This window comes from Micromys minutus (genome assembly GCF_963924665.1).
Source record: "Micromys minutus genome assembly, chromosome: 1".
NCBI classification, from domain to species: Eukaryota; Metazoa; Chordata; class Mammalia; order Rodentia; family Muridae; genus Micromys; species Micromys minutus.
The window spans coordinates 118163889-118235977 of NC_137969.1; the positions used below are offsets into that span (position 1 = coordinate 118163889).

The window sequence follows — 72089 nt, forward strand, 5'->3', positions numbered from 1 at the left end:
AGAGACAAAAGTGTGTCTGGAGATACAGATCAGTGGGAAAGCATTGTTTAGTGTGTGCAAGGCCCTAGTTTCAATCTCCAGTGCTACAAAAGAAAGAAAACCGTGATTTTTATATTAATTCTCTTCAGTATAATGTTGTAATCAGATCTTGCCCAGGAGTAAATGAAGTTCTTGTCAAAAGGAAAGTAGTGAGTGGTCTTAAAATGTCCTGAAGCATTTGAAATAGTCAATATCCTCATTTGAGGTGAACCCAATCGTTCAATATATTCCATATACCCATGATAACAACATGTGAAATATTTAACTGTAAATGTAACATTAGTGGTATCCAAGTCTCGTTAATCAACGGTATTGAAAACAACAGAGTTGGCCGTACATTGGATTTTGCTTAGAACATAAATAGCAAACAGGGCTGTGTTGTATTCAAGTCTCCTGCTGCTTTGTAGAAGCATCTGGAAAATCCAGCAGAACAGCTGGTATTGCAGCTGACTGTATCAGAGCATGCTCACAGTAGATCCCAGGTATGATTTCTTCACACTCTCTAGCTACTGCTGTTAAAATTCTCACCGCTTTTAAATACTGTGTACACTTTTTCTGTTTGCAGAACAGTAATCAAGGGGTATTTCAGCTATGGAGGTCTCCTGCTAATAAAGGAAGTACCATAGATAAAAGGTAAGAAGACTATATAACATACAAACATAATGTATATCTGTGTATATATTGAGGTAGGGTCTTACTGTGTAGGTCTAGCTGGCCTGGCACTTGACATCTATTCCCAAGTGCACACGGCAGCTCGTGTATGTGTACCGAAATCCCTGTGGGGCTTAGACAGATTGAACTGGGCTTCTTATACTGGAAAGGAAATGTAGAACAAAAGTTCAGTTTTCTGTCCTAGGAACTACTTAATTCCATACGATAAACTCACTTAGCTCCCCTGTCTGTCTAACACAATAGCTGCGACCCTCTTTTAGATGCCGGGGGACTGTGAGAGTTAAGAAATCTGCCAGCCACACATTACCAGTGGTACAACAGTCTGAACAGAGCTTAATGCAAGCTTAACGTATCCTATCAGACCTTGCAGGGGTTTGAATTCCGACTTCCTGGTTTATTCTATTGTGTGTTAGCAGCCAGACTGACCGCTTCTTAACAATTCAGAACAGCGATGTGTGGTCGAACACTTTCACCTGGCACTGCTTTATGTCACTTACAGAGTATTTCTAGTTAATCCATCCTGAGTTTTATTCCTCTTTAATTCAAGTGTGACAGTACAGTGGCTCATTAGGGAGTGAGCATCGTCCCCTTCTTGAATGAACCCCTGAGTAGAGCTTGCCTTATAGCTCAGGACAACCAAGATGACAGGGAATTGAAGGGAGTTAAGTCTAAACAGAATGGCAGTTCTGAAGGAGATAGGGAAGTCTACTTTATCAGAAAGAACTCTGCTGGGAGCCAAGGTTTCAGGTTAGAGGTCAAATGAAGGGCACTGCATTTTATGGAAGGAGCAAACACCAAGTGTGGCAGTATGGTGCAATGGTTAGGACATGCATGAAGTCCTACCACTCAGTGTGACATTCTCAAGTGTTCTGAGGAGTAACCAGAAGAATGTGTTTAGTAGCCATGCTTTAGATACTGTGTAGGCTTTTGTTGCAGAGAGAGGAGTGTGGTATCACTGAAGTATTTTCCTAGGAGTTTTCGCCTCAGTATATTATCAGTAAGGAAAGAAAGTAACAAAGTAACAAAATCACTTACCCTTTAGTGTATATAAATGTTCAGGGTACTATCGTAAGAAACTCCACCTTCTCAGCAGCTCTGAGATGCCCTGTGCCATCTCCATGTGGCTTTGTCATGAGTGCCAGAGGCTTCCTCCCCCCTGACTTCCCTCTCTCCTCAATGCACTACCTGGGCCGCTGTCTGTAGACAGTCAGATTTCAAAGGGTTTTTCCAGTGGTGTTTCAAAGGCAAGCTGGCATTCTCAGTGTTTAGCTAAGTAAACATTTTAATCACTTTTGCTAGAAATAGAAGTATTTTTTTTAAAGACTTAAACTGTTACTTTTATTATTAAATGTTGGACATGAACTAAGAAGCCTTGGAGACTACAAGTCACAGAGGTGCATTGAATCTTTCAATGTATTTCTCTTTAGTCTCCCTCCCTCCCATCTCTCCCCTTTTCTCCCTTCCCCCTCTCTCCCCTTCCTCCCTTCTCGCTCTTTGCCTCTGTGTGTCCATGTGCACGTGTCTGCTATCTAGTCTAGGCTTAAATTCTTAGGCTCAAGCTGTTTGAGTGCCTTAATTTCCTGAGCTCCACAGGTGGCTGTTACTGTTACCTACTCTCTCACTGTCTTTAAAATAAGCAAACATACAAACAATGAAGAAAAAAAAAACCCAGAAGCCCAGCATTCTATGGTGCAGTTCACTGACCCCATTTTCTATATTACTTTTCCAGTGTTACTTTAACTTAATGTCTAGAGCCATTACTCCTTAAGGGGCTTCAGGGGAAAAAAAATACCAGGGACTACATTGAGAATACATTTTGTTTGAAGATGTTGAGTTCATTGTTTGATAAAAATAATTTTTAAAAACCACAGTGTTTACCGTAGAAGTCTTTGTTAGAAGTAGCCTATATGCAGTCTTTAAAAGCTCCATCTACTTCAGGGTCTGTAAGTATCTAAGGCTAATTCAGTGCTCCTCCAAGCTACAGGTAGCCATTCTCCACTATCCCATTCACAGACACCACTTTAGTGCGTACTCATAACAGCAGTTAGCCATTTTAAGGTATTATCATGGGCTTAATTGTGCTTGCACAGAGAGTTGCCCACCAGTTTTTAATGTATATTTTAAGACATTTGTGTCGCTGCATCTAATTCAAGCATCTTTGGAAACCAACATTTCTTTTAGAGGTAGCTACCACATATATAAATGCCACTGGGAACTAAACATCAGTCTTTCTTTGATAAAAAGTTACTAATACTATTTTTAGAGGTTTTTTTTTTTTTTAATCTATGAGTATTCTGCCTGCATGCATGTATGAGTGTGTCATATGAAGATAAGACAAGGATACTGGATCTACAGAAACTAGAATTGTGGATGCTTGTGAGCTACCATATGGGTGCTGGAAACTGAGAACCCAGGTCTTTCACAAGAGCAAGGGCTCTTAGTTGCTCAGTCATTTTTCCAGCCCCATAATAGCATTTTAAATTGCCACAAGCCATTAGTTAATTAAATCTTTTTTAAAAAGAGAATTCAAAAAATCTTCAGTGGAAACAGGTTTCGATGCAGCCAACAGTCCCAGGCTCTTCACTCTAAACCACTTATTAGCAAGTATTCCGGGACTGGCAGATAGCAAGCAAGGCATTACTTATCCTGGTCAGTCAATGCCAGCAGGTCTGTGCTGGCCTTTCGACAATGAAGACTTTCTTAAGGATAGAAATGAGTTTCGTATTAACTCGTTTTCAACTATGGAAAACAACAATGGTGACTCTATCTGCTTCAAATTGGAATTTCAAATACAGAAACCGCAGTGTGGAAGAAAATGCCACAGACGAGAGTGACTTATCTGAAAATGAGAAAATCAATGACTCTCTGCTCAGCTACTTTAAAAAGATGGACCTCAAGTTAAAGCCGGAAACAATAGAACATGTGGAGAGAGCTTTCACAGAAGAAGCAGATGAGGTGTTTGCATATGCCGACTTTCTCCCCGCCCCTTTCAACACTCTGGACCTTCACAGATTTGCCTTCTCAAAATGTGAAAGCTGGAAGGCGGCAGTGGACCCCCCGGAAAGCTCCATCGAGCGTTTGATAATTCGATTACTGGAACTGGAAAGATTACAACACATGACCATACAAAGAGAGAAACCAAGGCTACAAAGCACTTTCTGTAGCTCCATATTTTCAATGGCAGAGCGACCCTCTTCATCTAAAGCCACTGCACTGAGAGTCAGGGCGCCAAAGATTCCTGAAACATCGACTCTCCAGACCTCTGGCATAGATAAAAATCGAGACAAGAGAAAAAACAACTCTGCTTCTGGCAAGCCAGAACAAAATGTTTCCAAGTGGAGCATGAGCAGTACTGGCAAAAGTAAGTCGAACTCTAGACAATTGCTAAGATGTCCATCCACTTCAAAGCAGTGCGCTATGGCTCATGATGACCTCAAGAATTCCAAAAACTCCATTTTAAACCCTTGCCAGGAACTCCCATCCAAGCCTACTACTACCCAAGCAACTCAACCAGTGGCTAAAGTGGTCTCAACAAGATGCCTCCCACCGAGGTCCCCGATGCCAGTTTCCCCGATACCCCTGTCCTTTCCTGAAAATCCAAGGGAAGAAGTTAAAGTGCCAAGGACCAAAAAGAAATGTCACCGAAAAAGCATACTACTGAATAGACCTTTCCATATTCAGAAGCGAAACTGCTTATCACCTTCACTTATAGCCAGGGGCAAGTGCTCACCCACTGACCAAAAATAGCTTTTATACATCTCAATGTGAGCAAATCTATTCCATGAAACCCAGCTTAAATATGGTTCATCATTGAGACACAGGTATTAGAAACAAAACCTTACCCTTACAAAGTAATCCCTTGATACAACATGGGTAGAACTCATTAATGTCACCGCTGACTCTACATACAGTCAAGGGCTTCCTTACTGACAATGACAATCTTTTGTATGTTATACTTCGAAGAAATGTCTCATTTAGTTAAAGCAAACTATCCAGAAGACTGTTCTTTTCTTGTGATTGTTTTCCAATGATTCCATCATTAATAAATAATATAACTGACATATTCTGTAGTTCTTGTCTTATTCTAATATACAATCAGGTAAGAGTTGCAGTCCCTTTAGTGATTTTTTTCTTAAATCCTTCCTGTGATACAGCTCTGAAGGGAAAGGTTTCTTGGCAGTTGGGAGCCAAGGAATGCCAGAGTCACACCACACAACACACCTTGCACAAAAGACTTATGGGGGGGGGGGGAGACAAGCGGGTGGCTGCCCCTGCTGAGGAGAGAAGCAGTACTGAGTGGAGGCAAACTTTATATAGGGCTTTTTGGGGAAGGGGGTCCTCTCTGGGTGGGCCTAATCTTGGAGCAACCTCAGGAGGGGCTGGATCCAGCCTTTAAGATTATTCTGAGGGGTGGAGCCTGGTGGTTGGAAGTCCTTAGGGGTAGGGGAACCTGGCTCCTCACTCACCTGGAGGGGCTCATACTTCCTACCTCAGAACCTTTCCCCTTTCCTTCAACTCCACAAACCTATCACTCTAGCCTTTGGGCATTTGCATGGCTTTGCAGAGCTGTTATTTGTGGCTGAGAAGTCTTAATGACTTTTGTTTGAACCCTGGAACCCACATTTGAAAGAGATAACTTGGAAGTCCCTTGACTCTACTTGCATATTCCAATGTGAACACACAGATGATAGAACTCACTTTGTTTAGTCAACGTGCCAGATCCTCACGGGCATGGTAGCCCAGCATTTTGACAAGAACACCTATCCTTGGTTATAGGGCAGCCAGTAGACCATTTATTGGACTTGCTTGATGTAAACTTTCCATTTCCCCTCCAGCATAGACATGAAAGTAGTAACATAGTCCCTAGAGTAGCTAAAATAAGACATTACTAGAATTCTCTCCTAAGAGACTCTGGATGTTTGTATTAGCTCTGGTTAATAGAAACTACACAGCTAAAACTTAACTCAGGGGCTGACAAGAGACTGAAGGTTATTCATTGTGTTTAAGAATCAGGAAATAAGTAGAGTCCTGTATTCACCTGCAAACTTCCTGAAGAATTTTTGAGAGTGGCATCCATGGAGATGATCAACCATTCAAGCAACTGAAGAAATGTAAACATATTTGGCATCGGAATCAGGATGTCATGTGTCTTAAGTTAGATGCTTGATGGATTCCAATTAGTTTTTCTTGAACATTAAAAAGCAACATGTTTAGTACTTCAGATACCACTTAGAGATACCAAATGAAGGAAAAGGTGACCCCATGCCCCACCACTGCTTATATAATTACAGCTATTAGTATAGGTGAGAGAGAAGGGGTACAAAAACTTGGATGGCTAAGATAAACTGAAGGGATCCAAACTTATGCTGAAGAATGTGAACTGTCACTTGTGTCCTCTTATTTGCATTGGGAGTAAGGTTCAAATGGTTTTCTTAAAGCACAGCCCACAGGTCACAGAAAGCATGTCTAGTGTTTAGGTTAATGACAATTTTCTGAAACAATACAAACACAAAAGGGAATGATAAATGGAATTTACCTGTTCATCACAGACTTATCTCCATTATTCAGATGCTTAATGAGTCCTCCAAAGAATGCAAAAATGGACATAGAGTTACACATTTCCTATGGTTCCTACCCCATCATCTTGACTTGTATTTTTGTGAGTCCAGAACCTTTAATGGTTAGTACTTGTATCGTTTTACCTTTAGTTACCTGGCCTTCATCCCCTCACTTTAGGTTCACAATGTAACCTATGAGATCTTTAGGAATCGGCAAGCCTGTTTTATTCACTGCCTCATTTGGAATTATTAAACCGACAAATGGACTTTTCTCCAACCTTGGAGCAATTGTGCACGACAGCAGCAAACTCATTTTCAGAATCTAAACCCAAATCGTATGGAGTTATAGGTCTGACAGTTCTTTTCATCTGCTTCACTGGGGGACCACCAGTAAAGGAGACAGTATACCTGGGGATTCGAAGACTAGGGAGTAAAGGTCATATGAATAGAGGTCGAGAATGGCACAGGAGGGCAGAGCAGCTCAGAGCATTATCTGGCAGCGGAGGAGGACAATTCTCTCAAGGAACCAACACATCTTGCAAAGGCAGGAGTGGGAGAACACAGGGAATGTTCTCCCACTAGGTGGGAGACAGGAAGAACTCAGAGCTCTGTGGGTGTCAAACAGGAATTAGGGTAGCACCACCCAAAGCTCTTACCTTAGGCCCACTTCAATCCCTTTGGACATATCCCCTCAAGGTCTGGAGATGGATGGAACTCCTAGATTATCATAAGGAAACAATAGCCCTACAGCCAGTTTCTTAAAGGATATAGAAGATGCCATTACAGAACAGAGGTGTATCTTGGTAAAGTGTGCCCACGTCACATGCAGGTCTTGGGTTTGGTCCCAGCACTGTATAAATTGGGCCCACACTTACAATCTTAACACTTGGCAAGTGGAGGCAAGAGCAAGTTTAGGGTCATCCTCCAATGTGTGGCAAGTTCAATCCAGGCTATAATACATAAAATCCTGTTTGAACAAAACAGGCAAACCAACTTAACCAGAAAAACCTGACTACAAAACCACCAGATGATTCTAAAGTATCAAGACACTGCCATCTTCAATCAGAGAGGGGCTACTTGGTGAGATAGATGGTGAAGTTTTCTGTGCTTGAGTCTTTAAAATGAAGCCAGATTGAGAAGAGTAGTGTAGGTGGGGGCAGGGTACTTATCCAGAAGAGCAATGCACATGAATCTAGTGTAAAGTTCACTCACTGGAAGAAACTAGCCAAACAAATACATCTGGACACCTTCAGGTTTGTCAAAAGGCAACTTCTGCCATTCTTTCTGATGAGTTTAAAACACAATCCAATACAAGGTAACACATTCAAACACTTTAAGTCCTGATACTTAAGTTTCCACTCTTTAGACTTCTTCAGCATGTCTGAGGTATTTCATCAGATGCATGTAAAAGGTCTTTGGGGTCCTGGGACAGACATCCTAACAAGCTACACATCTCTTTTCAGATTTGATAGACACCTTCATGGCTACCTAAGGTGACTATGCAGTTTCAATCCCCAGCCCAAGCAGAAAACTACAACAGGGATCTTTACAAAACCACTCAGAATTCACTGGACCTGTTCCTTAATGAGGCCCAACCAGGCCAGCTCCCACAATAGCTGCCAGTTAGCTGATTAGCCATTCAACACCTCCCAATCCTGTTCTGCATGTGCTGCAGACCCTTAGTTATTTGTTCCTTGTTTTTAAAAGCTGTAAACACTTCCTGAAAATGAGTGAGCAGAACTTAAGGTAAGTAGCCTTGACACAGCAGTGAGCCAAAAGAGATTAAACTCACTATGAGGAAAAGAGAAGGAACAGGAATACAACACTGGTGTTCTGGTACCTAGCTCTGAAAACAAGTTTTAGGTAGGATGTTCCCCTCCACACTTTTCCATCTGACTCAAAGTACAAACTGAAGTCTCTCTCCTAAGACCTTTGTGTGTATGGCTTATGTGTGTGCACACACGTGAAGGCCAGAGGTTAATGTTGGGTGTCTTTCCATGTCACCGCTTGTATTTTTGATACAAATTAGACACAAAGGGTCTAATTCTACACGGCCGTATCCTGTGTCTGCCCTTCCGAAACCCTGAGTTACAGGACAAGCCAGCGTCCAGCTTTCATGTGGGTGCTGGGAATGCGAACTTAGGTCCTTATGCTTGCAAGGCCAGGAATTTACTGACTGGGCCATTTCCCTCCGCCCCCTCTGAGAACTCGTTAGGTAAAGATTCCCAGTTAGCTTTAATGCACAAGTCCCAAGTCACGTTTTTAAGCAGAGGTTCTTTATAAAGCACATCTGCCATTAGTAAAACCAGAGTTCAGAAACAATACCAGGTAAGAAATATCTATAAAGAAGATGCCAGTAGACAGGATGGTAGCAAGAAGCACACTTTATTAAGCTTCCTATTAAGTTGTTTGGGATCATCTGCTGCTACAATGTAAGTTACAACTCAAACAGTATCATGAACAATCAGAATCACATTTTCTCAGAGCAGCTTCCGTTGCTTGATCACTAAATGGAATGGTTCTTCAGAAGAACAGTCCCTTACCCTATACACAGAAGAAGAAAAGGTAAGGATGCTACAATGATCTCAAGGAAACCCAAAACAAAACAAAACAAAGAACTACAAAAAAAAAAAAAAAAAAAAAAAAAAAAAAAAAAAAAAAAACCCAAACCTTAGCCAACTTTGTATACAGCACTGATGTGGGAAAATTACAAATGATTTTCAGTGAACATTTATATTAGGACATTGCATGTAGGAGAATAAATTCATGTCAAATATATAATGGCCAAAAAACTTTATTTATGGGGCCCAAATACTATAAGGAGGGAAGTCACACACTATATTGTCACATCTCACTATACAAATCTTATCCTTCATTTCATCCCCGAGTCTATTTCTACCTAAGCTACTGGAGTGGACAATGCAAACCTGGGCCAAACTGAGAACACATTTCACTAACTCTGCTACATACCATAAAACATGCATTTTGCACTCCAAAAATGTCCTGAGTATTTAGTCTTGTTAGGGAAAAAAAAAAGATGGTAATTGCAATGGCAAAATAAAAAATCACATTGTTTTTTAAAAATAAAATAGCCACTGGGAATGAAGAAACAACATTGTTAATCAGGACTTCAGCGTCAGTACAAACACTGGAAAATCTGTTTATAACAAAATGCTGCTCCTGTTCAGAACTGCCCGACTCCCTCACATCTGAAGGTTCCTGAGAACAAAGTCTGCCAAGAAACCTAACATCTATGATGGATGCTTCCTGGCTGTCTGTCTCTCCTTTAACCTCAGAAAAAATGCTTAAGAGTTTTCTGCACCCTCTTCCAGGTGTGTGCATGGTCTGCCCAGAATAATGTCACAAGGTCTTTGGACTAATTGCCCATGTGTATAATGATTACATACATGAATATCCATGTATCCTGGAATATTTGCTATTTCCTAAAAAGAACACAAACTTGGCTTTAATATTTTTCTAAACAAAAAAGTTTTATGAACCTTAGGTTTGATAATCACTTGTCATTTCTGCCATAAAGTATGAAAGCTTAAACTTTCTGTCAACTTCACCTGAAGACTTTTCAGCTAATCAGAAACATGAACACGGGTCAAATAGGATCATTCACAACTGACCTCAACCTAAGAGAGGTCAGGTCCTATAGAACTCCAAACTTCTACCTCAGCAACGTTACCACATCAAACAGAAGGAAGTTGATGTAGCTCACTGGTTCCTTTAAGGTCGGGAACGTTGACAGTACAGTACCTCCTTTCTCACCTCCCTAACGTCTACTATTACTTTATGTCTCTCACATTAAAAAGCTGGTCACACAGGACTAACACAAAGCACAGCTGTTAAAGGAGTCGACCAGCTTGTTAGAATCCTAAACTACTCTCACGACTTAGGCTAGTGCTTAAAGCCAAAGCATTAAAAAAAAGCAGCAGCAGCAGCAGCTGTTATAGGCCAGGTAGACCTTGGACCACACATCCTCTGCCTCCACTACAGGCATCCTGAGGTTATAGGCGCGAAAACCACACGCAACTTGCAGATTACTTTCAAATGGACACTGGCGTGACAGCTATTTTTTTTTTTCTTAGTGATCTTTAGGACCTAATTCTGATAACTATGAAATGTGGGCTTTTTGCTTTTTATTTTTGAGGAAGGGTGTAGCTGCAGAAACGAAGATACACAGGAACACTTTACAGATGGGCACAATAGCACTGCTCTAATACCACAGCAATGAAACCCAAACTACAATGCTCAAACTACAGGTGAGACACACACTAAATGAGAACTGAAAACATCTTTTATGGGACAGAAACCTTGGCTCATGTCTTCTGGCTGCCGTCATCTTCCAGTGAGCTGCACCTAAAACACAAAGAACAAGTAACAAGCAACTTTGTTTTTTTAAAGAGCAGGCAAAAGCTTTGAAGGCATAAGATGAACTGTTTCTAGTAGAAATTAACTTTTTAAATAACTATAAAAACGAAGGCATGAAAATCACCAGAAGGAAAGCATTAACTATTTTGAGTGAAAACAACTACAAAAGACCTGAATATGCAGCATACTAGCACCAAAGTAAGTCACGGTGGGAAAATCCTACCCATATTAAGGTGGACACTGCCCCGTGATGCCTTATTTAAAAGGCTTCACTCTACCTGTAGCTGGAAATCACCGTGTTTACTTTAGTTAGTCTAACCATGAGGAGACGGGTGTAGGTTCATAGGTGGTTTATTGTCTCATCTATCACCTTCCTGGCTGTGTAGTTCATTTCATGTCTTTAAATGGAGCATAACCCACCAGGAGAATGCTGCTATTCTGATATTCCATTCTTGAAAGCACCAAATGTGCATGCTTGTTGTAATTAGGTGCCTGGGTGAATAAAAAAATCCCATTTACAATGTAAAAATACTATTTAAACCCCCAAATGTTATTGTTCTCCATAATCTTCAGGGAGACAAACAGTAACTTTACCCACTCCCAGACAGAAAAGATTACACAGAATTTATAAAACTCTCTCTACCATCTTAAAAATACAAAATCCTCTGTGTCGAAAAACCAAGCTGATTTACATGATTTTGTTTTAAATTGTTGCTAAATGTTTATCTACACATGCTGTCAGAAATAACCTTGTTAAGAAGGTGAAGCTGGTGTCTCAGCAAATCAGACCCCTTGGAGAAGGCGTCGAATGGCCTGTGCCCCGTTTTCCTTTTTCTCTTTCCGCACCATCAAAAGGAAAAGTGAGAGAATAGCAGAGACGTTAGTTAAACCCTGAGTTACACCCCATGACCTACTACACTGAACGCTGACAAAATCTGAAGGACTTTTTCTGGATGAAATAATTAAGACCCTAATTATTAAAAAGTTTAAAAATAAGGCTGCACTGAGCTACATCTTTAGCAGGTAATACTTTCAGGAGAAAAACAAAGGCTGCTTTAACTATTTACAGTTTACCTGACTTACCAGCACTGAAGACAAAATCTTTTAAAAATGGCTACAAATGCCTTGTTCACAAAAGACTTTATTATCTAGTGATGCATACTGAGAACATACAGAAATCTGCATGGTCCACTTCCCATGCAGGAGAACAATCTTCTCATTACAGTGAGTGAGTGTCAACTGTTTATGCAATAGACAACACTTTAAAGTCACATTTTAAAAGAAAAGCTTCATTTACAAAAGAAATAAAAGGTAAAGAAGCAATTACCGCTTTTAAAAAGCAGCTGCTTTGCTCAAGAGTGGAAGGTTTACGCCTGTATTGAAAGACAACATGATCACAAATAATTCAAACAATGAACAAATGAAAAACACTTTTACCATAAAGCAGTACACTTTCAAAATGACATACAAATAGTTAAAAATCTCATTATGTTGTCTATCTTTTAAATATGAGGACTTGCAGAAGTAGGCCTCAACATTTTAATTAGTAAATGAAAACTATGCAGTTTCTATGTCACTAAGAACTGTATTTAACAAAATGTATAAAGTCTATAGCAAGTTGATTTAAAAAAAAAAAGTAAAGTTAATAAGAAACAGTACACTGAAGGCGCTCTATCCATCAAGCGCATACGCTTCAAATTTTAAATGTGATGAACACAACAGAAACTGTAACTATGCCACAGTCGCGATGCGAAAAAATAAAACGAGATCAGTTATCACACATGCAGGGAATTCTGCCACAAAGCTATCCCTCATTTTCAATTATTCCAATAAAATAACATCTTAAAACACTGGTGATGTTGATGGTTTAGCTTACCTTCAGTGTACTGAATGTTGTACACAACCTGCTTTAAAAGAGGAGACATCCCTGCAGGCAGGCTCAAGAAGGAACAGACTCCCTTCGGCACTGACTACACCAAGGGCATGCTGCTGTGGCCTGCACACACACACCTAGGAAAACGTGAATATAAACAGCATTTATGCTGGCCATTGTATCTGAAGAGCAAACTGAAGCCAAGTCTGCTAAAAACAAATCAACCACCCAGCACTGCTACTCATAACAGATGCTTTTTGTCTTTTATGTGAACTGCAACCATGTACATTAGCACTGTAATTTTGTGCAGTCTTGGCAATTAAAACATTTCTACAGTGAAATTTCACATAAGACACAAAACAGATTAACTAACATTTCTAAAAGAAATATCACCCTCGGTGTTAATTCAAATATATCATGCTTCCTCAAATTTGCTGCAGAAATATTTATAAGTTTATATACATTAATAATAAACTGCTGTGAAATTTCTTCAGTCTTTGTATTTAATTACTCAAACCCTTGGAGTTTCTTCATCTCATTTAAATTTTTTCCTGGATGAATGCATGCTGCAGGGCCTGGTTGATGCTAATTCGCTTAGCTGGGTCCAACATTAGGATCTGGTCCAACAAGTCCTTTAGCTGGTGTACTTTTTTACGTTGATCTTCAGGAAGTCGCTGGCACCCAATCAAGTCAGCCAATAGGTCCTTAGTTGGATTAATGGTGCTCATGACAGTAACTTTCTCCTAAAAATAATTTTTACAATGCATAGCTCTAAATAAGTTACATGTATGTAAACCAGACTTTGTTTTTTGTTTTTTGTCTACCAAAATACTAATACATAAACAATATTTATGATGCTCAATCACAGTTATGGAACTGTTACATGTTTTTAACCTCCACATCTTTCCAAAGAGAATCAAGAACTTAAATGGAAAAGATCCGCAAATTAACCATGAACATGCAGTGAGCATCTGCTACCTGGACTGTGCTTTCTCTGGCTTTATTCAGTGGCAAGTGAACCAGGTCAATCCCAAGACAAGTTACTCTGTGCTTTGATAAAACAAGGGCCCGGTATTATAGACCAAGGACCTAACCTATCTCCTTAGAGAGATGTCTTACTGTTCTCATAGCCTGGTGGGTTTTACTCACTAATTGGGAGCTGCCTATTCTGCCATCACTCTAGAAGTCATCACAGCTCCACACACCAGAGAACTCACTTCGTGGAATAAAGCATAGAGCACCATGGATTTAGCACAGTGGTAGAGCACTGACCTAACAACCAGTGAGTGTGAATCCCCTCAGTTCCCACATTGAAAAGAAACGCAGTGACTACTACTAAGGTACACATAAGCCAGACTTACCCTCTCTGTTACTTTATCAACCTCTATGTACATGAAGTTCAGATTTTGGTCAAAATGTTGATCTTTGAATACACCTTTCCGGATCATCTAAAGACAGAAACAAATGGCTTTAAAAAAAACAATCTACTACAAATCTTGCCTGGCACACTAGCAACTCTATGTAATAATCATTCACAAATGCATTATTTAAGACTTTCTTGCTGTACTCATCAGCAAGAGCTCTTAGCAAGTCTGCAGCGCTCAGCTACCTCCTCTTCTGTCCTTTCTGTACACTCGCTAATGTGCAGCTCTTTCCATCCTGTCTCCACACGGCTCCAACTGTCCTCATTGAAAAGGGAGTTGAGTTTCCCTCTGATGGCCTTTGGCTGATGAGAACCACTAAGTGCAACACCCACAACAAACAGCGTCAGTACAGCCGCCACCCACACTTCTGAGAGTTTTACTTCACAGCTACAGTCTAGGTGACAACGTGTTAGGAGTCTTTGAGTCTACAGAAAGGAAATTAGCCTACCTTATTTGGCATTTTTCCTTTAAGGTCCATGGCGAGCTTCAACATGTGGTTATTAGTTTTGCCAGGAAATAAGATTTTTCCAGTATAGAGTTCATATAAGGTACAACCTACAGACCACATATCGATGCCGTAGTCATAGCTTTTACCTATAACTAAAATCAAAATGGAGGTTTTAATAAATGAGGATAAGAATGAGTGACTTCTTCATTTTTATTTTCAGTAATGGGGCACTACCTTAGCTTGAACTACAGCCACATCCGTAATATTGTAGGTTTAATTTCATGTTTTTTCCCACTAATTCGTAACAGAGATACTTTAAAATAAAAAACAAAAACATAAAAAAACAACAAAAAAAATGCCAACAGGTTTAAAAATAGGGGAAGGAGAGGAACCAGAGGGACAAGAACAGATGCTTCTCTTTCTCCTTTGACCTTTGCTGGAGGTGCTAGTCAGCCTCAACCCAGGCAACAGGAAGAGAAAAACCAAAGGTCCCGCACAATCCATAAACGTGATAATCAGACCTTGGACAATCAAGAGCAGTCTTCTAAAGTCGAGGGTTTTCCACAACTGTTTTGCTACTCTTGCTCGACATGATCAAGACTCCTGTCACAACTACCTCCATTCCACCTGAGGAGAATGAACTTGCTATGGTTCCCTTCCTCAGGAATGAACCCGTGCAGCTGCTGAAGTGTGACGGAAAACAGTGCTTAGACATTACACGAGCTGCTTCCACCAGAGGATGGCCACGCACAGGAACATTCTCAGACACTTACTGATCTCCGGAGCACGGTAAAATCTACTGACAAGATAAGGCGTTATGTCATTATCTGCCACATGTGAAGCCGATCCAAAATCACAAAGCTTTAAAATGGTTTTGGATTCATTAACCTGCAAAACATTTTTTAAGGAAATTCATGTCAGGAACAAACAAATTAAAATTGTCTTTACGAATTTAAACTAATCCCTATACTAAGGACAAAACCCACTCACTCATTTCAAAATTCCTTTTCTATTATACAGATTCCTAATTATAAAAAAGTGTTCAATATTTTATTACAACTGAAATTATTCTACTTAACTGTATTTAAAATCTCATTTCATAAGGCAAGGCATTTCTAAGCTTTTCTTGAATGCTTAAAGTCAAGTTACTTTCTACAAGAGCACAGAACATTTATTAATAGGAAACTTCTGACTAAATCGAAGCCAGTTGCCAGAAAATTACAATGGCAATGAGAGGAGGGCTGCACTAGTGATGCTACAGCTGTTACCTGGGTTACATCATCTGAAACTGTCACCACTTTAAGTCTGAAAAGTATTAAATCCCTTCAGTAGAAAGTATTAGCAAGAAAATGTTAAATGTATCCAACAAAACTGATACACATAAACTCTGTAATAGTCATTTGTTCTCCTTTCCTTGGTAAATACTTCCACATACACAGTAACAGTGACATCTGCTGAGAAAGGCTGGAGCTGCTCCCATGACTGCTGCCACTCATGACCAGAAGCATGTTCAGGATTAACAAGTGAAGAGAATTCATATTCGAGTCCCTTCCCCCCTTCAAAAGAGACACATACAAATTCTGAGTTGGGACTTGAACTTGGCCTACTGTTCCCATCCCCATGACAATGAATAGTTTAACAGCTCTATTCTCTGGGGGAGGGGAATTATCCTCACAAAGTATAATCAGTGTTAACAGACTAGACTATCAGTGGGACCCACAGAACTAAGTTCCCACCCACCAAGACAGAATCTCTCTATGTAGCTTTGACAGGCCCAGAACTCATATATGTAAAATAACTGGCCTTGAACTCACAAAGTCCACCTATCTGTGCCTCCCTTCCACATGTTGAGATTAAAGGGAGGAACCACTAAGCCCAGCCAAACACAAATTATTTTAAACTACAACATAATATCAAGACCAACTTTCTTACTTTGGAGACCAGTAGAAAGTGGTCTTAAAATGGTAAATAATATTTTTTCTAAAAACAAACAAATAATCCATACACCTGCTGCATCACACCCAACCACAAACCACCACCACCCCTCCACCACACCACCCACAAACCTTTTAGTTTGCTATACAATTTCTATTCCCCATGAGGAACGCTGCACATCATGTGGCTAAAACAGGCTAAAGGCATTGGAGTGTCAGAAATGAAATCAGTTCCAGGTGTTTGCTGACAATTTTTTCCCCCAAGAAGAAATATTTAGTTTCCAACTTCATGTGAAAACCTAAACTAACGCTGATTAAAGAAGAAAGAAGGTGCTAAGAACAAATGCTTCTAAGGCACTGTCAAACATCAAACTGCCAAAGCACTCCAAGTGTTTGCTGTGTAATTGTCTAATCTGCAGGTGTTTGTTGTATATGTATACTGTCTTTCACAATTTTTTAAAAGACAAATCAGAAGTTAATGAGTAGAGCTGGCTACTGGATTTTATAATCCACTTAAAATACACCTACTATTTCACTAATAGCTCAGCAACCCCACCCTAGGTTATATCAGGCACGCAACATGACACAATACAAATACAAACCAAGTATCAATATATGGGACACGCATCACTATGAATTTAACCCCCAGGAAGGAATTATTCTGAGAGAGATGGTGTGTGTGCCTCAGTGGGTAAAATGCTGGCTGACTTTAAAAGGACCGAGTTCAGATCCCAGACACACACATAAGAAAGTGGGAGTGGTGTTAAGTTCCTCTATGTCAGCACTAGAATGGTGGGCACAGGGTACTCACAGGAGCTCACTGGCTGGCTAATCTAGCTAACGGGCAAGCTCCACACTTCCTGAGAAACTGTCTCAAAAAAAAAAAAAAGATGGAGAAACAGTAGAGGAAAGACATTCTATGCTGGTCTTTGGTCTTACATGCTCACACATGGGCACACGTTACGCATATGTGTACACATTCATGTACCAAATAAACAAAACCACACAAAATAAATATGAACTAAAGAGTTTTGGGACTCATTAAACTTTTTGAGGTCACAACTTTAGGGATACAGTACTGGGGACTGAACTCACTGTCTCATGCAAGCATCAAGCACTCTTATCACTGAGTTTCAGTATCTCCAGCCTAGTCACAATCAATCTCTTTAAGAATTTAGCTCGTCGCAGTTCAAACATGAGTTTCCAATAAAGAAAGCCTTACATATGTGGCTCCCCCTCTGGGGTATTATTCTAGAACTGATTAAAAAAGCATGCATCAAACAAACAAAACCAACCACACAAAAAACAGGTGTGAGAGCTACAAAAATAGTTCAGTTGTTAAGAGACTTAAGATTCCAGAGGAAACAGGGCTGGGGAAGGAGGTGGTGGTTGATTCCCAGAACTCACAAAGCAGCTCACAATGGTCTATAATGCCTGTTCCACTTACTGTGTGTGTGTGTGTGTGTATACACATACATACATACATGCAGGCAAAACACCTACATACTTAAAAGTCAAAATAAAGAGAAAAAAAATAAAACAGACAAACAGTTCACCAAGTTGTGAATATGTTTCAGAATGTGAACACCACAAAAAGGTAAGGGGTCAAGGAGGGGGAGGGAGAGTGCTTCGGCGTTAATGCTTCCACTATGAGGATGTCTGTCCAAAATTTAAAAACATCAAATATTGTGAAATCTAATTACAACAGAAATCACTAACAAGAAATGTCACAACTTCAAAGGAAGGCCTAGCTGGAGCTGAGCCTTACTGCTTGGGTCCCCAGAAGTCAGTTTTCAAAGGCCACCCCCCCCCCCCCGCCCCTGCCCCCATAATCTCAGCATGAGGTCTGGGGGATTGGGACAAGAAAACAGTGAATTTTAGGCCACTAAAGAGCAAGACTGGATCTCAAAACAAGCACCCTTTAAACTCCAAATAGCTAGTGAGCAGAAAGCAGTTCCTTGTGTCTAAAAGACGAACATACTTCAACATGCAGTACTGAATAGCCTTCTCCAGCTACTCAAGGAGATCATTACCATAAATTCCTCCATCAAAATTTTTAAAAAGGGACAATTCATTTCTTCTTCCCACATAGTTTGCAATAAAATTCACTGTTCAATTTCAAACCAAGATAAAATTATTAAATGTTACTTTACAGTATAGCAGTCCTCCTTTTACTAGTTAGCAAGAAGGGATAGGGACATACACACAAAGTGGCACGTTTGTCTGACTTACCAGAATGTTATCTGGCTTGATATCGGCATGGAGGATGTTACATCTTTTAAGGAGTTTCAATGCTAGGAACAACTGCTGACTGTATGATCGTACAGCCTTAATATGGAGACCGACATCCTTCCCATATTTTTTTAATACCTCTCGCAAATTCATACTTTAAGGAGAGAAAAGACAAGAAAATGGGGTCAAAAATCAAATACAAAAGGCAAAAATACTTTCAAGCACAAAGTAAAATCAAGTGCAAAATACAACTCATAAAATCGTTTGAGAACCCTTATTCCAAATGCCTGATAAACTATTCGGCACAGAGATGAAATTACAATATGTTCGTAATACTGCTTCTAGATAAAGCTCAATTTTCAAAATAAACTAAGGAAGAACTAAATTACTTAAGAGTCTTCATCTGAAAACAGAACTCAGAAGTCATATTGCTGAAGGTAAAACTGCTATCTGTCCCCATCATTCCTACTTTGTGTATCAGAGACTGCTGACTGACCTGTGGCATACCTGAGGTTCCTTACTGTTCACCTAAATACAGAACTCCATGTTCTACACATTGATAATTCTCAAGATAGTACAGTCACTATGAAGAACTAACAGGGAAACTAAGCAGTTCTTTGAATTTATCCAGCATGAGGCTTCGAGATAAACTACAGGAGCAACTGGCTGTTTAGATCTTGACACTTTACCTGAGAGGCTCAAATACAAGACAGAGATGCTGTTTGTGGTAAAAGTGTCTGAAGAGGCGCAGGCAATGGAACTTGTCATCTGGATCAGCATCATTAAGTTTTTTCAAGAAATCTAGTTCCTTTAAACCAGTTTTTTGCCTGCAATGAAAAAAAGATTAGGACACAAGAATTTAGGAGTAACATCTGTTAGACACAGCTTGATACACCATGGGTAACACAACATGGGTAACTACCTAAGTGTTAACTAAAATCTTTTAAATGTCAAAATATCTTGATAAAATTATCACTCTGGTTCTTCTAAGTAAGTAATTATTGGGCATGCCTCCTTAAGTATAACATTACTAATGAAAATCTGTCTATAAACTGTTATCAACTGCATCTTAAAAGTGAGTGTCTATAGTACAGAAAGAAGGTCAGACTTCCCAACCAAATATACCTTTCTGAACCTAGGACAGTCAAAGACTTCAAGAAAAATCTGTAATTCTTCTAACATCTGAAGGCCAGTGAAAAGCTGGATCTACCACCAGCTTGGTGTGTAGTAGATTAAATACATGGGAATGGCAAATGTTTATGCTTATGAAAGAAAAGAGCCAAGAAAAAATGATTCATGTCAGAGACTAATGAATTGTTTTGATTTGCTGGCTGCTATACACTCAGCAACAATCTATATCCTTTCATTTATCCTTTCTAGATTAAGGCTGTCAGAGCAGAAGATGACATTAGGTGAAACAGAAGAGGGGTAGTGTCTAAGGACACACTGGTACAGAGTAGGTACTGAAATGAGTTTGACACAATAGAACTTCTCATGTAACTCATGGCTCTACATTAAAATCCTATAGTAAAAATCTTTTCTAAAAATTTTAGGTAACCAAGACTCTTGTTGGAATTTTGTAGTTGTTGACTTTGGTTCCATTTTGAACTTACATGAGTTCATTGTTCCGGATAATCTTTACAGCCACTTCCTGATTGGCTCGTGCATTGTCCCTGGCACGTACAACATTGCTGAATACACCCTGCCCAGTATAGCCATACACATTGTAGCGCTTGTCTAGGACTTCACCGATGTTCACACCTAAAGCCAAATTTAAAAATTAAAGATATGATTATAAAAACAAAAATCAAGAAGCCATTTACACACTGGAGTTATTTAAAATTGGATCAAATCTCCAGGTTCCAATACACAATGGAAAACCAGTCACTGCCTCCACTGGTCATCTTTTCAGAATGTGACAGAAGCCGCATTCCTATTTCAGAAACTCTGAGAGCTGCTGTCAACTGCTGACAACTTTTAAAACCTGCTCACTGAGGTGTCCTCAGCTGTAATATGACAAATACTCCATGACTCGCACCTGAGTTCCTTTGTACACCGCTTCTCGTGACTTATAAAGATGGTCAAGTGTAGACCCTCTTCTCTAAAGAATTCACTCATGCATGAATATATCTACATACAAATTTAGGCTTGCTTTAATTAATATATAATGCTTCTGGGCTACTGAATAACAAAAATTCACATACCATGACTGGCTGTGCCATACCTTTTTAGAGTTCAACAATGTGTGATTATTTGAGCAGTGTACTTTTATGGAATTGCACAATGAATTTTAAAGCTGATGAGAAATGCAAACTTACGGTAATATCCTTCTGCATCTGTCCAATTATCTCTGAGGTTGGGATTCTCTTTGAAATCTTTCCCAATGCCAGCAGCTCGGAGACGAGCACTCTGAAATGAGGGAGGAGACCAGACGATTGCACACTTAAAGCAACTCCTTATTAACAAAAAATGGCAATACTAGCATTTTATTATATTAGTTGATTGTTATTATTGCTAATATACAAATTCAAGGTAGCCAAGGAAAAATTACCAAAATGTCCTACATCTTAAATAACAGAAAAAATATTTAAGATTTCCAACAGCAGTGATTAGGCAGTAAAAATTAAAATAAAAGTTATCTGGTTTCCTTTAGTTGATGAGCCAGACTGGAGAAAGTCCTGTATACTGGAACTTAGTTAACCAGTCAGTGTCCGACATTACCTACCGATTTGCATCATTTCCTTCTCTGCCTCCCTGTCCATGGAGACATTTGTACCCTTACCACACAGGCATGAAATGTAGTAACATTCACTGGCTGTACTAGGTTGAGCCTGCGTGGAAAATTAAAAATAACAACATCTATCTAGTATTTGTGAACAACCCTACTTCATACTATTCTCCATGATACCCAAAAGGTCCTGCAAAAATATTGTAGTTTGTTTATTAAACACCCCCCAACTCACACTCCCAAGTCTTTGTGATAAAGGCTTTGGTTCCCAGGCTGGCACTGCTGGAAGGCAGTGGAATCTTTTTAAGAGCTGACACCTATAAGATCAAAGGAGATTGTGAGACCCCCAAATCTCTTCCCCACCCCTTCTTGCCTATTAAGTGAGCAATTTTTTCTGCTCCTGCCATGATATACTGTCTACTCATAGATCCAAACCAGCAAGGCCAACTGATTATGGACAAGAACCCAAACAAATCTTTTCTCTTTGTAAATTAATTGTCTGGGTATTTCATTAGAGAAACAGAAAGGGAACCAAGTATCACCTAGGCAATGTTGAGTTCTGATACTTCAATGGGTACAGTATTTACTCCATCTTCTCTGAACCCATTCTCGTCTAGTGTTCTTGTGTTCCATGTGACATATCACAGACTTCTTACTCTACCTCAATTTGATTTTTCCTGTAACATCTATCCTCTCCTCTTTCCTCTTACAAAGGCTTCCACTTATGGCCCTTTAAATAGAAACTGAAACGGCTTCAGACTTTCATATTTATCTGTAGTAAAGACCTTCATTTAAAAGGCACTGATAGAACATTACAGCAAAAAGAACAAAAGTAAAATAAAAACAGAAAAATACTGACTAAGATCACCTAACCAACCCCATGATGGTATCTAACTACTATACATATCACTGTTCCTGTGCTGAGGTGTCATTTGTAGAGACATGCACACAAGTACTACATGTTTAGGCTTTTGGGTAAATGTGTGACTTTGGTGAAGTTCTCTAATTCTATTGTAGGTCTTTTAAAACCTTGGATAGTTTGGCCTCTCAAACTTCCGTTTTGAGATGCTGCTCACACAGCCTGTACAGCGTTAGCACGTCCAATGTTGTTCACGTGAACCTCACTGCTCTGTAACTGCTCACAAGCATTACATACACAGACTTTTTCCTGTCACTGATTTAAAATTACTCACATCAAAATAAGCAGCAAACATATCATCAGATTCTGTAAACATATCAGGTGCCAAAAGCTTCTTCTGAGATGAACCTAAAATGAAATAAATATGTTTTAGAACTTGAGAGATAAAAGCAGAAATTAAAATCCAAGTCAACAGAAGAATCAGTAATATTTATCAAACTTCTCTTTACACATTGGCTTTCAACTAATAATTCAATTGAGAAACAGGTTTTTACACTTGATATGAAACATCAACTTTTGCCATGGCCAGCTCTATGATAATCTTGGATTAAAATGAAAAGTTATCCTTAAAATCTTTTTAATGTAAGCCAGTGTGGTGCACACTCATTCAATCCCAGCACTCAGGAGGCAGAGTCAGGCAGACCTCTATCAATTCAAGGCCAGCCTGCTCTACAGAAAGATTTCCAGGACAGCCAGGGATACACAGAGAAAGTCTGACTTGAAAAACAAACAAACAAAAGTCTCATATTAAATACTTCAAAGGGTAAATCCCTTTAGTCAGATACAGATCAGCCTCCACCAGTTTAAAATTTGTTCCTAAAATACCTAAGACTCATAAAGAAAACTGACAAGGAAAAAAGCAAAAACACAACACCATATTAATAAGACTTTGAATAAATAAGTACCCAGGTGTGGTTTATGGGATGGCAACATTACATAACTTGCAAGAGGAAAATTTGACAGCTCATAGCAAGAGCACACACAAATAGTCCACTACTGATCTAGGAATCCTTTCTCACATTAATACTGGAGAAATGAAAACAGAAACTAAAACATAAGTCAACAAAAAAGTCAGTAGTGTTAATTAAACTTCTTTTCCTTCTCGCACAACAGCTTTCTCGGCAACTTCCAAAACTGTGGCTCAGTACTGAAAATGACCTGATGTACATTCTTATTAAATTAGAATGCAATGGATGGCCACACTCAGTCAGATGACTCAATCAACAGGAAATGACAATCAGTACAGTCCTTGTCTTGCCAAAACTTGTATTGAAAAAGCAGGGCATCAAAGCAGCACGCACTTGACTAGCGCTAAGGAGGCAAAGACAGCGGCTTCTAGCCATCTCAAGAAAAGATCAGTGGGAACTGAGAAATAAAATCTGAGTCTTTCCTCAGCCTGCACGCAAACTCCTACCATACAGATACATATGTACACAAAATAAATAAAAAGCACATTAATACAGAACATAACTTGAGCATAATATTCCTACTTCTTTTTAACTTTCCTCAAATTGTTATACAGCTAAAACTGCAGAGAAAAGCTTTGTTAAGATACTTTAACTCACCATTATTCTGTTCAACTGTCATTAGATTATGCTTGGCTTTTACTGAGGCCTCAAATGTGTCAACATTCTCCCGCTCATATTCTTTTACATCAGCAGCCACCCGCTCCAAGATGTCATCTGGCGAAGGGGATCGTGATCTTGTGCTGCTCTGGGGGCTGCTTGGCTCAGATGGCACAGATATATTGCTATCTTCAGCAAGATATTTATATTTCTATAATAACAGAAAATAAATCAGCTTCATAAAACTAGATATTATCTAAATATATTACTTGCAAAGAGGTGCTGCATTAAGACACTGGGAGAACTGCAAATGTAAAACAAAGACATCTACACCTGGCTTACATCAGGTGCACAATACTTAAAAATTTCCAATTTTGCAAACTCTGAAAAGTAGTTTTGCTTCGTGTACATTCATAAGGTGGTATAACCTGACCTGACCATATGAAATTTTATCCTCTGGCATGATTTTTGTCTCAGGACAACCAAGGGGATGCTGCTTTCAAAGCAGCAAGTCTTACTGCTTTGTGCCTGTCGAGATAACAACCTTTACTCACTCAGCTTTCATTTAAGCCCCGACTGTAGGCTGGCAATATGGCTCAGTGGGTAGATGACTGCCATTAAGCTGGCAACCTAAGTTCAATCTTCAGAACCCACACATGGGGAAAAAACAACTCCTACCAAATAATCCCCATTTCTGTGCTTAGGCCATGACACACACACTCTCTCTCTTTCTCTCTCTCTCTCTCTCTCTCTCTCTCTCTCTCTCTCTCTCTCTCTCTCTCTCTCACACACACACACACACACACAAGCATGTGCACTGGAAAAAGTCTGAAGCAAAATTAAAATTTTAAATTTGCCATTATCCTTATAGATAAAGTAGTTTTTTGTGTAGTGCCAAGTAACTGATTTTGCTAAAGGAACTTCCATTTATCCTACATTTACATGTTTGTTAAAAAAAAAAGTATTACTTCAAATTCTCATGTTTCACACAAAAAGTTTGCATTAGTTTGATATAAAACAAAACAGAGAGCAACAGGTCAGTTTTAGTAACTAAAGCAATGTCTTTACCTTTGTAAGTCTTGTGAATGTGTGTGAAGTCTCCTAGTGACCGGCTACTATCACTACTTTTCTCTTTGCTCAACTTAAAAGCCTTTTTTGTACTGATCATCAGCACGGGGGGACCACCCCATACCTGCACAATTGCTTGCCTCTGTATCCTTCTCTGTTCTATCACAGCCTCTTCGTCTTCTTCCTCCACATCAAAATCTTCAAGGCTTAAAAAAAAAATTCAAACATTTTTACAGATTCCCAAACTGTTAACTTGCACATTTTTGAATAAAAGTTGGAGCCACAGTCTAAGCCATCACTGATCCAAGTCTCAAAGTTGTCCAATGGGAGCCCTGCAAACTTTACCCTCACCTTGTTCCCTGCACCAAAATGGGAAACAAGAAAGATCTCTGCATTCAAAATATCCACCAGTGACTCTTTTATGACCTTAGAAACGAATTTTTACTGCTCTGATCTAAGTTTTCTCATCTCTAAAGCAAAGGTGGAACAGGTAAGCTCACACCTCACCCACCCCCCCAGACACAGAAAGCTCATGGAAGCTTCTGGTCCATTTCCTATCATAAATGCAAGTACGCTATGGTACCATTTACGAACCCAGCAAAACCCAAGTTGATACACAAAAAAAGGATGCATACAAACACTCGACTCTTCAGATGGACAACGTGTCTCAATGTCCAGTTCTACCTGGACAGTCTGCCCACATGTTCTTCAATCTTTATGGCCTACTAAGTGCACAGTTGTGTAGTGTTAACATTAACAAGTGCATTGTGACTATGCCAACCTTTACACAGAACCCTTCTCCTCCCTAGCTTCCTCAGTCAGAGTCAATAGTGGCTCCTCAGTTCAAGCACTGCTGATTTGGGGGTGGATTATTCTGTGAGGGGAACTTAGCATTACAGGATCCAGTATCCCTGGCCTTCTGCCACCAGGTGACAACATGTCTTCAGATATGAACAAAATGTCTCCAGGGAGGCAAGAAGTACTTCTGAGAAACACTCTTAGCTTTGCTTTTAGAGGCTTGCATTTTAAAACGTTTTCTAGTACTTTAGAAAACTAGTCATTCAACTGCTTATCTCATTATAACAGATACACTGCCCACCAACTAGTCCATATGAAAAGCATGCAAGGTCTGACATAAACCGAAGTCTAAACTTTGTATAGAAACTTCCCCTAAACTGGTCTGCTCTTTCTAGTAAAAATAAAAGGAAGACAGTAAAATCATAGCCTGGCACTCAACTCCATCTAGACAAAACAGAGCCCCTAAATCCTGAAAAACATACCTAATAAGCAAAGGGCTTAACTGTTAAACTCAGGATGAAATTAGGAATTCACTTATGACAGTCAGGCAGAAACTGAAGCCCTCCAGTACACCAGTTTTCCTACACTAGAAGAGGAATGGTGACGGTATGTTCTTACTTATCGTCAGATGAAGACTCTTGCTCAACTTTCATTCCTTCCGAGAGGCTTCCTTTAAATTTATCTTCCTTTACTTTGCTTCTGCTCCTTCTCCTATGACCACCCCGTGATCGAGACCTTCTTCTCAAGCGTGACCTGCTCCTTCGACTCCTATCTCTATTTGAAAGAAAAGGGAAATATAAATACTTGTCAAAGTATCAAAGTTTGCAAACGACACCATGTGTGGGGAAAAGTAAAAGGGGACTCTATACTCAATTTTTCTGTGAACCTTATGTCTTCTGTACTAGCTGGTTTTGTTCGTCTACTTGACATAAGCTAAAGGCAGAGGAAGGCACCTCACTTGAGGAAATGCTTCGATGAGATCCAGCTGTAAGGCATTTTCTCAGTCAGCCCACAGGAAAGTGCCATCCCTGGGCTGGTAGACCTGGGTTCTATAAGGAAGCCTGAGCAAGCCATGGGAAGCAAGCCAGTAAGCAGCATTCCTCCATGGCCTCTGCATCAGCTCCTGCATCCAGGTTCCTGTTCTGCTTAGGGTTTCTGTCCTGACTTCCTCCAATAATGGAGTATAGATTCAGAAGTATAAGCCAAATAAACCCTTTCCTCACCAACTTGCTTTATGGTTCATGCTTCCTTGCAGTAAAAGGAACTCAAACTAAGACACCTTCAAAATCTACTCTACTAAAGAAAGGTACCCAGAAATGGCAATAAACCATTCAGTCCCATCACTCAGGAAGAGGCTATGTGGACCAGAAATAGCAAGACCCAAATTCATTAAAAGTTTGTTTTTACAATGACTTTATGAAATTCCTAAGAAAATGGATGCATCTAGAGACTATCATCCTGAGTGAGGTAACCCAGTCACAAAAGAACAGATACAATATGCAGTCACTGATAATTGGATACTAACTGCAGAAAGCTCTGAACACCCCAGAAACAATTCACAGACTATATAAAGCTCAAGAAAACAAAGGTCAAAAAAAAAAAAAAAAAAAAAAAAAAAAAGCCTCAGTCCTTCTTAGGGAAAAAAATAAATGTATAGCACCCTCTCAGAGTGTGGTACACCTGGACCTCAAATCATTAATAATCCAAGAGCTAAGATAATAGCCTTGTGGCAATTTTTGGTATTCACAGATCATTATGCTTAATCTATACCCAACAAGAAATCTGTTTCCATGTTACGTTCTGTCCTACATGTACTTTATGCTTATGATAACTAGTGGGATTTCTATGCATGCTATCAAACCTCTAAAAGAATTACATACTGACAAAATTATTCATATGTTATGCCAAAATGCCTTTAAAAATCTGTAAATGTATCCCTCTTTTTTTTTTTTTAATAAAGCGGTAAGGAAAAAAAAATTTAAAAAAAGTTGTTTTTAAAGATTGTTTGTGGGGGGCCTAAACCAATGTCTGTGTGTGTGTGTGTGTATCTGGTACCCACAGAGGCCTGAAAAGGGCATTCAAGCCCCTGGAACTAGCAGTTGACAATAGTGAGCCACCATGTGGGCGCTGGGAACCAAACCCAGCTCTGCTAGAGCTGCCAGTTGTCTTGAGGAATCTCTCTGGCCCTCACATAGGAATTTAAACAACTAAACATAGTTAATAATGCTTGTTGAATTATGTATTTTCTCATAAATTGAGTGACGCGCAACAGAAACAAATACTTGTTTTTGCTTCTTTGGTTGCTCTAGAGACTTCATGCTAGTCAAGCACAATCAGCACCTCTACTCTGAATACCAAAGCTGTGGCTCATGGTCTACTGCTCTGTATTGTGCTCATGCATGCGTGTTATCTTGTGTGTAGACATGCTTGTGAGGGCAAGTGTACACATCTCTCTGCAAGAACGCAGACACCAGAGCAGGAAGCTTTTTCTATTATCCTCCATCTTTTTGTTGTCCTACAAAGAGTCTCATAATGACCTGGAAACTCACATTTGTCACTAGAGTGGCCAGCTCTCAGGATCCACCTGTCTGACCCCTAAATGCCTAGGTATACCTGCAGCCGTGCTCAGCTTTCTGTCTGAGTGCTGGGTGAGTGCACTTGGGCTATCCTGATGGTAGAGCAAGTATTTATTCATTTCATATGCACTGAGCATCTCTCCAGCATACGTTTATTTTATTAGTACAGCAGAAACGAGGCTTCCTTTGGGTCAGCTATGTTTATTCTTTCGGCTGTTTATGACAGCTGTGCTTATCTAAAAGTGACAGTGACAGTGGAACAAGAGGTTTCTGTGAAGCTAAGTTGAAACCACAGGGACAGGACAAAAGATGGTTGCTAAGAACTAGAGTCAAAAGAGACACCGGTCACCAAGAGGCAAGATCTTCTCACTGGAGCGGTAACTGTGATAACTAGATCTACCTACCACAACTCCTAACTTTACACGCAAGAAAGAGTTTGTTACTTCATAAAGTCTTAATTTTTTTACACCTACATGTGAGTATGAGTGTATTTGTGTGTGTGTGTGTGTGTGTGTGTGTGCATGTACACACACACATTAAAAAAAAAAAAAAAAAAAAAAAAAAGCTGTGCAGTATCCCATGATGGCAGAAGGAAGCTATGGGATCACAACTAAAATGTTTCAGAGAAAAATGGTCTGCAGGAAAATATGCTGCTACAGCTAACTTAAGTTTCAAAAAGAGCCAAAGGTTAAGGAATGGAGAAGAGAGCATTTGTCCTTCAGATTTACCTTCTCCGAGGAGACCTGCTTCTTCTTCTAGGAGACCTGCTGCGTCTCAGTGGGGAACGGGATCTCCTTCTAATGGGAGATCTACTTCTTCTTCGGGTTGGAGACCACCTATTAATGGGGCTGGCATCTTTAGATCGTTCACATCTACCGAGGATATCATCTCGAGGTCGTGTTCTTAAGGGAACAAATCCAAGTTCAGAGAAAAATAGACCAAACTAAAAGAATCTGTTTGATATTTAAAAGGCGTAATATTCACAAATTTAATGAAAGTAACCGACTAATTTACTTTGAATCACCATTTAAAGTCAGATAACCCAATGAGTTTATTTTATATGACCTCAAAATTTAAGAACTTAAAGACTATTTATGCTAAAAAAGAAACTCTAATGTACAACTCAAAAGAAACTTTCCTAAATGGGTCATAATATTCTGGGTCACAATAGTCTAGTTACTTATTTTGAATTGTCTACATATTGAAATTTCTAGGCTTAAGAATCTTATTTTGTTTATGTATGTGGGCATATGTGTGTTTTAGCACACACGTGGAAGTCAGGGCTAACTTAAACTTTCTAAGATACTCTTGTACATATAAAGAGACTGGGCAAATACACATCTCTATTATTCTATGAAGAAGCCTCAAATATAACCAACAAGTACCTCTACACAATAGTAAAAAATAAACTCACATAATGTTCATTAGCAAATATGCAACTTCTGCACTGTAATATGCATATATGCATGCAGATAACATGTATATAGATTTATATACACAGATACATTTTATATATACTGTCACAAAAGCATATTTTCAAAAAAGAAAAAAGTAAACCACCTATATTTTGAGATAAATTGGAAGACCCCATTTATAAGAAAATGTGTACACAGAGTGGGCTCACAGGTTACATTCATATTGTGAAGGGCTAGAGAGGGCTGAGACTTACAGCTTTCCACATCATTTGGCTTTTTCTATAGTCTGAACTTCTTTTACAATTAAAAAAACAAAACAAAACAAAACAAAACAAAAAAAAACAGTTGTCTTGAATAAATACCTAAGGTTGGCCTTTAATTAATCAAACTTCAAACTGGAATACCCAGGATGACTAAGAAACATTTCAGATAAAAATGATCAGTGAATCTAACAGTGCAAAACTGAACGCTAAAGGGAAAGGGCAGTTTTAGTGTAATGCTAGCAGAAGGGGAGAGTGAACAGCCTCCTGAGATGGCACTTTGGAAACCCTCTTCAGAGTTCTCAGAATGTGATGATGGAGACTTCAAGATCAACTTAAGAGTTACACTGAACATATTAATATTAAACAGAATTAAATCTTTACAAGCCTACATCTTTTATAAAATTTGACAGATTAACTTCAAAATGCACAATTCCTATATATAACCAACACCTCTACTTTACCCAAATTTAGTTCTATGATGCTGGTCAATCATTTGATTGTACAGTGTATAAACATTAGGGTCAGCATGGTGGGACACACCTGTAAGCCCTGCATTTCGGAGGCTGAAGTGAGTGTATTAAGTCTAAGCCCAATCACAGCTCTATCATTAGACTCAAAACCCTCCCCACCAAAAAGGAAAACAAGTTTATGAAGGACTTCCTCTCACTGTGCTAAAATAATCCCATATATACTTTAGAAAACTGCTTAAATTTAAATGGTTGACTGAGTTAGTTAGAGACTAAATTAAATCAGGAACTTGAAAATAAATAGCCATTAAACTATTCTTAAAACACACATAAATTATGATTAAAAACTTTAGTGTTAATATAATTAACGCGCTAAATTATATTAGTTATGAAATCACTATCTCATTTAAAAATTATCTTTATATTCATTTTCTTCCTTTGAAATCTAATTGCTAGTGAAAAAGTGTGACTGTTTTGTGAACAGGTTACCTTGGAGAAGAAAGTCGTCTTCTCTCTGGTTCTCTCCGTTTCCTTTCTAAGGATCGGCTCTTGGCCCTCCTGCCTGGAGACAGAGTTCTAGAAGGAGATTTGCTCTGCTTAGATCTTCTGTCATTGAGAAGCGGAGACCTACTTCTTCTCGACTTGTCACGTTGTTTTGGAGACAAACTTCTTCTTTTAGGACTACGGCCAGGTCTTCTACTGGGTGACCTGTTTTCCTTCCCAGAAGAAGCATCTTTTGAAGGTGATTTAATTGGCTTCTTTTCTTTATCAATTTCAGATCGTTTTGACTTGCGCTCTTTGGACCTTGACCTTCTGTCTTTGGATTTATCTCTTAAGTCAACTGGAGACTTGGATTTTTTAGATCTATCTCGACTTCTTTCATTTACAATTGGTGATTTTTTCCTATCCTTTACTTTACCTTTCTCTTCACTCTTAATCTTCTCATCAGCAGGAGACCTGGCCTTCCCTACTTTCTCTTGGGACCGCCTTCTAAGAGTAGGGGACTTTGATTTTCTTGCTTGATCTTGAGACTTGCTTCTTTTGGATGGACTTTTGGATTTTCTCCTCTCCTTGGACTTGCTCCTGTTTGCTTTCTCTCTTACCATTTCGACAGCTCCCTTGCTTTTCCTTTTGTCCGATCTATGCCTAGTCCGTTCTTTGGATCTGCTCTTACTACGTTTTTTTGTACTATTTTTGTTGTCCGTAATTTCAAGTTTTCCCCGTGTACTGGAAGACCTGGTACTGGACCTATTTCCATTTCTTGCCTTTTCATGAATCTCTCCTTCTTCTTCGGAGCCAGACTCATAACCCTGCAGAATGAGTCCCATTCCAGACTGTACCTTCCCCTCCATTAACTCATTATCAAGCTCAGCTTTAATCAAGGCTCTCTGTTTTTCCAGGTCTTCCAGCAAAGCTAAATCATCAAGCTTAGTTCTTTTGGCAGGGGACAGGCCTTCCTTGTCAGACCCATCCACAACAGCTTTCCTTTTTTGTTTCTTATGCTTACGCTTGTGTCTGTGTTTTTTATCCCTGTCGTCTTCTGAGGAGTGCTTATGTTTCTTATGTTTGCTTCTGTGTTTATGCTTCTTTTTTTTGTGACGACTGTGTTTATTTTGAGACTGGTCTTCTGATACTTCTCCATTTTCTTCATTTACACTCTTTTCAGAATTATCAGCGTCATCCATCCTATAAATGTACAAAGCACATTTTACAATCACAATATTTACCCAGTATTCACTTATAACAGTAATGACAAAATGTTGTAAGTTTCAGGAATTTGATTTAAAGGAAGCAGATGAGCAAAGCTGAGGTGGTGGAGACACAACACTCTGTTTTAATAGCTGAATTAAAATCTAAAAGTATTAGACAAAATAGATTATAGAGTATAGCTTTGAAAAGCATCATTTTGCTGAAAGAAATCCAAACCAGTAACAATAAAATCCAATTCATTTTAGTTATATTGAAACTATAGTAATTTGATTTTGAAGCAACATTTCTCACAAATGCAAAAGGCCCACTTTCTCTTTTCTTAAGGCATAGATAGTAACATACTGAGACCCTTATCCTTTCCACTTGATGCTCAGAAAACTTGGTTGTCAACAATAATCTACCTGTTTACTTGAGGTGAATGAAACACTGCTTCACAAAAAAACCCAATAGCTAATATTGGCTAAATCCAAAGTGGTTAGTGTACCCCTCCCCCAAGCTTCAGAAGAGTATAGTAGTAACAACACATACAAACAAACAAACAACAAAAAAAAAAAAAAGTCAATGGTCTAAGACTTCAGAGAGCTAGCTAGAATGAGGACTGTAGTGGTTTGAATAGGCCTGGCCATAGTAAGAGGCCCACTATTAGGAGGTGTGGCCTTGCTGGAGGAAGTGTGTTGCTGTGGGTCTTCCTAGGGCAGAAGAGAGCCTCCTCCTGGCTGACTGCAGAGTCACTACTGTGTCTGCCTGCATGCTATGTTGCCAGCCATGATGAGAACTGACTGAACCTCTGAAACTATAAGCCAGGTCCAATTAAATGTTTACCTTTGGTCATGGTGTCTCTTCACAGCAGTAAAACCAAATTTTAAGACAAGGACTCTTGGTCTATAGCTATCAAGCTACAACAACCACCAGAAAAAAACATTCTGAAAGTCAACAGAAACTTCGCAGGATTTGAACCAGTATTTGTTCAGCAAATTATTTATTCTCTCTGAATTTCAAATAAAAATTGTCATCCCATATTATGTTCATATTCACAGATACTATGTAAAAAAGAATAAGCTAAGGGAGGTTCTGTGTTGTAAATGCTTTTGCTATAACAAGTTTATGACTCCTAACTTATATTAAGGTGAAGTGTTCAGTAATTCCAGATTAAATACAGGCTCAACAGCATTGCAGATGCTCCTTGATTTACATGGTGTTGAGTTCCAATAGAACCACGGTAAATAATTTCAAAACATTTAAAGTAAAATAACATACTTAATGTACCAATCTTATCAAGCATCATAGCTGACAACCAGTAAGAATTAACTTCTTCCCCTGAAGGCACCTCACTACTACTTTGTACAAGATGGGACCAAAAGCAAAATCAAGATAAGTCTTCGGTTTAGATCAGCACACTATTCTGGACACAGTTCCCCTGACTTCAAGATATATTCCTGGTACTTTTGGATAAGCTGTTTGTTTCCTTGAAAAAGAAGGAATCGTGAATCTCTTCACCAGTCTCTGCACATTTTTAAATGACCTACTACTACATTCAGGTATTCAGCAAGGTGACTGGAAAATAAAGATGTCCAAGGGCATACATATTTTCCAAGGGAAAGTATAGGACAGTGGGAAAGAACACCACACAGAACAATCATACAACATGAAGAAGTACCAATACAAAAGGCCCAAACAAGGGGGTGTTGGAATGTAGAAGGGTCATCTAAACCAATATTTGAAAACAGTCAATAAGGGCGTTTTGTAGATCCCAGAGGTATAGGTATGTCCAACTCATTTGTTAACTGGGTACAATGAAGAAAAGACTGAGAAGGAATGTGTGCTAAAAGTATAGGTGGATTAACAGTATCCAAGAGTGAGCAAAAAATCTGGAGAGAAACAGCATTTCAAATAGAGAAAGCAGACGGCAAAGTCAGTCATGTAGAGAAAACCACTGTCTCCGGTTATGATGGTCAGGGCCTGAAACCTGTGGAAGACTCTGGTCTATGGAGGTCAATCTCTCAAGTCAAACAGTGCCAGATGATGAAATATGTGGTTCCAGGAGTGAGTGAGACAGAACTACAAGCCCACTGGGAACTCCAGAGCACAGGAACTAAAAGGTTAAAGTGGTGACTCGTTTATCTACAAGAGCACTGCCATTTCTAGGGACTATAGCAGGGGTTGGGTCTAGTCTTGTCCTCTAAGTCTGTTTTCAATAACTTGGTAGGGAGAAGGACACAGAATATTTCTGAGTGAGAAGTTATCAGGACACCAACGAAGGAGTGAAACACACATAGCCAATACATGGCATCAAACAAACAGAACCCTTAAATTTACCACCTTCAATTTCTGCTACGATGGAGTGTAGAAAGGAAATGCACTGAAGAGATGTGCAGAGGAACTGCCCTATGATGACTCAGGCTTTAGTGTGAGGCAATTTCTTGCTAGTAGAATATGAGATGATACAGGAAAACTGTGATATGCTTCCCTGGATCCCTTTTCTTTTTTTAAAATCAAATACTTCAAAGAAAAAGAACATTATCTTTGTACATTAACAAAGACAGTTTTATGGCATAGAGCAGGAGGATGCACATGTACTTGATCAGATTGCCAATGGTATTTCAACTTTGCTCCTGACAGAGGACATACTTGTTAACTTCCTTTCCTTTCAAAAATCTCTCATCCAGAAGATAGGGGCTTTTCCCCCTTGAATCTTGACTGATTAGAGTCAAAGTTAAAGAAATATTATACTAATCTTTTTAAAGGTAAAAAATTCATTTTAAATGGTGTATAAAATCTAAGTAGACACAGTATAGAGTTTTAGTCACAAAAGTAACTATAAGTCACACTACATAAAACTGCCCTTAAATTGAAAGTAAACAGTCCCCAGGCTATATGTGTGGAGTTAAAACTTGGTTCCACTAGTGTACCAATTGTGAGAATTTGGCAAGATGTCAAGTCCTGTCCCTCTGGAACTTGTTTTGTAGACCAGGCTGGCCTTAAACCCACAGATATGCCTCCAGAGTGATGGGATTAGGGTTTGGCAAGTTTAAGGTGTCTGTGACCTCAGGTATCTCTTCTGTAAGATGGAAAAACAACTGCACCTACCTAAAAATATATTAAATGCTTCTCTGTAACAGTGTTTAGCATGAATTAATTGCCCCCAAGTAAGATGTTATTATTGTGTACATATTAGGCAAATATACCTTTTCAAACACACCCTGCGGAGATGCAGGCTAGTTCCTAAGTTATTGTAAGGAATACTATCAAAAGCAGCAGACAATTCTAGAGCCAAACTACTTGACTGAAAATGCTGTCCCACATAACACAGTCTTGGGCAAGGTGCTCCTCTAGTGCTGTTTTCTTCAGCCATAAAAACTGGGGTAATCAATAACAGACAAATCATACATTTCTTATGACAATTAAACTGATTCACATAAAATGTGGTCACAGTAATTACACAAGAGCCATGTTTTTTTGCTTCCTTAGCACCTAGTGCTTCCCAGAGTTCTATGTGCACACACTGTCCTCCTTGGTACTTAATATGCAATACCCTAAGTAATTCAAATCTACTACACCCCCCTCAAAAAAAAAAAAAAAAAACCTGTTGTTTTAAAAATGGTGGAAAGAGAATGTCAACCGTAGCTTAGTAAAGGACTTAACTTTAGGCATGAAATAAGTTTCATTAAGAACTATGATAGAACCTAGCTTTTAAAAAATCTACAATTTACAAATAATTTTTTGATGAAAAAAGTTACCTTAGGACCACCAATATAGGATTTCCAAAAAATCCCATATACTCCTGCAGCAAACTTCTATCTTCTTCGGTTGATCTTTTAAAACAAACTTCAGGAAACAAGAATTATGTTTTATGGTTCCAAGGGCACCTCAGTGGCACAGTACCTAGGACATGTCAAGCCTTGGTTTTACTACCAGTACCACAAGAAATGGGTATATAAATTAAGTGACAAAAAAAAGGAGCTCATTATCAACATCGTTCTCTTAAAGTGTAATAATAAGCTGCTGGTTAAGACACATGGTAGCACTGGATAGTTCACATGGACAACAAAAACTACATAAATCCCAGACACACAAATCAATTCTTTATATTTGCATTTTACAACAAATGGATGTGCATACTTGCCTGTCTACAATGAATATGTCACAAAACAAGCATTTACCAACAACCTACTAGCCTGTATTGGCTAACGTTCACAGCCAGGATTAATAATGAATCTAGAGCACACACAACACAGGAGGCTTCAGCAGTTTGCTCATTTGTTAAGTTTCACCCTGCAAGTTACTCAGGTCTTGGGAGGATCTGGCACACTTTCAAAATAATATCATCAAAATAAAGTGATCAATTACTATGCGCTAGTGTCATTTTAACTTTCTTTTCCACAAACGTCAACTATAGAACAATGGGAGGCAGGGTGAGGTGAAGTAACCCTATGTGGCTTAGAACTTTCATTCTTCCGTCCTCAGCTTTCCAAAAGCTGGGGTCACAAGCTGCACCATCATAAGCTCAAAGACTTGTATGGCCTTACTATAAAGCTCTAGCCAGCTTTGAAACTGAGAGAAATCTGCCCCCTGGAATTAAAGGTGTACAACAAACATCACGCTTAGTTATCAACAGATAAGTCACATTTATTTATTTATTTAATTTATTTACTTACTCACTTACTTACTTATTTTGCTTTCAAGACAGGATAATCTGTGTAACCCTGGCTGTGCTCAAACTAGCCTGCCTCTACTTCTGCCTCTGGAATGATGGGATTAAAGATCTGCACCACCACTGTCCAGCTAGGATAGTCTTTTATGAATTTATTTGGGAAGCATTCGATGTATGCCTTAGAGACAAGCAAGCTAGACAATTAAAAACAAAGGCAATTCTTAAAAAAAAAAAGTTAATACTGAGCAAAGTCCAAAGTAAAGCAAGTAACTAAATGACTTTCTCCTCCCAACTGAAATGCTTTTAAAACAGAATTGATGGAGATGGGAGTTAGAATGGATCCCAAAGGCCAATGTGGTCTTAAACCTAGTTCTGCTTTTACCTTTTCTAAATCATGTTTCAGGAATTAAATTTTAATGTATTAGAAATGTCACACCAAAAACACATCTTTGGCTGGGCATGTTACACAGGGCATTCTTGGAAACGCAACCTTTGGGAGACCAGCCTGAAAGACATAGCCAGCTCAGGAGACTGAGGTACATCTCTGTGATAGAACACTTAGGCTAGTGTGTGTGAGGTTCTGGGTTTACCCCTAGTGCCAGGCCCTGCTCAATGATCTCAGGCTGAGAATGTGGCTCAGGGATTAACATGTGCAAACGGGTTCTTAATTTCATCCTTAATTCTTCCTCAGACCCTATAATGATTTTTCTGGGACACTAGCAAAAAATATTATTTTAAATCTTAGGGGCAACTGAAAAAGGAGTCACAGTTCAATAGTAATAAGCTGGCCTTTAAAACCATATTTTACAAAGTTAAATGTGTCTACTACTAAGTGACCTTGAGCAAACTACTTAATTTCTCTGTTAGTTTCATCATCTATAAAATACCAGCAGTAACAGTATCTAGCTCCACAGTATTGTTACAAGAATTAATGAGCTACTGTATTTGAATGATTTGAATAGTACCTGGTCCCTAGTGACTTCAAATAGATTTTTTTTAAGCCGAAGTAAAGAAGTTGACAAATGTATACTCCATTAAAACAAAAGCTCTTTGAGCCTTTGAGGAATATTTAAACTATGTAATATGTGTGTTCTTAATTTTCTATTTTGAATAGATTCCCCGTAACTACAAGCTACTCAGTGTAACTCCAACCCATTTAGACACCGTCTGAGCACTATGGTCACACACAGTGCCTGCTTTCATACCAAATTGTTATTTACTTCATTAACTACTTTCAAATTAGCAAAAATAAGACACACAGGAAAAAAAATCAATTTACACAACTTTGGTGAGGGAAGGAAGAGTTTTATAAGATATGATTATTTAAATATGAAGATAATAGAGATGACTCATATTCAAAATAAATGTGAATAAACTCTCCCCCCAACTTAAGTAAATGGATATGATACCAAGAACTTTTCAGATTACCGTAACACTACTCAGCTGTACAGCCGAAGACACCCATCAAACTAAACTAACCTCCTGTAACTGCCACACCATGAACTTGGGAAAACAATAAGCTATGTCTAGTTAAAACCCTATCTGTTCTCTACTAAGCCCAATTATCACAACAATGCAACTTTCAAGCATACTTAATAAAAATGAATTCTCTATCAAGCTGAATAAAGCAAATGACAGGGGAACCCCGAACTAGACTCTGAGCAAAGAAGTCCTCTGTCACAAGTTGCTTAAGACGGTATCAAACGCTTTCCTAAACAGGCTGGAAAAATAGATAATGCAGATGTTGGGGGTTAGGGAGCTGTTGCCACCCAGTATTCTTTCCATAAGAGCTAGCTCTTTTGCCTATTCAAGGATGTTCTCTTGGCTTCAAGAACTTCTATATTCGCTCAATTATAAACACAGACTAGAATGGTTTCAGAGTAGCAACGATTCCTAATACTTCTCCCATGTACCTTCCTAAAGAGTTATAAACTAGGGCAAAAACTGCCAGGCCTCCTCAAAACCTAGGTAGTCTACCTTATTCTGCCTTAAGTTTGAAAGTTAGAAATAAGCTGCCAATGGACAGAGAAATGTCGGGTTGTGGTTGGAATGAAGACTTAAGGGCGAAGGACTTCGCTAGCACAATTTCCGGGACAGTCAAAAGTGTGACCCTAGCACCCCAGTCTCTGCTTTTACCATCAGAAGGATCGAAAGGATACTGCGTGCGTTAGGAAAGTGGGGTTTAGCCAGCCGGCTGCCACTGCCCCTCAGGTCCTTCTCGAGTCCCCCATGGGGAGATCGCCGAGGGTTGAGACCAGAGAGCTCCACAATCCCCCGGGGAGGATCAGGAAGGCGCGACCTCAGGGCAGCAGCAGCCACCATGCTAACTGGACCTGTAGAGGCCGCTCGTGCCGCCGCCTCCCAGGGCAACGACGCGCAGCAGGCCGCGCTGCCAGCACCCCAACAGCCGCGGCCCCACCGGCAGCAAAACCGGGGCCGCTCCCACGCCTCTCGTCACACCACCCACGGCGCTCGGAAAGGCAAAGTTTGGCCATCGCCGTTAGGCCTGAACTTTCCCGCCCGTCGCGCAGGTCGCCGCCGTCCCTTGCACGGCGGCCCGGAGGCCCAGCTCCAACCACCCGCACGGTGCACTTACTCAGGTTGCTCCCGCAGCGACGGGGGCTCCGTGGCAGCCATCTTGAACTTCCCGACTTCTCCGCGGTGCCGGCGGCGGCTCCGCGAACCGTGGACGCCAGTGAAAGCGGAGGAAGAAGGGAAAAGCAGTCGCGCATGTGCAAAGCACGTACAGAAAAGCGGCACTCGGAGTCCGCGCTAAGAATCCGGATAGAAAAACTCTGCGTCCGGGGGCGGGGCGCGGAGTGCCGTGATGTAACTTCCGGAGCTAGGGGGCGGGCCTTGAGATGAAGAAGGCCTTTTAACGTAGAGCGTTAGTCTGCGTTGAAGTTTGAGTGTTTAAGTGTAAGAGTCGGCTGCAGAAAGGAGCATAGAAAGGAGTCGTGTGTTAGTATTGAGAGTGGCTTTTCTCAGAGCTGATTCTCTATTGTGTCTCTTGCTGCTGCTGATTGATTGGTTAGCGGAGAGCTCGTAGACCTGGCCTAATTTAAACAGCCAGAATATCTTCCAGGTTTCCCTTTGACCTCCTGTTTGTGGTATGCTTTATATAGGAATTAAGTTTTCTGTTTCTGGGAAAAATAAGTTGGAGGTAATGGACGTTGTCTGATACCCAACTGAGACCAATCTCAGATTTACATACACCATTTTTAAAAGAGCAAAATAAAGCACTTCTAAATGAGCTGATGCTGGCAAACTTTTCCATTGAAGATTTTATTTTTCACCAAGTTTATTTCTACGCTATTATCAATTTGAGAGCTAAATAGACGTTTAAATGCATCCTAAGCTGCTACTGTTACTATTAGTAAACGTTGAAACATTAGCTTAATCATGCAGTTAACCTTTACAAAGTGATTGGCCAGTTCCTTGAATTCCCCCACTTCCCCCCTCCCCCATCCCCGTTTCGGAGCCCTAGTATCGGAACCCCGGGATTCAGAGCCGCAGTTTCCGAGGATCCGGACGGAAGTGAGAGCTCACCGGCAGAACCTGCTTCCCGGAAGTCTTTAGTCGGCCAGCGAGACGCATGCGTACTGATGTCCAGGAGAAAGCGTGGGCGTGTTCAAAGCGACCCGCGGTGGTTGTAGCTTTAGAACTGCTACAGACAGCTCTATAAAGAGGCCTTGCCAGTTCCCAGCTCCTGCTCAGCTTGTCTCCGCCTCCTGGTCTCAGCCCAGACCTCTCCTCTGCGGCAACGTCAGCAGAGCAGCAGCCAAGATTGCATCTGTGCGTACCCCTAGATCCCTCAAGTAGAGGTTCGCCCTGTTAGGTGACACAGTGGAGACTATGGCACGCCGCCTGGAGACAGTGTAAAAGTTAAGACTTTGGAGGCAAGCGTGTCTTTGTGAACGCTTCATCTTTTCCTACCTTCTGTGGTTGCTTCAAGTATTATTCCAAACGAAATGGGCATTCTTTAAATAATTGAAAAATATATTTGAAATATGTTTATTTCTGTGGAAAGCTATTAATCTCATACACGGTTACCATGGATCCCAGTGAGTTCTTAATAGGCTAGTTGTAACAGACTACAAACAAATTACAAGCATCGTAAAACCCTTTGATTCTTGTAATTTCCAGGTGTCTTTGAAGAATGTAGAAGCCATTTGGACAGCACTTAGGTTTAGAATTGGGATTTGAAGCTTTGTGGGAAGACGCTAAACTGGCGTTAACGCTTGAGGCATCGTGCCTGTCTTAATCTTTTGTTGTTTTAAAGTAGTTCTGTGCATTTGTGAAGTTGGGCAAACTATAAAGAAAAGTCGCCCTCCAGTATCCACACTGAAGCAACACAAACATGTTGGTTTATTTTTAACCTTTTCCTATGTGAAATATTAATTTTCACACTTCTGTACAGTGTCAATCGTTTGCTTCTTTCACATAACAGTTCTCAAGTTTTGCTTCATTCTGGTTTGGCAAATATCTTCTAAGTAGATTGTTGTCCTTGTTACTAGGTGTCTAGATTGTATCAGCTTTGCAGCAATATTAACTATGAAGAGAAACAACTGGAACAAAGTTTCGAACAAAGTAAGAGTGGCTGGTGAGGTGGCTCAAATGGGAAAAGATGCCTGTCAAGAGGCCTGAGGAGCTAGATTCAATACCCAGACTACCTCATGAAATTGTCTTCTGATCTCTATTCATGGACATAAAAATTAAGATGTAATAAAAATTCTCTTATATGAACATAACATAGAATTTGTGTCAACAAGGGGTATCACTGTTTGCTGTACAAGCAAGAACATCTCGTTTTTTCCCCTAGTTTTACCAACCAATAAGATGGGGATAATAATTCTCCTTGTATAAACACAATAAATTAAACATTGTGCAAAAGGGACTATATTAATAAATGACAGTTATTGATGGTTTGCATATGCTCTGCCCAGAGAGTGGCACAATTAGAAAGTGTGGCCCTGTTGGAGTAGGTATGGCACTGTGGTCGTCCTAGCTGCCTGAAAGTCAGTATTCTGCTAGCAGTCTTCAGAACATGTAGGTACTCCTTTACAGATGAATAGAAAGTCTGTATTACTTATTGGTGACTGCGCAAATCCCGCAGCCCCAATCTTTACCTTTTTTTGTTTGTTGTTTATTTTTGTCCTTTATGCATAAAATTGACATCCTTGTTGACACAATTAGAAAAAACAGAAGAACTAAGCAGCCAAAAACAGGGTAGGTACATTTGGAGACTTGCCTGGATCCTAGAACTATGGATTGGATCTTTGATGGATTAGGTCGTCACTTTGGCAAGTGTTGGGACCTACATGCTAGAATCTAAAGTCAGAATCTTGCCTCAAAATGACATTGTGTTAATGTCTGGGGGCCTATTAACTTATTGCCACACTAGATATAAGGTGTTTGATGGCTTTCCTTGTTTCATTGTAATAAATGTTGGAATTAGAAATTAATGTTTTAATTTAAAAAAATGAATTGTAATCTTTATACCCATGATTATTCATGTTTGAGAGTATACTTTTTCAGGTTAATGCATGTATGTAGTTAGTAATCAGGGTTCTCTAGAGTCACAGAATTTATGGATAGTCTCTATATAATAGGGGAATTTCTTATGTCAACTTACAGTCTGTACTCCAACTCCCCCAAAACAATGGTCAGCTGTGAAAGGGAAGTCTTAAGAATCTAGTAGTTGCTCAGACCCACAAGGCTAGTTGTTTCAGCTGGTCTTCTGTAGAAATAGATTCCAACAGATGTGCTGGCAAGTAAGTGCAAGCAGGTGAAGAAGAGAGAATCTTATTTCTGGCAATGTCCTTATGAAGGTCTCCAGCAGAAGGTGTGGCCCAGATTAAGGTGTGTACCACAACTCATGGATATGGGACTTGTTTTGTCCTAGGCTGACGTTGAACTCAGAGATGTCCTTACCTTAGTTTCCTGGAATTAAAGTATGTGTACTACCTTGCCTGGGCCTAAGATTTTCAAAGCCACTATGCCTCAAGATCTCCATGACAAGATCCAGGTCAAAAACTTGTATGTCCCACCCTCGAGATCTGGATCACAAATAAGCCCTTCAATTCTGGATTGTAGTTCATTCTAGATATAGTCAAGTTGACAATAGGAATAGGCATTACAATGTATATGTATGCTTTTAGAAATAGGATTATATTATAAATTGGTTTAGTAATTTGCTGATGACAGTAAGATGAAATTATGGCACAAGCCAGGGCAAGATGGCACATGCTTTGAATCCCAGCACTCTGGAGGCAGAAGCAGGTATCTGTAAGTTTGAGGTCACTCTGGTCTACATAGTGAGTTTCAGGAATATATAGAGAGACTCTGTCTCAAAAGAACAAAAACACTGAGGTTTGGGGTGTAGCAGGTAGTGTTAAAGGGATGGTAATAAAGCTAGAGAGGAAGCTGGTAGAATTTGGATTTCATAACAAATTTACTGCATGGAGAGACTTAGGGATCACATAGCAAAGCAACATGATCGAATTTCTTTAAGAAGATTTATTTGGCTGCATTGTGGAGATAGACTTCAAGGGATCCGGTTCTCTTCAGGAAGAAGTAAACTTATTAGGCTATTGTAGTAATCTTACTGAGAGATGGTGGCAGTTTAGATGGACATAAGGATGGGAATGTTTTTAGAGGAGGAAATATATTGAAGGAACAGGTTATATCACTCCCTAATGGAGTGGATGTAGGTAAGAGAAAGAAACTTAGAGTGTTTTACTGAGGAATGAGTTCAATGAATGGTAAAGCACATGGATAGTCTGTACATGGTCCTGGGTTCTAACCTCAGTACTGTATTGTAAAATGCCTTCGCTTGGGTAATTACCCTGGGTATTTAACAGCAATGTAAGAAAAGAAGCAGATCTTGATGCATGGAGGGGGTAGCCATTTTGTCCTAGTGTTTTTATCCCCTCAGAATAGAACATCTATACAATATGCTGGTATTCGTTTGCATGTAATACTTAATAATTTTTTGCCTAATTCTGTAAGCATCTTTGTAATTCCATCTTGTCCTTGTTACAAGTGGTCTAGCTTATTGATATCAGCTTTGTACTATCCTGTAACTAATGAGGCAATAGCTAGATCATCTCTTTAGAAAGATGTATGCATTTACTGTGTAACTGTGACCAACTTATTTGATTTTTTTACCTTACTTATTTGTAAAATCAGTAACATGAGAAAAATTCTCATTGCATAAATAATTATAAGAACTAAATACAAGAACAAGTGATTATTTATATCTGCTTAATCTCAAGCCAAATATCTAATAGAAAATTAGTTGGACTATAGCTCACTAGTAATGCATTTGTCTGTGAGGCCCTGTATTCAATCCTGAGCAACACACACACACACACACACACACACAACATGCAAGAAAGAAATACGATTGAGTGTTAGAACCAGATATAGTAGTTCACAGCTATGATCTCTGTGTTTGGGCAGTGTGGGAGGTAGGTGGGATCAGGTGTCTAGGGTCATCCTCTTCTGCTTAGTGAACTTAGCCTGGGTTCTCATCCTAAGCTACAGAAAACCTGGTCTCAAAAACAAAAAAAGAAAACCAGGTCTCAAAGCCTTCAGATATTGCTAAATTATCTTTTCCTTTCCATTTATTTTTACTATCTGTGCTGTGTTTGATCCTGCAAATATACCTGCCAATGTTGTATCTTTGTTCAATTCTTTTATCATTATAAAAATGTACCTTGGTGTCCTAGTGAGCTCTAATTGTCAATTTGACATACCCTGGAGTCATCAGAGAAAGGCATCTCAATTACAGCATTTTCCAGATTACATTGATTTATGTGCAAGTCTTGGTTGCTAATTCAGGTAGGGGGTCCAATTCTGGCAACATCATTCCCTGGAGAGGTAGCATTGGACTGTACAAGAAAGCCAGCTAAACATGAGCCTATGAACATGCCATCAAGGGGTATTGATACCTTGAAGTGGAAATTTTTGGTTTCTTTGGAGACTCAGTTATGTCATGAGATATTTTTTGGAAACTGTTCTGTGAGAGGATGTTTTGCTGAGGCAGAAATGTGGGAGGATGTTTTGTGAGAACAGAAACATGGTGTTTTTCTGGAAGCTGCCTGGAAAGGTGGCATGTGATGTTGTGCTAGAGCAGCCACTTGAGAGAACACATGATGTTTGAAAGGGTGTAAATATAAACCAGCAGTGGACAAGACTGTGGCATTGGTTCACCATGCTACCCTTTGCTGGTCTTCTTTGGCTTTGCTGACACTGGTCTTCACTGATAGAACTGTGGCATTGGTTTGCCTTGCCCTTTTCACTAATATTGTTTGTTGTGACTTCATAGAGAGAAATGCACCAAAGAACTTCTGACAGCAAGATGCCCCTTTTGTGGACCCTGATCAATTGGCAGTTTCTTGCGGTTTTTTTCAGAATCAAACTGCTGTTGCTAATTCATAAGTGATGTTTTCAAGTAGATCAAGCTATTGCTCCTAATTTGTATAAACTGAACTGCTAATATCCTGAAAACGAAGATTAGAATCACCACAAAGAACTATTTCTAAACAGGTCGACATATCCCTTTGCCCTATTAACATTTCCTTTCTACTATCTCTGATGGGTGGTACACTAGAACCTTTATTTAAAGTAGGTTTTGTGACCATTCCCCATGATCAAGTAGACTTTATCCCAGGGATGCAGGAATAGTTTAATATACAGAAATCCATTAATGTCATTCACTATATAAACAAACTCAAAGGAAAAAAAAAAAAAAAAAAAAAACACATGATCATCTCATTAGATGCCAAGAAAGCATTTGACAAAATTCAGCATCCCTGCATGTTAAAAGTCTTGGAAAGATCAGGAATTCAAGGCCCATACCTAAACACAGTAAAAGCAGTATACCACAAACCAGTAGCCAACATCAAACTATGGTGAGCAATCCCACTAAAATCAGGGACTAGACAAGGCTACCCGTGCCCCCCCACCTCTCCCCCTACCTATTCAATATAGTACTGGAAGTCCTAGCCAGAGCGATCAGAGAGCAAAAGGAAGTCAACGGGATACAAATCAGAAAGGAAGAAGTCAATATATCACTATTTGAAGATGGTATGATAGTATACTTAAGTGACCCCAAAAAATGCCACCAGAGAACTCCTACAGCTGATAAACAACTTCAGCAGAGTGGCTGGATATAAAATTAACTCAAACAAATCAGTAGCCTTTTTCTACTCAAAGGATAAACAGGCTGAGAAAGAAACTAAGGAATCGACACCCTTCACAATAGTCATAAACAATATAAAATACCTTGGTGTGACCCTAACCAAGCAAGTGAAAGATCTGTATGACAAGAACTTCAAGTCTCTGAAGAAGGAAATTGAAGAAGATCACAGAAAATGGAAAGATCTCCCAGGCTCATTGATTGGAATGATCAACATAATAAAACTTGCCATCTTGCCGAAAGCAATCTACAGATTCAATGCAATCCCCATCAAAATTCCAACTCAATTCTCCATAGAATTAGAAAGAGCAATTTGCAAATTTATTTGGAATAACAAAACCCAAAATAGTGAAAATTATTCTCAACAGTAAAAGAACTTCCAGGGGAATAACCATCCCTGACTGCAAGCTGTATTACAGATCAATTGTGATAAAAACCGCATTGGTAGAGAGACAAGCAGGTAGATCAATGGAACAGAATTGAAGATGCAGAGATGAACTCATACTCCTTTGGTCACGTGATCTTTGACACAGGACCTAAAGACATTCAATGGAAAAAGGACAGCCTCTTCAACAAATGGTGCTAGTTCAACTGGCAGTCAGCTTACAGAAGAATGCAAATTGATCCATTCTTAACTCTGTACAAAGCTCAAGTCCAAGTGGATCAAAGACCTCCACATAAAACCAGGTACACTGAAACTAATAAAGGAGAAAGTGGGGAAGAGCTTGGAACACATAGGCACAGGGGAGAATTTCCCGAACAGAACACCAATTGCTTATGCTCTAAGATCTAGAATTGACAGATGGGACCTCATGAAATTGCTGGGTTTCTATAAGGCTAAAAGACACTGTCAAGAGGACAAAATGGCAGCCAACAGATGGGAAAGGATCTTTACCAATCCTACATCTGATAGAAGGCTAATATCCAATATATACAAAGAACTCAAGAAACCAGACTCTGAAGAATCAAATAATCCTATTTAAAAAATGGGGTACAGAGCTAAACAAAGAATTCTCAACTGAGGAATACCAAATGGCTGAGAAGCACCTAAAGAAATGTTCAACATCCCTAGTCATTAGGGAAATGCAAATAGATTCTACCTCACACCAGTCAGAATGGCTAAGATAAAAAACCCAGGTGACAGCAGATGCTAGGGAGGATGTAGAGAAAGAGGAGCACTCCTCCATTATTGGTAGGATTGTAAGCTAGTATAACCACTCTGGAAATCAGTCTAGTTGGTCTTCAGAAAATTGGACATAGTACTACCTGAAGATCCAGCTATACCACTCGGGCATATACCCAAAAGATGCTCCAATATATAACAAGGACACATGTTCTACCATGTTTATAGCAGCCTTATAATAACCAGAAGGTCGAAAGAACCCAGATGTCCTTCATTAGAGGAATGAATACAAAAATGGTGGCACATTTACACAATGGAGTACTGCTCAGCTATTAGAAACAATGACTTTATGAAATTCCTAGGCAAATGGATGGAACTGGAAGCAGTTATCCTGAGTGTATACCCTCGCCCAAAGACCACCAAGGAGTCAAGGTTCATTGCAAAAGCAAGAGGATTTTATTATGCCAACATGCCGGGGTTCAACAGCCTTCTGGAAGAAGGGAACCCCAAGCAGTAGCTATAGGGAGTTTTTAAAGCTACAAACAGGGTGGTGTTATCTGTGGGAGCAGGGTACCAATGTCAGATGTTCTGTTTCTGCTGATTTTGCCCTTTGTCGGGTACCAGCTGAGACCTTTCGGTTGGCCTTCTTCTGACCTTGGGCTCTAGGGAGTGTTATCAGGAGCACAGCTGCAGCCCCAGTCTGTCCTTAGCTCATCCTGAGGAGGAATGTTATCCGGTTCCTGAAGGGGTGCAGCTGCAGCTCATCATCAACTCCTGAGGACACTGAGGGGGCAGTTTGTATTTTTCCACTACTGGGGCCTTTCAGTATGCACTCACTGATAAGCGGATACTAGCCCAAAAAGCTCTGAAACAATTCACAGACATTATGAAGCTCAAAAAGAAGGAAGGTCAGGATGTGGATGCCCCAGTTCTTCTTAGAAGGTAGAACAAAGCACTCATGGGAGGAAATACAGGGACAAATAGAGGAGCAGAGATTGAAGAAAAGATCCGAGACTGCCTCACTTGGGGATCCACCCCATATGCAACCACCAAACCCAAGCACTGTTGCTGATGGAAAGAAGTGCTTGCTGACAAGAGCCAGATATGGATGCCTCCTCAGAGGCTCTGCTAGAGTCAGACAGATATAGTTGAGGATGCTTGCAGCTAATCATCGGACTGAACACTGAGTCACCAATGAAGGAGCTAGAGAAAGGACTCAAGAGGCAGAAAGGGTCTGCAACCCCATGGGAAGAACAACATTATCAACCAACCAAACCCTCCAGAGCTCCCAGGGACTAAAACACCAACCAAGAAACACACATGGAGAGACCCATGGCTCCAGATGCATGTGTATCAGTGGACAGCATTGTCTGGCATCAATGGGATAATAGGCCTTTGGTCCAGTGAAGGTGTGTTTTTCCAGTGTAGGGGAATGCCAAGGCACTGAGGTGGAGAGGGAGGTTGGGAGAGAAAGCACCTTCTTAAAAACAAGTGGAGGGGGAGGGGGGATGGGAGCAGGGGAAAGGGATTAACATTTGAAATGTAAATACAGAGAATATCCAATAAAAACAAAAAAAATTAAGTAGGTTTTGAAAAATCTAAACCTACACTCCCTGACTCCTGTTCTACTTCCTCTGCAGTGAGCAAGTTTTCTGGTTAAGGAATAGCAAGCAGGCCTCTGCTTGAGTTCATGCTTGAATTCTTGCCCAGACTTCCTTCAATAAGGGATTTATTTGGTTGATACTTCCTTTTTCCCCTAGATTGCTATTGGCCAGTGTATTTTATACAGCCACAGGATGAAACTAAAACTATATTTCACTAGTAATGGCTTTACTTGAAGATATTTTTTGTCTGATATGGGTACTGACATAGTCTTTACCCTGTTGATATTTACATAAGCAGTGCCAGTGAATCTAACACTTTCTCTTCTAGATCACACTTTATTAAATCTTGTTTTAAAAAAAACCCAAAACAAAAAAATCTAGATTGACAATCTGCACCTTGATTATTTAACCTAGTAATATATAACATATTTATTATGTAGTTAGATTTGTCTTTTATTTTTCCTCTACCCCTATTTTATGGTTTTCTTTTGCATTCAGTGACCATGAAATAGTATTGAAATTTCTTTTTTTATTTTAAATTAAACTTTATTATTTATTTATTCCAGTCATTGCTCTCCTCTCAGTTCCCCCCCCACAGTTCCTCCTCCCATTCCTCCTCCCCCTTGCCTCCAAGAGAGTGCTCCCTTACCACCCCTAGACCTCCCCCTTCCCTGGGGTCTCAAGTTTTTTAATGAAATTTTTTTAGTGATACTTTTTTACTTGTGAAAAACATGATTTCTGTCTTAGTTGTTCTAGGGCATGCCATATACATCTTCCCTCACCAGAGACAGTTACTTAGTTCCAGTGAGCTATGGAAATTCTAATAGAGTTGATTGCTTTCTTACTTCAAGTGGTAGAAACACTACAAATTCACCAGTACATTTATTATAATTATTGCTTATATGTCTCTTAAAGAAATGGGGGAATTCGACTTTAGTCAACTGTGCTTTTATGGCTTATGTTATGTTGGCTTTATTCCCTCAGATTCTGTTTTTGTTCTTGTGAAATTCAATTTGCCACCTAGAGTAATTTCTAAAGCTTTGCTCTGCTATGTAGCAAGGTCTTCCTTGGTGGAAAACAAGACTCAGGAAGTTTGTCGTATGGGGCATGCCCTTAATCTCAGTACACTGGAGGGAGAGGCAGGAGGATCTTAATGAGCTCCAGGTCAGTTAGCCCTACATAATGAGACTCTATCTCAAACAAAAAAACAAACAAAAATAAACAAGCAATTCCCCCCAACAACAAAACAAACAAACAGACTCAGAACATTCCAAACTGAAAAGCTTAGAAGAAGCCTACTTAAAACTCAGGAAGGAAACAACTCATAAGATTCCCTTCCACCCAAGGCTAATAAGCAGCATTTTGTTAACTGCTAAGGACATTCTCCAACCTGTTCACTTGCCTGGAAGGTAGGCCAACTAATTAGTTTGCCAAGTTCAGTTTCGGTGAAATTGTTTATTTGCTCTGTCATTCGTTTCCTCTGTGGGATGAGAGTCATTTGTTCACATCTCAAGAAAACTCAAACGATATAACTGTCATCTGAACAAGAACTTACTGAGATGGTGACTGAGAAGGAGTGATTAGATGACCCTGCAGTAGGCTTCAAGACATGTTCAAATGACTGATCTAGTTGAGGGAGCAATCCCTATATGACTATCTTTTCTTAGGACAGCATGCCTCTTTTATAGTAGTGTGTGTGTAATTCCTATAACGGAAGAAGGGATATGCGACAATGGATGAGCGGAGATTGAGAAGTCATGAAGGAATTCAGGGTTGTCTTCTATGAGGTATGGAATGACACACCTGTTTGATGAATGGGACCAACCATGTGAATATGGAAATACCTTAGAAACAAAGGATAGAAGAATGCATTACAGTCTCTGAGAGAGGTATATATGTTGCCATAGCCATACTGGCTAAGTGGCCACTACTGTGTGAAAAATGAAACTGATGCTGAAATCACTACCCAGAGATAACTTGAATATTAAGGGGATAATTATAAAAGGGAAGGGATGTCCACCCTCCGGCTTTCCTCTGACCTGGGTCTCAATAACTCTTCCTCCTGTGTACCCCACTTAAGTCACAAGCTTCTTATTCTGCACATTCTTTTAAACAGTTTCACCCCTTCCCATGATCTTTGTCAATTATATTCTGAGTTCCTGATATATTTATTGACTATCTTAAAGAGATCTTATACTGAAACTTGGCATGGTGGTGCATACCACTATTCCCAGCACTTGGTAAAAGGAAGCAGGAAAATCAGAAGTTCAAGATAACCCCTGGTTACAAAGTAAATTAGGGGCCAAGTTGGGCTACATGTACCACATCTCAAAAAACCAAATAGATTATTATGGTGTCAAAAAAAAGGAGCTAACACCAAAATGTTGCAAGGTAAAAATTTAGTTTACAGCCAGGCCAAACTTACAGTAGGAGACAGAATCAGCCAAGACTGAAAGTGTGGGAGCCTCTTTGTAGCAAGTCAGCAGGTAACTACAAAAAAAGCAGAATTTCTACAGTTGTTTTTATGATCATGGGGAAAAGCACATGTGGTTTATAGACAATTCCTGGAACATACCATGAAACAATGTGTAAATCACAAGGTTATCGAGAAAGAACAAATCAAACAAAATTAAGTTGACCTTTAGCATGGGATATGATTAAAGAAACACAGAGGAGGGAACACTATATAAATAAATAAAATTCTAACATTATGTTTAAGTAAGAAAAGGAAGGAAAAAACTGGAGTCAGCCATGCCTTAACAAAAATGAAAGAAGGAGGAAGGAAAATTGCACTGAACTTGGCTGAAGCTAAATTTCTATCCCTTCTCCCCACTGAACTGTCTGCTGTCTTATTGTTTAAATAAGAAACTTGTTTAAATAAATCATCATCAAGTTCATCAGTAAGCACCACTGATTTCACTACAAAAACATAATGAATTCATTCTGTTCCCTAAATTCCAGTAGCACAGTCTCAATCTAAGCCTTGGTCCTGTAACTCTTTGCCGTGTTATTTTCCCTGAGGAAATGTGAAAGTCTGCTTACCCCATGTAGGGTACCAACAACCAAGCAAAGAAATTATGCCACCAATGTCTAGCTGGTAAAGCCAATGAGCTTATTGAGTTTACTTATTGGAGCATGTGTAAAGGGGTGTGTGAATGGCCCCCAAATGCTGTCCCACTGAACAATTTTATCTGGCATGGGTGAAACCTAAAAGATGCATAGTTGGAGTTCTTTCCTTTTTATCCACCTTCTACCCTGTACTTCCTCTAGCATCTCCAAGGACATGGAATTCTGGGAGGGAATTTTGTGCAGGACTGGGGGGAAATTAGGGAAGGACTGGGATATCAGTTGATGGTCCAATGATCCTCTCCCTCTTCCCAAGAGAAAAGCAACAGGCTCAAGTTTGTTGAGAACCTCATACGGGTAGTCACAGCTCTGCTAAGATATGACTGGTTATGCTATACATGGAGGACAGTGTTTGTTGCTATTCTTGGCTGGCAATTTAACCACAATTGAAATGAACTAAAATGAGACTGGCTAGGTACACCTGTGAGGAATTTTTCTTTAAACAGTTTGAAGTAGGAAGATCCATCTTAGATCCAGATCTTTTGAGATTCACCTTAAATCTGGGCTACCCCTTCTGATGACAGCCTATATAATAGATGTAGAAGGAAGGAAGGAAGGAAGGAAGGAAGGAAGGAAGGAAGGAAGGAAGGAAGGAAGGAAGAAAGGAAGGAAAGAAGGAAGGAAAGAAGCACTTGCTCTTTGCCTGTTTGCTCTAGCTGGTACAACCATTCCTTCACTGGCATCACAGCTTACTTCAGTATTTGGCATAGACTGAAGGACTTAAGAGCTGAGACATCAGCCTCATGGACTGAACAACCACTGGGTTCTTTGGACTTCCCTCCCCCCCCTCCTCTTTCCTCCCTTTCTGTCTTAGGGTTTCTATTCCTGCACAAATATCAAGACCATGAAGCAAGCTGGAGAGGAAAGGGTTTATTCTGCTTACACTTCCATACCGCTATTCATCACCAGAGGAAGTCAGGACTGGAACTCAAGCAGGTCAGGAAGCAGAAACTGATGCAGAGCCCATGGAGGGATGTCTCTTACTGGCTTGCTTCCCATGGCTTGCTCAGCCTATTTTCTTATAGAACCCAGGTCTACCAGCCCAGGGATGGCACCACCCACAATGGGCTGGGCCCTCCCCCCTTGATCACTGAGAAAATGCCTTACAGCTGGATCTCATAGAGGCATTTCCTCATCTGAGGCTCCTTTCTCTGTGATAACTCCAGCTTGTGTCAAGTTGACACAAAACCAGCCAGTACAATTGACCCCTTGTCAACTTGATATGCAAACAAATTAATATTAAGCTTCAACCCTTACTTTCTTGTTCATCCCCCAAGATCTAGATAACCTTAAGAGTCCCACAGTCTTTACCAATTCTTACATTTTAAAATTGCAATACCTTTAAAATATTCAGTCTCTTTAAAAAAATCAAAGTCTTTCTACAATTCAAAGTCTCTAAACTGTGGGCTCCTCTTCTTCCTTCAAGAAGGAAAGATATCAGGGCACAGTCACAGTCAAAGCAAAACCAATTTCTAACCATCTAATGTCTGGGAATCCACTTACGAACTTCTGGGCTCCTCCAAGGGCTTGAGTCACTTCTCCAGCTCTGCCCTTTGTAGCATATACTTTTGTTTTCTAGGCTCCAGCTGCCTGTTCTCCACTGCCGCTGCTGTTCTTAGTAGTTATCTCATGGTACTGGCATCTCCAAAACAGCACTGTCAGTCCTGGGCCACTAGTTGCCACTGAGGATGCACCTTCACCAATGGCCTTCCATGGCCTCTCACAGTGCCGAGCCTCAGCTGCTCTCCATGACCCCTTCATTTCTTCAAAACCAGTACCACCTGGGTGACTCGTACACTTTCAGTTTTTCTTTTTTATTAATTGGTTATTTTACTTATTTACATTCCAAATGTTGTCCTCCCCCCTTTCCAGTTTCCCCTCCACAAACCTCCCATCCCTCCTCCCCATTGCTTCTAAGAGGGTGCTCACCCACCCACCCGCCCACTTTAGCATCCCCCAGCCCTGGGTCCTAGAGCCTCCACAGGATCCTAGAGCCTCTCCTCCCATGAATGCAAAATAAGACAATCCTCTGCTACATATGTACATGTGTAGCTGGAGCCATGGGTCCCTCCATGCATAGTCTTTGGTTGGTGGTTTAGTTCCTGGAAGCACTGGGGTATTCCGTTAGTTGATATTGTTGTCCTTCCTATGGGGTTGCAATCCCCTTCAGCTCCTTAAGTCCTTCCCCTCACACTTCCATTCGGGTCCCCAGGCTCAGTCCAATGGTTGGCTGTGAGTATCTGCATCTGTTTTAGTTAGATGCTGGCACAGAGAACAGCCACACTAGGCTGCTTTCTGTGAGCACTTCTTGGCATCAACAATAATGTTGGGGTTTGTTGTCTACAGATGGGATGGATCCCAAGGTGGGGCAGTCTCTGGATGGTCTTTCCTATTGATAGACAGCCATTGTTGGACTAGCTGGATCACAGTCTGACAGCCACTCTACAAAATCTCTCTCTCTCTCTCTCTCTCTCTCTCTCTCTCTCTCACACACACACACACACACACATTTTATATTACCTGCTTTGTTCCTCTAGAAAACTCAGAATAATATAGTTTATAAACTCATTCATACAGCTCTCTCTCTTTTGTGACTCTTCTAATGTTTTTGATTTGTTCCTATTTTCCACCCAGAAACTGGACTATACTTTCAAAGCACAGTGTGATCATGTCATCCTCCAGCTTCAAACCATATGCCAAGAGCAGTAACACTTCACTTAAGGTCAGACGTTTAAACATGCCTTGTCAGGGACTTGATGGTTTAAGCCCAGCTGATATTCCAGTGTCAGCTTTCACCCATAGAATTCAGTGAAGCAAAAGCGAGTGCGTGCTTGTGGTAATCCTAAAATAAGCTATATGTTTTCTTCCCTGAAAGCCTACAGTTTTTCTTATTTCTCTTTCACAAATTTCTCTTCATTGTGACTACTACAACTCATTCTTCAGATACTGTTTTAAACATCAGTTCCATGAGAACTCTTACCCAGATGGTAGCCTACTTTCTGGTCCTGATATATACATCAGCCTTTCTTTCCTATATTTTCCTTAAATTAATCTGTTATTTTCCTAATAAAACACTGGGCTGCAGCTGGGGTGGTCAGTTAAGGAAGTGTGTGTGTGTGTGTGTGTGTGTGTATGTGTGATAATTAACTTCAATTGGCATCTGAACAATATTCAGAATTGCTATGGCATCACATCTATAAAAAATTGTATATATTAGGTTAATTGTTGTAGGAAAACCCTGCCTAAATGTGGGTATTACCATTCCATAAACTGGGGTCCTGGGGTGGATAAAGGGGAGAAAACAAGCTGAGCACAAGCATCTATCCCTCTCTGATCCCTGTCTGCATAATGCAATGTGACTGGCTGCCTAGACTCCTGCTCCCTTGCCTTCCCACAATTCCCTTCCTTCCTTAAGTCACTTTTTTTTAGATATTTTGTCACAGAAATAAGAAAAGAAATTGAGGAGCCAGAGAAAGAACTGAGGGATCTGAAAGGGTTTGCAACCCCATGGGAAGAACAACAATAACAACCAACCAACCCTCACCCCACCCCCAGAGCTTCCAGGAACTAAAACTCCAACCAGTGGGTACACATGGAGAGACCCATGGCTCCAGTTGCATTTGTAGCAGAGGACAGCATTGTCTGACATCAATGGAAAGAGAGGCCTTTGGTCTTAGTAAAGGCTCATTTTCCCAGTGTAGGGGAACGCCAAGGCACTAACTGAGGTGGGAGTGGGAGCATCTTTATGGAAGCAAGGGGGATGGGAGAGGGGGGAAAGGGGATAACATTTGAAGTGTAAATACAGAGAATATCCAATAAAATGATAAAAAAGAAAAGAAATTGTTTCAGTAAGTGTCTTAGTATGGGTTTTATTACTGTAAAGTGATACCATGACCACAGCAGCTCTTATAAAGAAAGACATTGAATTGAGGTTGGCTTACTACTTCAGAAGTTTGGTTCATTATCATCATGACAGGAAATATGACAGTGTGTAGGCAGTCATAGTACCAGAGGGACCAAGATCTCTACATCTTGATCCGAAGGAAGCAAATCTTGAGCAAATATATAACTTCAAAGCCCACCTTCACAGTGACACACTTCGTCTAAGAAGGCCACACCTACTCCAATAAGGCCACATCTCCTAATAGTGCCACTCCCTGTGGCCAATCATTAAAATTCATGAATCTGTGTGGATCATACCTATTCCAACCACCACAGTAGGCACAATTTATTTGGGGTCAGTCTTATGGATTTTGAATGCCATCTTTGGCTCCTTGTGTCTGGGTGTGTGGTGAGGCAGAACATTGAGGTGAAGAGAGCATACTAGAATTTTAAAAATTATCCCACTATAGTCAGAAGTGGGGAGGAAGAGGCTCAGGAGAGACAGACAGGGGGTAGGCAAGAACAAGATGCTGTCCCTAGGCTCAACTTCCATTACCTGGGCCCCACTCGTTAAGTTTCTGTTGCCTCCAACAAGTCCATTTAACTGTGAACCCGTCAGGAGACTAATCATTTGAGGAAATGAGAGGCCTAGGATCCAGTCAATACTCCAACATTCCTAGGTAGCAACCACATGTCTTTTGCACATGGTTTGGGGGAGGCATTTTAGCAGTCAGTATATTCATTTGTATGTTTGTTTCTGTTTTACTACACTACAAATGATTTTGTGATTAGACGGAATTTCTTCTATCATTCTGTGCCTAGGTTCTGGCAATACGAAACACAGCACTAGGTAATCATAACATACATTTGGTGAAGTCACATAAAAAGATAAGAACCTTGATTATTGTGATGTCAGTGAAAACATGGAGGACTAAAATTCACTGTTCACACACAAGAAACCTCAAGAAAATAAGAAAATCAATGAAAAGAAAAGGAACCGGGAAGGAGATGAAGAAGCATCAGCTGAGGCAATAGACTCAGCATCCAAGAATTATTTTTTATGTTTATCCCAGCAAGGTTTTTATTTTGGTTTTGTTTTTTAAATTTGTGGTACATACTTGTTATGTAGACTCTTCATAAATTTTGTTGAGAACTGATTGGACCTGTTCATTCCAAAGGCCGGGATACTTGGTCTTCCATAAGAGAGATTATGGGCACAGCCAACAGATTAACCAAAGAAAAAGCAACTAGAAAAACCCTCAAGCATTCGCTCTTACTGTTTGTCCCATTTTGGCTTTAAAAAGGCATCAGTGCTCAAAACAAACAATTAAGTCGAAGTTTTAGATAATATCAATTTCTACCTTCCTGTGATAAATTGGCTAGATGATATAACAATATGGTATCATGTAAATGTGGTAGGTATGAATCTATATGGAACAAAGATTTTTTAAAGGTTTATTTCTACTTTATGCATGAGTGTTTACTTGCATGTATGTCTGTGCACTGTGCTCATGGAAACCAAAAGAGGATGTTGGATCCCCCAGAAATGGAACTATAGATGGTTGTCAGCTGCCACGTGTATGCCAGATAACCCATTTCGCCACCCCTGCAAAGATTATTTTGTAGAGTTACTTCTCATTTAAGTAAATATCAAATATCAGTAAGGTGTGAAGCTCAGATCTACAAATACTCGTTGTAACTCTCGTGTCTTAATTGCATTGCTATAAAACATCATCTACATGTAAGGCTAAGAACAGCTAGAATCTGTCCGCTATGGCAACTGAGCCTGCAATTACTGGTGTATCTATGTACATCTTCCATCAGAGGGCAGTACAGGACCAGTGTGAGGTTGTTCTTATCGCACAATCTCAGCACCCATTGGCCTATCTTGTAAATAGAAATATTCAAAAAGAAGGGGGAAAGATAGTACAGATTATAGTTTCCTTCATTCCTAGGCTGTCTTACATGGTCTAATGTGAGTTTTATTATCCCCCAAGGACTGAAATGTCAGGGCCTGTTGATTAAATGTTTGATCTTCAGGCAGTAGTAAGTGTTTTAATTCTGGAAGCTTGTTTTAAAGGTTTTGCAGTGTGGAAAAATTATGTGTGTTTTCTGAGCCTGTCAGTCTTGGATAGAGACGTTTTACTTTAAGAAGTCACTACTTGGAAGCTGGTAAGGAAATGAATAGGCCATTACTCTTCGGCAACTTGTAATTTTTTTAACTAAGTCATGTACATTTATATACTGACCAATTTGTTCATCTTCATCCTAAAGTTGATTAAACAAATACATGTGAATACTTTACTAATATTACTTTCTCAAATGCTATCTCTTAATTTGAACAAGTTTTAAAACTTTTTAAATGAATAAGTAAAATAATAAAATTGAAGGTTTGTTCCACCTTCTATTAGTTCTCCCAGATTGATAGTGGTAATTGACATCTCCCCTGAAGGTTGCTCATTTGCCTTTGTTAAACTTTCTTGTTACCTTTGCCTGCATAACTTTATTGACCAGATTCTTTTTTCGAATCTGTTATGCTAACATTTTCATTAGCGCTGTATCTTCCCATGAATAGTAGTAATAGTCAGTATCTCATCTTCCCCAACTTAAAAAGAAGATGCTTAATATAGCCAGATTTCTTTTTTAAAATCTTTTTTATAGTTAACCTGTATTTTAAGAAAATTTTAATCTGAGATTGTTATTAGTTGTGATTTGAGCCTTTTAAAGGCTTTAATTATACTTTATGTTTATAAACATAATTATAATTTATAACATTATACTTTAATGTTATACACAGAGGTAGATATTCATAATCTCAGGGTCGGGACAGATTCTTATCAACAATTCACGTGAGCCTTTGTTGGCACATTCATATTAAGAATGCATGCAGGCTGTGCTTACATTTCACATGTTTAATGATGCTGGTTGAGGGTCCATGAAACTGCCGTCCCATTCAACCGTGCCAACCACTCTTCAGTATTTGAGACTGAACATACCCTTCATACCTTTTTCTTTCATTTTCTTTTCTTTCCTGCCATTATTCCTTTGACTAAAAGAATGTATTTTTCATTTGTGTCCTGGTAATAATTTATTTTAAATGTTTTTTGTTTTTAGTTATTTTTAAGAAGAATTATTCTATATTTAATCTTTCAAGATTGTGTGAATCTTTGGATACCATGCCATTCTGTGAATATGACAGAATTTATTTTTCATTCTTCCTCTAATAAACATTTAAATCATCTCCATGTTATTCTGGCTTTCTGTTGTGCTTAATAATTTCTTTTGGACTTGAGCTAAGGAGAGAATTTCCATGTACGTTAAGATCCATAAATATGCACAAATAGATCTAAATATTTTCCAGAAGTGTTGGTACCAATTTAAACTCTCTTGGAAAGGATAAGAGACTCTGTGATCAACACTTCTGTACCAACTGGTCAATCTGGTCAGTAAAGCAATACAGACAACAGAACCAATAAGAAAGCTTAGCAGACACAAATTAGCAGTGATCAGGACAGATATTTTCATTTCAGAGACACTTTTCGACACTAGCGAGCTTAGATTTCCACCATTTGCTTATTCTTATCTTGCAATGACCATTCATGTTTTTTACCTATTGTTCTTTTTTGGCTGTTCTTCATTAGTTTGGAATTCTTTGAATATTGATACTGATTATCAGTCATATGCATTCTAAAAGTGTTTTTTAGTTGTAAAAATATCACACAAATATATTTTGATGAAAAACAAAGTTTTTTATTTTAATAATTTTGATGGTTACAATTGAGTATTGTGGCTCAAACCGGTAATTCCAGAACTTTAGGAGACTGAAGCAGGGAGATTAACAATAACAGTAGAAATGGTTAATCTTGATTGTCGACTTGATTGGACTGAGACACACCCAAGAGAGTACTGAAGCACACTTCTGGCTGTGTCCAGGGGACTGTCTTCAAGGGCTACTACCTCACGAGGGCTCTGATCTAAGCATTGTTTAATAGGTTCAAAGTTAGGGTAGTCTGCTGTTTCCAGCTGCCAGTACACAAGCAGACTCTCCCACACAGTTGCACTCCCATGATATTCTGCACGGAAGCCAGATAGCCACAGACCAAACACTCTGAAACCTGAGTGCCACAACAAATCCTTTCTTTCTCTTTTACATTCTTCCTGTCAGATTTTTGTTCCAGTAAACAAAGTTTGACTAACACAAGTATCAGTGTTTTATGTCACTGTTCTGTTGGTTAGTGCTGTAAGTTAAGAGAGCTAGTTAACAGGAGTACGTTGGAAATCAAGACTTGGGTTGACCATGCCTGCATCTCACATGCTTTATTAGGTGACCTTCTCCAAAGGCACAAAGTGAAAACAGAAGTCCCTTTGTGACTCCACTCTTGCAGTAATAACTACAGTTAAGATTTAATGTAGAGTATCCAGCACTTTTTTACCATGTTCTTGTTGATATTCTTTTTTAAATGAAGATAATCCATAACTACTTTATAACTTACATTTCTTTTTACAAGACAGTATCTCTGGCTGACCTGGAACTTACTTTGTAGACCAGACCAGCCTCAATCAAACTCACAGAGACCCATTTAGTTCTATTCACTGAGTTGTGGGTGTACACACACTACCACTACTAGCTAGGAAGAGTACTATACTAGGAAGAGTACTATACTAGGAAGAGTACTATACAAGTACTCACTTAGCACTATAAGATGAATCACTGATCCAGGTTAGGGTTTCCAAAGCAGAGAATAAGTTTGGTGTACAATATTGATTTTAGGATCAACAGTTTCAAAAGAAAGGGTGAGGAAGTAAGTTGCAAGAAGAGGAGCTTTGATGATGACCCCATAGTGTCTCTCTAGGGTTTATATTGCTTGGTACTGTTATTCTGTATCAAGCTCAAGTGGTCCTGTCTTTATGTCCACTCCTTGCAGAGTTATAGATGTGGACTGGCCCGAGCAAGTTAGGTTGAGACCAATGTTTCTGGCACCTCTGTCTTGTGATGTGATAACCAGTTGTCAAAAACTGGATGATTTCTAACCAAAGTAGGTTTTGTGCTTTTAGACTGGAAAGTCCAAAAATGAAGGACTACATCCTATTGATGTGTTTCACCCATAGCGAAAAGAAAACAGAAAGGTGAAAGAAAACTGGAGATTGAACTGAGACTCGGAAGCACCATTTCAACCAACATTTATTCACTCACAAAGATGTTGACATCGAGACAGAAGTACTTCCTTTCTAGCCACAATTCCCACCTTGGATTCTTGGGGACTGAGCTTTCAACAAATGCTTTGGGGAGGGGCACATTCAAACCATAACAGCAGCTTCTGTGTCTGCCATGGTCCAGTTTGTGCTTTAAGTCTTCTGGCTTTATTCCTTTTGCCTTTAGTATATGTTCTCTGAATGATGTCTACAATTACCAAAGTAGTTCTTAAAACCACCATAAGTCCTTCCTTTCTTTCTCTTTCTTCCTTCCTCCTTACCTTCCTTCTTTTCTTTTTCTATCTTCCTTACTTTCTTTCTTTCTTCCTTCCTTCCTTCCTTCCTTTCTTTCTTTCTCTTTCTTGCTTGCTTACTTTCTCTCCATCTTCCTTCTTTTTTCTTCCCTTCCTTCTTTTCTTTCTTCCATTCTTTCAGATGTATTTGTCTGCTTGTCTGTCTGCATACCAAATGAGGGACTGGATCCCTTTATATTGTCAGCTGTCATGTGGGTGCAGGGAATTGAACTCAATACCCTGGAAAAAATACCTTAACCATCTATCCAGCCCAACTTCTGCCTTTCTTAACTATAAAATGGGGGAGCTATGATTCATTTAAATTTTGTGGCAATGGTAATAACAGTAATGTTCCAAATATAAAGAAGCTTCCTGAGTATAACTCATAGTTGCTCTCTATAATGGTTGGTATATGCTTGGCCTAGGGTGTGGCACTATTAGGAAGTATGGTCTTGGAGTAAATGTGTCCCTGTGGGCATGGGTTTAGAGTCCAGAATAGGAAGAACTACTGGGACAAATGATGCTGATTAGTTTGAGCTAAGAAATTAATGGTTATTAAGAAGAGAGCAGCATCACTGAGATAAAATCTTCTGGGAAGTGTTTTCTGAAAATACAAAGAAGCTGTGTTCTCAAGACAGCCAAGGTTGTACCTCGTGCTGCAGCTGTACTTGATAAAGTGTAAGAGTCACTCAGGTGGTACTGGTTTTGAAGGCACGAAGGTGTCATGAAGAGCAGCTGAGGCTCAGCACTGTGAGAGGCCATGGAAGGTCATTGGTGAAAGTGCAGCCTCAATTTCAGTTGATGGCCCAGGACTGAAGAGGTTATGCAAAGAATTTGAGGATTGGCACCATAAAGAGAGCCTATTAGAGGCTGTTGGTGAAGCCTAGTTGCAGCAGAAACCCCCTGTGTATTGGAGATGCCAGTAACCATGGGATAATTACCAAGAACAGCAGCAGCAGTGGAGTGGATCAGTCTGAGCTATAGAAAGCAGAGCTGTAGATGTAATGCCAGCCCTTTGGAAGAGCCCAGAAGATCATGAGTGGATCCCAGACATTGAAGCAAGAAGTTGTAATGTTAAAGTTGCCTTGGAGACCCCAAGATTTTTCAAGATGCCAGAGCTGTGGGCTATCTGCTGAGAAAAGCTATTGACAGGGAGAGGAACCAGCCCAGGAGAAAGAAGTTCATTGCAGTCAACAAAGATGAAAAAGGAGTTGGAGATCTGAAGACTACTTTGAGGTCAGACATGGAGATGCAGAGTTTGGAGTTTTCCCAGCTGCTTTCCCTTCTTGCTTTGAGGGTTATAGTTAAGTGATTAGATGAATCCCAGAAGAGACTTTGAACTTCGGACTTTTAACATAGTTGAGACTACTATAGACTATTAGGATTTTGGAAGTTGGACTGAATGTATTTTTTATTATACTATGTTTAGGTTTGCCGCCCAAAGACTCATATGTTTGAACATGCCTATGGGGGCCAGGGAGTAGAATATGATAGTTTGTATATGCTTGGGCCAGAGAGTGGTGCTATTAGGAAGCGTAGCCTTGTTGAAATAGGTGTATCACCTTGGGAATGAGCTTAAGACCCTTATCCTAGCTTCCTGGAAGCCAGTATTCTGCTAGAAGCCTTCAGATGAAGATGTACAATTCTCGGCTTCTCCTGCATCATGTCTGCCTAATACTGCCATATTCCCACCTTGATGATAATAGACTGAACCTCCAAACCTATAAGCCAGACCCAATAAAATGTTGTTCTTATAAGAGTTGCCTTGGTTGGGCTGGAGAGAAGGCTCGGTGGTTAAGAGCAATGACTGCTCTTCCAGAGGTCCTGAGTTCAAATCCCAGCAACCACATGCTGCCTCACAACCATTTGTAATGAGATATGATGCCCTCTTCTGGTGTATCTGAAGATAGCTACAGTGTACTTCTATATAATAAATAAATAAATCTTAAACAAAAAAAAGAATTGCCTTGTTCATGGTGGTAGTTCACAGCAGTAAAAACCTAACTAAGACACTGTTCTAACATTTGTTCAAGAATATTTGACAAATAAAGATTTTTTAAATTTCAGGCTTTTGTTTACCTATGTAAAATTGCTTCAAATCTTTATGCAGACTGGTGCTTGCACGTGACTCAAGCGTCTCTAACAGAGTGCTCCATAGTACACTGGGCACAACTGAGCATGCCAAAGATGTTGAGTGTTCCAAAATCCATTTTAACCTTGCTATCAATATATGATACAGAGATAATTTTTCATCAGATTACTCTCAATGCAGTGATCCATGAGAAGGGGAAGGAGGAAGAGGGGGACTTTGTTTTTGTTTTTGAAAAACGTGTGGAAAACTTATTAACTATTATCTTAGTCAGGGTTTCTATTCCTGCACAAAACATCATGACCAAGAAGCAAGTTGGAGAGGAAAGGGTTTATTCTGCTTACACTTCCACACTGCTATTCAGGACTGGTACCCAAGCAGGTCAGGAGGCAGAAGCTAATGCAGAGGCCATGGAGGGATGTTACTTACTGGCTTGCTTCCCTTGGCTTGCTCAGCCTGCTTTCTTATAGAACCCAGGCCTACCAGCTCAGGAATGGCACCACCCACAATGGGCTGGGCCCTCCCTCCTTGATCTCTAGTTGAGAAAACGCCTTACAGCTGGATCTCACGGAGACATTTCCTCAATTGAGGCTCCTTTCTCTGCGATTAACTCCAGCTTGTGTCAAGCTACACAAAACCAGCCAGTACACCTTCTATCCCAGAAATTCACTGGGCTTATTCCTAGTTGAGAATCCACTCTGTTTTCTAATCCTCTGCCCCAAACCCTCTTTTGCCATGATATTTATCCCTCTGGTACTCAGGTTTAGCTCAAGAACACATTTTCAGGAATAATTCAGTCTGATGTGGCCTCCAACTCCTGATTTACAAGCATGCCTTGCTCTGTTTCATTTGCTTTTTACTAGTTAAGCCTCTACAGTATATATGTCTTCCTTTTTAGTTAATCCTTTATGTTAGCATATGAAAGAGTGAGCCTTATACTTCTATTTTCATACTTTTTTTCATTATCTTCCTATCCTTCTATCATGACCCCACCTTCCTTGCTCTTGTGTTTTATTTAAAATAAAAAAAAAGAAGAGTCCAGAACATGTTTCCTAGAGAGTCAGGTATGTTGAAGGCCCATGCTGAGGCACCCTTTCCTCCTCAGGTACCAGTCATACAATGGATATAGTATGGAATAGGCTTTATTTAGGGTATGGGAAAGGAGTAGAGATCTTGGGGATTGGTGAGAGGAGAGGCTAACCAGGAACACATGGAGAGACAGGGGAGTGGGAGAAAGAGAAGAGAGTCGGAGAGAATGAGAGTGAGGAGGGGTCAAATAGTCCCTTTTAGAGTTAGCCAGGGCTACCTGGGGTAGGGCCTAGAAGTAATTTTTTGTGGGGACTTGGTATGTTTTTTTATTTAGCACAGTTAAAGAGTACCCAATAAATGCCTTAGTAATTCAAATCTAACAGAATATATCTCTTTCATCGAAAAACTCAAGAACAAAGAAAAAAACATGAGTATTCCGATATTTTCAGTGAAACGGCAGAGTCTTCGACAGACACCCCTCTATACAAGTTGCCAAGGTTCACACTGTAAGCCCTATCTGGACTGCACCAGTAGAAATCCCATCAGGAAGCCAAGATCCCTGCCAGGACACAGACACATGCCAATGGGTAATCTGGGAGTCACAGACTGCGAAAGCTCTCCAAGATTTTGGCCTGAGGTTTTCCAGTTGACTCTGAGTGAAGAGACAAAGGCAGATGTGAGTTACTATGGAATCACTATATTCTGCCTGCTGGTATCAGTGTGACTTGCTTTGTATTTTCTCTGAAGTCATCAAATAAATTGTTTTTTTTTTTTTTTTTTTTTTGGTTTTTATTTTTAAACAGTCTTTTTCAGCATTCCATCTCTTCACAGGTGGGTTCCACTCAGGGTCTTTTCCCAGACATTTTCAGGGTAATTGGCTTACTACAATAGGGACATTAACCAAAGAAGACATTGAAACTCTGTCTGCTGGTGCTCAGCCCTCTCAGCCACTCATCCATAGTGAGTATTATTACACACTTAATCAGGAATGGCACCATTCAGTTTATGGGCATAACATATACCACAGTCCATGCTAAAGTCAGATTCTTCCAAGATAGGACGAGCTGAAAAATCAATTTCTAAAACATCTTTCAAATTCTGTAGAAGACTATTTTCTGGATCCCATAAATGAACATTCCCACTCAGCTTGATTCCTAGGGGTTTTGTCACATGGTCAGTTCCAAGAAAGCAAAACTCAGGAAGCATGTTAGGATGCCTGGGGTCTACCTCTATGTTTATGGGAACATTATTCCCTAATGCAATCCTGCGTACTATTTCACTTTGGAGAGGTTTCTCCAGCTCTAGCACCCAAGTCTTGTCATCAATTTCATCCATAATATCCCAGAACACCTTCAGCATCTCTAATGCTGCCAAGAACTGTCTATAAACACTTTCCAAGGAGCTCTGTGGCGTCCAGGAAACAGGAAAGTCCACAATGCAATCTGGTGGCTCTATGGGGTACTTTGCCTTCTTAGTGATTAGGTGCTTTCTACCAGAAACATTGTCTGGTTTTAACTTGATGGTGCTGAAGGAAGTATCCACACACAAAAGGTTATCCCAACCAACGGCTCCTATCTCAGTAAGAAGGTCTTTGCAGAAACTACAAGAAGGTGGTTGTACACACAACTCTTGTTTATTCTTTAAAGCAACTTCCAAGAGCATCTTTAACTCCATCATGAAGCTCAATAGATCAGGAGACTGCTTCATTCTCTGTAGACTACTTGATAGTATTCATTAAGTATATTCTTCAGCTGCCAGTGACATAGTAATCTTGCCTTCTTCAGCTGCAGGTCTTTAGGCACCACTATTCTTAGGTGGAAATTGCTTCCCTGGGAGTTGCTTGGTCCTTGAAACTGGGGTGCCCTGGAAAGCTGGAGTATTTCTGCAGTGACTGTCTCATTCTGGGTCTAGCTGGTCCTTGGAAAACTCCATGTTGCCACCACGGCCTTCACCCTTTGTTCCCTTGAAGGAATTCTAACACCTGTGAAATTCTCTCTTTTACTTTAACCATTGGCCACCAAATTTGATGTGAGTGGTAAAACATCAGGGGGTTTTGCTGGCAGCTGTTTCCCTAACATCTGACAGTATATAGCATGATAGGCATATACTAAATATTTGTTTTTATTAATTTAAGTATTGTGAACCCATAATTTAGCTTCTTTGACCAGAGAAGCTTTAGGCTTTTAAATAGCTTTATCCAAATATTAATTGTTATCAGTTACATTTAGACCAAAAGAGATCTATGTCCACTGTAGTGCTGCCCATTCCAACCATAAGACATGTCTACAGTACATCCTTAATCCAGGATTTAAATGTCTCCAACAGACAGAGACTGAACCTACACACTGAATAATTCTCCTTATGAAAACGTTAGGGCCAAATGTGATGCCTCAGCAGGTAGAGGGGCCTCATGGGCCTGATGGCTTGAGTTTTATCGCCAGATCCCACAGTAGAAGTTAACTCTGACTTCTACACATGTGCAGTGCCATGAATGTGCAATGCTAATCATGATGCCAATAGTGATACTTTTAAAAGAAAACTCTAGACATTTGGTTTGTTTCCACACTTGTTAACAAACATTTAATTGAGTAGAATTAAAGCATCTTGCCCTCACTAGAGAAAAAGGCTGTGTCTTAGTGGGATGTGTCTGTCTGGGAAAGGAATCACTGCCAGCAGCTCTCTGTAATGGTGATGCTTGGTTCTCTGTCGGAAGGTGGGAGCTCTAGTTTCCTGTGTTTTCTAGGCTTTGGAGATTTGTTTAAGGTCTGTGTTTTTGGAGGGAACATTTCTATGGTTACATTTTTCCCTTCTTTCATCCTTGAAAAAACAAGAACTAGTGGAATGCCCTGGTTCCCAGATCACCACTACACAGATGTCTTTCTATCTGCCCACACAGAAAATTTGGGGCCAAGTTCTATTTCCACAAGTTTATTCCCTCCAATGCTTCTTTAAAATGAAGCAAGGCTTAGATTGGCAAATTAAACAGGGAAAGGTCTATGTTATATAAATATCCTACACTCATGAAGGATGGATTTAGAGGTATGGTATATGAAGGGAGAGATTGTTTGGGAAGCAGAAATAAATTATAGCTCCAGGCAGCAAACACAAATGTGTGGAGAATTAGTTGTGTATTCAGAAGAACCATATTGTGTTTAAAAATAGTGTCCACTATTTTAAATGTAAAGCTTCATGTTAGACTGTTAAAAGCATGTGCTCATTTACTCAGATGGGCCAGTAAGACTCATTGTTTCTTGTATTCCTGTGTCACTTACTGATGCTTTCCCAAGTCTGGTTGAATAATGTGCACAATAAAATTCATACATTTCTTTCATGAGCACTGCAGAGAATTTGTGTAGATATTCTTGACTTACACTCAAGAATTAATGTCAAGGTTTAGTACGAGTAAGAGATAAATTACCTTTCCACCCACCCACCTGCCCATCCATCCATCCATCCATCCATCCATCCATCCATCCATCCATCCATCTATCTATCTATCTATCTATCTATCTATCTATCTATCTATCTATCTATCTATCTATCTATGTATCTATCTATCTATCATCCATCCCTTAAAACAATAATAATTGGGGAAAATGGCATCCGTGTAGCCCTGACAGCCAAGAATGCAAAGAGGTACCTGCCTCAGCCTCCTGAGTGCTGGAACTAAAGGCATGCATCTTCATGCCCAGCCTTGACTCATGTTTTGAGGGAAGATAGTTCATCTCCCAATAGACTGGGAGGAGAGGAGGGAAGGCAAACTGTGGTGGTGATATAAAGTAAATTAACTAAGTAAAAAAAAAATACATCATGTTGCTTAACAATAGTTTTTCCTAACATATCAAGAGTTTAGGATTGCAGCTCTCTGCATCTATGAAACTGAAAGATCCTATTCATTAGCCCAAAAAAACCTCACTGGTCTTTTCATTAAAAAACAATGTTTTTCCTTACTGAGTTTGTTGAAGTAAAATTCATGCCTAATTAAAATGATGCTATTATACTTTTCAAAGTATCCTAATTAAGGATCTTACATTCCCAAAAGGATCAATGTGACGAATGACTAGCAAGCTGCCGTTGTCAACATTGTAGAATCATAAATGCAGCCAGTGGATCGCTAGGGTAAATATTTTTGAAGTTCCAAATATCTACACACAACTTTCCTTCTAAATACCTGTCTTTTTTACAAGCCCAAGGACACAACATCACATAATAGAGCATATACAGAGCAGAAAATCCACATGGATTTTTTTTCTTATGGCCACTGTGGTAATAAGAAAGTTTTAACTGCCAGACAAAAACAAGCGAACTTCCTGTCACAGAGACACAATTTTAAATTTCATTGGAGACCTTAAAGATACAGCATTAAAATTGTTGACAGTCTTCACAGTTTGAATGTGAAATGTCTCCCTAGATGTTCCTATGGTTGAATCTTTTGGTCTTTAGCTGGTAGAGATGTTTTGCGAGGTTTGGGACATATAGAAATGAAGCCTTAGAGGAGAAAGTAGGCCACTGGGGATAGCTCTGGAGGTTTGCAGCTTGGTCCTGCTTTATATCTGGTTTCCCCTTCCTAGTTGGCAAAGATGTAAAGAGGTGGAGAATTGTAGCCATACCCAATCACAGCTGTGGAAATGCTTGCCTCCATGTCTTTCCCTGCCTCTATGCACTTTTCCTCCACTTTCTCTTCAGAAAAGAAGAGGTCTCCCATGGATATCAACCTACCCTGGCATGTCAAGTTGCAGTAAGTCTAGGTGGATCTTCTATATAGGGTAGATGAGGCAGCCCAATAGGAGGAAAGGGTTCCAGGGGCAGGCAACAGAGTCAGAGACAGCTCTTGCTACTACTATTAAAGACCAAGCTATACAACTGTAACATATGGGCAGAGGTCCTAATGACTTAATTCTTATTTGTCAATGTTTAATACCCACTGTCCCCATACCCAAGCTTTTGTTTTGTTTGGGAGACAAGGACTTGCTATGTAGCCTTGGGTGGCCAGGAAACTCCCTGATATACCATACTGGCTTGAAATGTATGGAAATCTGCCTGCCTCAGCCTCCCATGGCTGGGATTTAAGTCTACCATGGCCATTGGAGTTTAACAATCTCTTGATGGAGGTAATAAGTAAAATAGGCATTCTGAGCTGTTAGGCAACTAAAATGTCTCATCTCTATTTTTTTATATGGTCCACAGGATGAACTACTGGGCAGTTACCTCCAAAGCCCTTTGATTTATTGTATTCCTGTTTTGCTTTCTCCCCATCTCCTTGGTTTTGGTTCTCTCATGGCACCCTCCTCCCCAGGATAGACCATTTATTCAGGGCTTAACCCAACAGAGCATGGCACCAGCACTGAGACAAAACCAAAGGAAAGTTTATAGGAAGGGCTGCTTGCTTTGAAGTCAGTAATTGGTTCACAGAAAGTGGGCTGTGCATTGTCCCTGCCTGGGCAAGCTCCAGATTGCTGGCACTGATCTGCTCAACTCTCTTGCTTCACTTTAGGACCAAATGATGGGCAATGTCTGGTCTGAAGAGCCACTCTCATATTTCATAAAGTCAAGAGTGCATTTTTTAAATGAGAACACTGTATGGCACACATACATGGGAGTAGCAATGTGCTTTCTGAGCAGGAAGTCAACACGGTAATTCAGCAAATGCTGCTTGAAGTTTAACCTTTTAGACAATGTTTGAAGCCTATCAAAGAATTTAGTACTTAATTTTACAAGTGGCCTTCTGTATGTTAGCAATCATTGAGGTGTATCTTTTGTCCTCCCTCCTTTAAAATTTTTATTCTATTTATATATTTCCTTATGCTTTGCATTGATCTTAGGAATTTTGTCTTGCCCCCTGAGAGCTGGGGTTGCTGGGATGTGCAACCGTGCTTGGCTGATAATTCCATTTTTAAAAAGGTCATATTGTTGGGGTTCTGGAATTACTGAAGACACCAGACTCAAATAGTATGTAATAACACATACTTTATTCTTCAGAAACAACCAGCATACCGGGGTCACCACCATCAAAAGGTGGATGACCCCAGACAAAAGTGTGCGGGCCTTCTTCTAGGGAGCTGGGGCAACTCTGTAGAAGGAATAGTGTGAATTATTCTCAAGTGTGAATGGTAGGGGTCAAAGCTCTGACATTAGTACAATTTCCATTGGCTACTATGTTAGGGTTAGGTAATCTAAAATTTCATTGGTGGGTGCCAGGATGCCCAGATGGACTGCATTCCTGTGTCGTGAGTGATTAACCACAAGAGGGACTGCCCAGCACAGATGGCCTATCCTGAGATAAGATATCTCCCATTCATGTGGCTATTTTCAGGCTGTTCCTTGATGGAGGATTTTATTGTCTTGTTCCTGGACTTTGGAGTCTGCTCCTGGAGCAATGACCTATGACCTACTTTCACAGTCTGCTCCTGATTCGGATGACCTATGGCCTAGACAAAATGGAATGAATGGACCCTTTCAATATGACATGCATCATAGCTTGTGCTTTTAACCCCAAGCATTGGGTATACAGAGGCAGGCAGGTCTCTGTGGGCTGGAGGCCATCCTGATCTGCATAGTGAGTTCCAGTCCAGCCAGGGCTAAATGGTAAGACCCTGTCCTTGAGAGAGAGAGAGAGAGAGAGAGAGAGAGAGAGAGAGAGAGAGAGAGAGAGAGAGAGAGAGAGAGAGAGAGAGAGAGCCACATATTAAGCTCAGTATTAAGAATGTGTACTATTTTTTTTTTTTTTTTTTACAAAAGTTTATTTCCTAGCTCTGATGCTAGACAGATCACAACTACTATAACTGCAGATCTGGAGAGATCCAGCACCTTTGGCCTCCACAGACACCCAATTTGTGTGTACATACTCACATATGCAGAATTTAAAAATTAGAAATTAGGGCTAGAGAGATGACTTAGCAGTTAAAAGCACTGACTGTTCTTCCAGCTGTCATGAGTTCAATTCCCAGCAACCACATGGTGGCTCACAACCATCTGTAATGAGATCCAATGCCCTCTTCTGGTGTTTCAGAAGACAGGCACAGTGTACCCACATATGTGAAATAAATTAATAAATCTTTAAGAAAAATTAGAAATTAAATGACTAAATATTTTTTTCTGGTCAAAGGAGACAGATACATTTTTATGTCTTTTATGTGAACCCAAAAGCTGACGCTGGCCCAGCAGAGCTTTTGTGCAGATTTGACAAGGATGCTTGCTCATTCTCTTTCTGGTCCACAGAGAGTTCAGTTGGATTTAGACCAAGTCTTCTTGTGCTGAGCATGTTCACATGTGACATCACTAAATATGGTATATCACTGCAAAATAATTCTTGTTTTTCCAAAGGAAATTTCTGTACACGTGTATACAAGATGGGGAATTCTTAAGCAATTACTCTTTTGTTTGTTTTGAGACAGTGTCTCACTCTGTAACACCAGATAACCTGGAGCTTGGTATGTAGACCAGGTTAGCCTTAAAGTCAGAGATCTTCCTGCCTCTAACTCCTGGATGCTGGAATTAAAAGTGTGCAGCCAGACAAAAAGAATTCTTTTTAACATTGTTGTAGTCTAGGCTAGCTTCAAATTAACTCTATAGTCAAGGGAACCCTTGCACGCTTCCTCCTCAGGCCTCCACTTCCTGCGTGCTGGGATTGCCGGCATGAGCCACCATGACCAGCTTTGTGGAATAACAATATCTCCATTCAACAAACAGAGTTTTTTCTCTAATTCATAAATTTTAACTTATTCTTAGCTTAAGGTAAGCTAGAATAAGGAACAATAATTTCTGATATTATGTTTAATAGCACTTACTTGTACATGGCTAAGTAAATAATTAAGATGTTTTTTTATGT

The 72089-nt window shown here is 39.8% G+C and overlaps 2 protein-coding genes and 1 pseudogene across 6 annotated transcripts in view; 1 reads left to right on the plus strand and 2 right to left on the minus strand.

The window, feature by feature from the left end:
• The window catches only part of FAM217A (family with sequence similarity 217 member A), a gene marked incomplete at both ends in the record, with an annotated part of 6045 nt that extends 1587 nt beyond the window's left edge, over nt 1-4458 (plus strand). The window contains 4 exon segments of the mRNA XM_080934348.1: nt 447-521; nt 605-672; nt 3233-3472; nt 3474-4458. Of these exon segments, the coding sequence (XP_080790474.1) occupies nt 447-521; nt 605-672; nt 3233-3472; nt 3474-4458 (1368 nt within the window).
• Nucleotides 4459-11769: 7311 nt separating this feature from the next.
• PRP4K (pre-mRNA processing factor kinase PRP4K) lies at nt 11770-39459 on the minus strand. Of its 4 annotated transcripts, XR_013975263.1 has the most exons (17): nt 39314-39459; nt 30846-32042; nt 28940-29113; nt 26254-26409; nt 24962-25043; nt 23770-23980; nt 22479-22552; nt 20876-20966; nt 20171-20318; nt 19247-19384; nt 18558-18711; nt 15165-15279; nt 14392-14543; nt 13881-13967; nt 12982-13262; nt 12523-12656; nt 11974-12019 (listed from the first exon to the last, which is right to left on the minus strand). XR_013975263.1 is itself a non-coding variant. In XM_080925824.1 (15 exons), the coding sequence occupies exons 1-15, from the start codon at nt 39352-39354 to the stop codon at nt 13059-13061; spliced, it is 3024 nt and encodes a 1007-aa protein (XP_080781950.1). In that variant the 5' UTR covers nt 39355-39459; the 3' UTR covers nt 11770-13058. The 4 variants fall into 4 exon arrangements, 1 of the variants encoding a protein (XP_080781950.1); XR_013975262.1 differs by having other exon boundaries at nt 11770-12019; nt 12523-13262; XR_013975264.1 differs by lacking the exon at nt 39314-39459 and adding an exon at nt 35804-35903 and having other exon boundaries at nt 12523-13262.
• A 25780-nt stretch (nt 39460-65239) lies between these two features.
• LOC308439233 (E3 ubiquitin-protein ligase FANCL-like) overlaps nt 65240-72089 on the minus strand; it is a 12549-nt pseudogene continuing 5699 nt past the window's right edge. The window contains exon 2 of the transcript in view: nt 65240-66114. The product of the transcript in view is annotated as an E3 ubiquitin-protein ligase FANCL-like (transcript). The remainder of the gene's footprint in view (nt 66115-72089) is intronic.

Bases quoted from the DNA above. Each gene is read 5' to 3' on its own strand.
- PRP4K (XM_080925824.1), bottom strand. From the start codon at position 39,354: ATGGCTGCCACGGAGCCCCCGTCGCTGCGGGAGCAACCTGA. The intron at 26,410-28,939 runs GTAAATCTGAAG...TCTTTCAAATAG, and splicing joins AGCAGGTCTCCTCGGAGAAG to AGATAGGAGTCGAAGGAGCA. The intron at 13,968-14,391 runs GTAGGCTAATTT...TTCTGTCTTTAG, and splicing joins AAGGAAAAATGCCAAATAAG to ATGATCCGGAAAGGTGTATT.